General features: G+C 49.3%; 4 protein-coding genes across 4 annotated transcripts; all 4 read right to left on the reverse strand.

Moving 5' to 3' along the window:
- Positions 1-7,565: 7,565 nt before the first annotated feature.
- Positions 7,566-16,332, reverse strand: LOC112558681 (pollen-specific leucine-rich repeat extensin-like protein 1). The gene is made up of 3 exons (XM_025229266.1): positions 16,108-16,332; positions 11,897-11,965; positions 7,566-7,823 (listed from the first exon to the last, which is right to left on the reverse strand). The coding sequence occupies exons 1-3, from the start codon at positions 16,330-16,332 to the stop codon at positions 7,566-7,568; spliced, it is 552 nt and encodes a 183-aa protein (XP_025085051.1).
- A 369-nt stretch (positions 16,333-16,701) lies between these two features.
- On the reverse strand, positions 16,702-17,911 carry LOC112558682 (neurofilament heavy polypeptide-like). Its single transcript, XM_025229267.1, has 2 exons — positions 17,749-17,911; positions 16,702-17,294 (listed from the first exon to the last, which is right to left on the reverse strand). The coding sequence occupies exons 1-2, from the start codon at positions 17,909-17,911 to the stop codon at positions 16,702-16,704; spliced, it is 756 nt and encodes a 251-aa protein (XP_025085052.1).
- Positions 17,912-18,569: 658 nt separating this feature from the next.
- Positions 18,570-30,831, reverse strand: LOC112558683 (neurofilament heavy polypeptide-like). The gene is made up of 7 exons (XM_025229268.1): positions 30,817-30,831; positions 29,975-30,061; positions 22,043-22,186; positions 21,192-21,337; positions 19,677-19,896; positions 19,117-19,284; positions 18,570-18,797 (listed from the first exon to the last, which is right to left on the reverse strand). The coding sequence occupies exons 1-7, from the start codon at positions 30,829-30,831 to the stop codon at positions 18,570-18,572; spliced, it is 1,008 nt and encodes a 335-aa protein (XP_025085053.1).
- Positions 30,832-36,624: 5,793 nt separating this feature from the next.
- Positions 36,625-46,768, reverse strand: LOC112559210 (cytochrome P450 27C1-like). The gene is made up of 10 exons (XM_025230256.1): positions 46,134-46,768; positions 43,712-44,185; positions 43,266-43,497; positions 42,783-42,973; positions 42,465-42,660; positions 41,857-42,025; positions 41,343-41,509; positions 40,961-41,039; positions 40,513-40,722; positions 36,625-40,008 (listed from the first exon to the last, which is right to left on the reverse strand). The coding sequence occupies exons 2-10, from the start codon at positions 43,914-43,916 to the stop codon at positions 39,895-39,897; spliced, it is 1,563 nt and encodes a 520-aa protein (XP_025086041.1). The 5' UTR covers positions 43,917-44,185; positions 46,134-46,768; the 3' UTR covers positions 36,625-39,894.
- Between the last annotated feature and the right edge of the window lie 20,879 nt (positions 46,769-67,647).

The raw sequence follows: 67,647 nt of genomic DNA on the forward strand, positions 1-67,647 counted from the left end.
TGGCTCTTGGCTCTTGGCTCTTGCTCTTGGCTCTTGGCTCTTGGCTCTTGGCTCTTGGCTCTTGGCTCTTGGCTCTTGGCTCTTGGCTCTTGGCTCTTGGCTCTTGGCTCTTGGGCTCTTGGGCTCTTGCTTTGGCTCTTGGCTCCTTGGCTCTTGGCTCTTGGCTCTTGGCTCTTGGCTCTTGGCTCTTGGCTCTTGGCTCTTGGCTCTTGGCTCTTGGCTCTTGGCTCTTGGCTCTTGGCTCTTGGCTCTTGGCTCTTGGCTCTTGGCTCTTGGCTCTTTGGGCTCTTGGCTCTTGGCTCTTGGGCTCTTGGCTCTTGGCTCTTGGCTCTTGGCTCTTGGCTTTGGGCTCTTGGCTCTTGGCTCTTGGCTCTTGGCTCTTGGCTCTTGGCTCTTGGCTCTTGGCTCTTGGCTCTTGGCTCTTGGCTCTTGGCTTTTTGCTCTTGGCTCTTGGCTCTTGCTCTTGGCTCTTGGCTCTTGGCTCTTGGCTCTTGGCTCTTGGCTCTTGGCTCTTGGCTCTTGGCTCTTGGCTCTTGGCTCTTGGTCTGGCTCTCTCTTGGCTCTTGGCTCTTGGCTCTTGGCTCTTGGCTCTTGGCTCTTGGCTCTTGGCTCTTGGCTCTTGGGCTCTTGGCTCTTGGCTCTTGGTCTTGGCTCTTGGCTCTTGGCTTTGGCTCTTGGCTCTTGGCTCTGCTCTTGGGCTCTTGGCTCTTGAGCTCTTGGCTCTTGGCTTTGCTCTTGGCTCTTGGCTCTTGGCTCTTGGCTCTTGGCTCTTGCTCTTGGCTCTTGGCTCTTGGCTCTTGCTCTTGGCTCTGGCTCTTGGCTCTTGGCTCTTGGCTCTTGGCTCTTGGCTCTTGGCTCTTGGCTCTTGGCTCTTGCTTGGCTCTTGGCTCTTGCTCTTGGCTCTTGCTCTTGGCTCTTGGCTCTTGCTCTTGGCTCTTTGGCTCTTGGCTCTTGGCTCTTGGCTCTTGGCTTTGGCTCTTGGCTCTTGGCTCTTGGCTCTTGGCTCTTGGCTCTTGGCTCTTGGCTCTTGGCTCTTGGCTCTTGGCTCTTGGCTCTTGGCTCTTGGCTCTTGGCTCTGGCTCTTGGCTCTTGGCTCTTGGCTCTTGGTTTGCTCTTGGCTCTTGGCTCTTGGCTCTTGGCTCTTGGCTCTTGGCTCTTGGCTCTTGTCTTGGCTCTTGCTCTTGCTCTTGGCTCTTGGCTCTTGGCTCTTGCTCTTGGCTCTTGGCTCTTGGCTCTTGGCTCTTTGCTCTTGGCTCTTGGCTCTTGGCTCTTGGCTCTTGGCTCTTGCTCTTGGGCTCTTGGCTCTTGTCTGCTCTTGGCTCTTGGCTCTTGGCTCTTGGGCTCTTGGCTCTTGGTCTTGGCTCTTGGCTCTTGGCTCTTGGCTCTTGGCTCTTGGCTCTTGGCTCTTGGCTCTTGCTCTTGGCTCTTGCTCTTGGCTCTTGGCTCTTGGCTCTTGGCTCTTGGCTCTTGGCTCTTGGCTCTTGGCTCTTGGCTCTTGGCTCTTGGCTCTTGCTCTTGGCTCTTGGCTCTTGGCTCTTTGGCTCTTGGCTCTTGCTCTTGGCTTGGCTCTTGGGCTCTTGCTCTTGGCTCTTGGCTCTTGGCTCTTGGCTCTTGGCTCTTGGCTCTTGGCTCTTGGCTCTTGGCTCTTGGCTCTTGCTCTTGGCTCTTGGCTCTTGGCTCTTGGCTCTTGGCTCTTGGCTCTTGGCTCTTGGCTCTTGGCTCTTGCTCTTGGCTCTTGGCTCTTGCTCTTGGCTCTTGGCTCTTGGCTGGCTCTTGGCTTCTTGGCTCTTGGCTCTTGGCTCTTGGCCTCTTGCTCTTGGCTCTTGGGCTCTGGCTCTTGGGCTCTTGGCTCTTGGCTCTTGGGCTCTTGCTTTTTGGCTCTTGGCTCTTGGGCTCTTGGCTCTTCTTGCTCTGGCTCTTGGCTTTGCTCTTATGGCTCTTGGCTCTTGGCTCTTGGCTCTTGGCTCTTGGTTTGCTCTTGGCTCTTGGCTTGGCTTGGGCTCTTGGCTCTTGGCTCTTGGCTCTTGGCTCTTGGGCTCTTGGCTCTTGGCTCTTTGGCTCTTGGCTCTTGGCTCTTGGCTCTTGGCTCTTGGGCTTGGCTCTGGCTCTTGGCTCTTGGCTCTTGCTCTTTGGCTCTTGCTTTGGCTCTTGGCTCTTGGCTCTTGGCTGGCTCTTGGCTCTGGCTCTTGGCTCTTGGCTCTTGGGCTCTTGGCTCTTGGCTCTTGGGCTCTTGGCTCTTGGCTCTTGGCTCTTGGCTCTTGCTCTTGGCTCTTGGCTCTTGGCTCTTGGGTCTGGCTCTTGGCTCTTGGCTCTTGGCTCTTGGCTCTTGCTCTTGCGCTCTTGGCTCTTGGCTCTTGGCTCTTGGCTCTTGGCTCTTGGCTCTTGGGCTCTTGGCTCTTTGCTCTTGGCTCTTGGCTCTTGGCTCTTGGCTCTTGGCTCTTGGCTCTTGGCTCTTGGCTCTTGGGCTCTTGGCTCTTGGCTCTTGGCTCTTGGCTCTTGGCTCTTGGCTCTTGCTCTTGGCTCTTGGCTCTTGGCTCTTGGCTCTTGGCTCTTGCTCTTGGCTCTTGGGCTTTGGCTCTTGGCTCTTGGCTCTTGGCTCTTGCTCTTGGTCTCTTTGGCTCTTGGCTCTTGGCTCTTGGCTCTTGGCTCTTGGCTCTTGGCTCTTGGCTCTTGCTTTGGCTCTTTCTTGGCTCTTGGCTCTTGGCTCTTGGCTCTTGGCTCTCTCTTATGCTCTTGGCTCTTGGCTCTTGGCTCTTGGCTCTTGGCTCTTGGCTCTTGGCTCTTGCTCTTGGCTCTTGGCTCTTGGGCTCTCTGGCTCTTGGCTCTTGGCTCTTGGCTCTTGGCTCTTGGCTCTTGGCTCTTGGCTCTTGGGCTCTTGGCTCTTGGGCTCTTGGCTCTTGGCTCTTTGGCTCTTGGCTCTTGGCTTTGCTCTTGGGCTCTTGCTTTGATCTTGGCTCTTGGGCTCTTCTTGGCTCTTGGGCTCTGGCTCTTGGCTCTTGCTTCTCTTGCTCTTGGCTTGGTCTTGCTTGGCTCTTGGCTCTTGGCTCTTGGCTTTGGCTCTTGCTCTTGGTTTGGCTCTTGGCTCTTGGCTCTTGGCTCTTGGCTCTGGCTCTTGGCTCTTGGCTGGCTCTTGGCTCTTGGTCTTGGCTCTTGGCTCTAAGGCTGGCTCTTGGCTCTTGGCTCTTGGCTCTTGGCTCTTGGTCTTGGCTCTTGGCTCTTGGGCTCTTGCTCTTCTTGGGCTTGGGCTCTTGGTCTGGCTCTTGGCTCTTGGCTCTTGGGCTCTTGGCTCTTGGCTCTTGGCTCTTGGCTCTTGGCTTTGGCTCTTGGCTCTTGGCTCCTCTTGGCTCTTGGCTCTTGGGGCTCTTGGCTCTTGGGCACTTGGCTCTTGGCTCTTGGGCTCTTGGTTTGGGCTCTTGGCTCTTGGCTCTTGGCTCTGGCTCTGGCTCTTTGGCTCTTGGCTCTTGCTTTGGCTTTGGGCTCTTGGCTCTGGCTCTTGGCTCTTGGCTCTTGGCTCTTGCTCTTGGCTCTGTGCTCTTGGCTCTTGGCTCTTGGCGCTCTTGGCTTGCTCTTGCTCTTGGCTCTGGCTCTTGGGCTCTTGGCTCTTGGCTCTTGGCTTCTTGGCTCTTGGGCTCTTGGCTCTTGGCTCTTGGCTCTTGGCTCTGGCTCTTGGCTCTCTGGCTCTTTGGCTCTTGGCTCTTGCTCTTGGCTCTTGGCTCTTGGTCTTGGCTCTTGGCTTGGCTCTTGGCTTTGGCTCTTGGCTCTTGGCTCTTGGCTCTTGGCTCTTGGCTCTTGGCTCTTGGCTCTTGGCTCTTGGCTCTTTGGCTCTTGGCTCTTGGCTCTTGGCTCTTGGCTCTTGCTCTTGGCTCTTGGCTCTTGGCTTGGCTCTTGGCTCTTTGGCTCTTGGCTCTTGGCTCTTGGCTCTTGGGCTCTTGGCTCTTGGCTCTTGGCTCTTGGCTCTTGGCTCTTGGCTCTTGGCTCTTCGGCTCTTGGCTCTTGGCTCTGGCTCTTGGCTCTTGGCTCTTGGCTCTTGGGGCTCTTGCTCTCTCTTTCTGGCTCTTTGGCTCTTGGCTCTTGGCTCTTGCTCTTGCTCTTGGTCTTGGCTCTCTTGGCTCTGCGGCTCTTGGCTCTTGGCTCTTGGCTCTTGGCTCTTGGCTCTTGCTCTTTTGGCTCTTGGCCTTGCTCTTGGCTCTTGCTCTTGGGCTCTTGGCTCTTGGCTCTTGCTCTTGGGCTTTGGCTCTTTCTCTTTGGCTGGCTCTTGGCTCTTGGCTCTTGGGCTCTTGGCTCTTTGGGCTCTGGCTCTTGGCTCTTGCTCTTGGCTTACTCTTGGCGGCTCTTGGCTCAGGCTCTTGGCTCTTGCTGCTTTGGCTCTTGGCTCTGGCTCTTGGCTCTTGGCTCTTGGCTCTTGGGGCTTGGCTCTTGCTCTTGCTTGGCTCTTGGCTCTTGCTCTCTGGCTTTGGCTCTTGCTCTCTGGGCTCTGGCTTCTTGGCTCTTGGCTTAGGCTCTTGCTACTTGCTCTTGGCTCTTTGGCTCTTGCTTTGGCGGCTCTTGGCTTGGCTTTGGCTCTTGCTATGGGCTCTTGGCTTTGGCTCTTGGCTCTTGGCTCTTGGCTTGGCTGGCTCTTGCTGCTTGCTCTTGCTCTTGGCTTGGCTGCTTGGCTCTTGGCTCTTGGCATCTTGCTTCTTGCCTCTTGGCTCTTGGCTCTGCTCTTGCTCTTGCTCTTGGCCTCTTGGCTTTCTGCTCTTCGCTCTTGTCTTGGTTTGGCTCTTGCTCTTGGCTCTTGGCTTTGGTCTTGGCTCTTGGCTTTCTTGCTTCTTGCTCTTGGCTCTTGGCTCTTGGCTCTTGGCTCTTGGCTCTTGGCTCTTGGCTCCTCTTGGCTCTTGGCTCTTGGATCTTGGCCTTGGCTCTTGGCTCTCTTCTTGCTCCTTGGCTTCTTGCTCCTGTCTTGGCTCTTGGCTCTTGGCTCTTGGCTTCTTGGCTCTTGGCTCTTCTTTGCTCTGGCTTCTTCGGCCTCTTGGCTCTTGGCTCTTGGCTCTTGTCTTGGCTTTGGCTTCTTGCTCTTGGTTTTGCTCTTGGCTCTTGGCTCTTGGCTTTGCTCTGGCTCTTGGCTCTGGATCTTTGGCTCGTTGGTCTCTGGCTCTTGCTCTGCTCTTTAGAAATCTTGGCTCTTGGCTCTTGGGCTCTTGCTCTTGGCTTGGGGGCTTGGCTCTTGGCTCTTGGCTCTTGGCTCTTGCTCTTGGCTCTTGGGCTCTTGGCTCTTGTGGCTCTTGGCTCTTGGCTTTGGCTTTCTTGGCTCGGCTCTTGGCTCTTGGTCTTGGCTCTTGGTCTTGCTTTGGCTTTGGCTCTCTGGGCTCTTGGCTCTATGCTCTTGTCTTGCTCTTGCTCTTGCTATGTTCTTGGCTCTTCGGTCTTGGGCTCTTTCTTGGCTCTTGGCTCTTGGCTCTTGGCTCTTGGCTCTTGGCTCTTGCTCTTGCTCTTTGGCTCTTGGCTCTTGCTCTTGCTCTTGGCTCTTGGCTTGGCTTCTTGGCTACTGGCTCTTGGCTCTTCTTGGCTCTTGGCTCTTGGCTTTTTGGTCTTTGCTCTTGGCTCTTGCATCTTGGCTCTTTGCTCTTGGTCTTGTTCTCTTGGTCTTGGTATTGTGCTCTTGGCTCTTGGCTCTTGGCTGCTTGCTCTTGGCTCTTGCTCTTGCTTGGCTTGGCTTTGGCTTTGGTCTGGCTCTTGGCTCTTGGCGCTCTTTGGTCTTGGGCTTCGTTGGCTCTTTCGCTCTTGGCTTTGGTCTTTGGTCTTGGCTCTTACGGCTCGTCTTCCCCGCTCTTCGCTACTTGGCTCTTTGGCTCTTGTCTTCGCTCTTCCATCTCGCTTCTTGGCTTCTGCTCTTGGCTCTTGGCTCTTGGCTCTTTGCTCTTGCTTTGGCTCTTCTCTTGCTCTTGGCTCTTGGCTCTTGGTCTTGGCTCTTGGCTCTTTGTCTTCGACTTGCTCTTGGCTCTTCTTTGGCTCTTCGCGCTCTTGGCTCTTGGCTCTTGTTTGTCTCTTGCCTCTTACGCTCTTGGCTCTTTGGCTCTCTCTGGCTCTCTTTGGCTTTGGCTTGGCTCTTGGCTCTGGCTTTTGGCTCTTGGCTTCTTGGCTCTCGCTCTTCTTGGCTCTTGGCTTTCTTGGCTCTTGGCTCTTGGCTCTTGGCTCTTTGGCTCTTGGCTCCTTTGGCTCTTGCTCTTGGCTCTTGCTCTTGGCTCTTGGTCTTGGCTCTTGGCTCTCTTGGATGCTTCTTGGGCTTTTGGCTCTTGCCTCTTGCTCTTGGCGGCTCTTGGCTCTTGGCTGGCTCTTGGCTCTTGGCTCTCTTGGCTCTTGGCTCTAGGCTCTTGGCTCTTGGCTCTTGCGTCTTTGGGCTTCTTGGCTCTTGGCTCTTATTTGGCTCTTGCTCTTGGCTTCTTGCTCTTGCTCTTGCTCTGGCTTCTTAGGATCTTGGCTCTTGGCTCTTCTTGGCTCTTGGCTCTTGCTCTTGGCTTCTTGGCTCATTGGATCTTGGCTCTTGCATCTTGCTTTGACTTGCTCTTTGGCTCTTGTGCTCTTGGCTCTGGCTCTTGGCACTCGTTGGATCTTGGCTCTATGGCTTCTTGGCTCTTGGCTTCTTGGCTCTTGGCCTCTTGGCTTCTTGGTTCTTGCTCTTGGGCTCTTTGGCTCTTGGCTCTTTCGGCTCTTGGCTTTGGTTTGGCTCTTGGCTCTTGGCTCTTGGCTCTTGGCTCTTGGTCTTTGGACTTCTTGCTCTTGGCTCTTGGCTATGGCTTGGTCTTGGCTCTTGCGCTCTTGGCTCTTGGCTCTTCGCTTTGCTCTTGGTCTTGGCTCTTGGCTCTTGGCTCTGGTCTTGGCTCTTGGCTCTTGGCTCTTGGCTTCATTGGCTCTATGGCTCTTGCTCTTGCTTCTTGGCTTTGCTTTGGTCTTTGGCTCTTGGCTCTTGGTCTTGGTTCTTGTCTTGGCTTGCTTTGCTGGGTCTTGGCTCTTGGCTCTTGGCTTCTTGCTCTTGCTCTTGGCTCTTGGCTCTTGGCTCTTGGCTCTTGGCTCTTGGCTCTTGGGCTCCTGGCGCTCTTGCTCTTGCTCTTGGCTCTGGCTCTTGGCTCTTGGCTCCTAGGCTCTTGGCTCCTTGGCTTTGGCTCTTGGCTCTTGGCTCTAGGCTGGCTCTGGCTCTTGGTACTTGGCTCTTGGCTTGTTTTGCTCTTGGGCTCTTGTTCCTTGGCTCTTGGTTTGGCTATTCGGCTCTTGGGTCTGGGCTCTTGGCTCTTGGCTCTGGCTCTTGGCTCTTGGCTCTTGAGCTCTTGGCTCCTTAGCGTCTTGGCTCTTGGCTCTTAGGCTGGCTCTTGGCCTCATGCTCTTCGGCTCTGGCTCTGGCTCTTGGCTCTTGGCTCTGGCCATGCTTGGCTCTTGGGCTCTTGGTCTTGGCCCTCTTGGCTCTTGGGCTTCGTTGGCTCTTGCTCTTGCTCTTGGGCTCTTCTCTTCTTGGCTCTTGGCTCTTCGGCTCTGCTCTTGCTCTTGGCTCTTGGTCTTTGGCTCTTGGTCTTGGCTCTTGGCTCTTTGGCTCATTGGCTCTTGGCTCTTGGCTCCTTGCTCTTGGTCTCTTGGCTCTGGTCTTGCTCTATGACTCTTGCTCTTGCTCTGGCTTTGGGCTTCTCTTGGCTCTTGGCCTTGGTCTCTTGGCTCTTTCTTGGCTCTTGCTCTTGGCTCTTGGCTCTTGCTGGCTCTTCGCTCCTTGGCTCTTGGCTTCTCTTTGGCTCTTTGCTCTTGCTCTTGGCTGGACTCTGCTTCTTGGGCTCTTGCTCTCGCTCTTGGCTCTTGGCTTCTTGGCTCTTGGCTCTTGGCTCTTGGCTTCTTGGCTTTTCTTGGCTCTTGGCTCTTGGCTCTAATGGCTTGGCTCTGGCTTTAGGCTTGGCTTTGCCGCTCTTCAGGCTCTTGGCTCTTGCTCTTGGCTCTGCTTTTGCTCTTGGCTTTGCTCTTGCGCTTTTGGCTGGCTTGGATCTTGCGCCTTGGCTCTCCTTAGGTCTTGGCTGTGGCCTTTGGCCTCTTGGCTTATTGGCTTCTTGGACTCTTGGTCTTGGCTCTTGCGCTTTTGGCTCTTGGCTCTTGGCTCTTTATCGGAGCTTGGCTTTGGCTTGGCTTGGGGCTCTTGTGCTTGGCTCTGGCTATTCGGTCTTGCTTTCTTCGGCTCTTGCTCCCTTGGCGCGCTCTTGGCTCTGGTCTTGGTCACTTCGGACCTATGGCTCTTGTGGCTTGGCTTGTCGATGCTATTGGCTCTTGTCTGAGCCGTTTGGCTTTGGCTTGGTTCTGCATGGCTCTTGGCTCTTGGCTCTTGGGCCAACTCTTGGCTTCTTGGCTCTTGGCTCTTGGCTTTGCTTTCTGGGGCTCTTGGCTCTTGGCTCTTGGCTCTTTGCTCTTGCTCTTGGTTGCTCTTGCTCTTGCTCTTGGCTCTTGGCTCTTGGCCTTGGCTTGCTCTTGCTCTTGGCTCTTGGCTCTTGGCCTTGCCTTGGCTCTGGAATCCCATTGACCGCTCTTTTGTTCTCTCTTGGCTCTTGCTCTTGGCTCTTGGCTCTTGGGCTCTTTGGCTCTACTTGGCTCTTGGCTCTTGGCTCTGGGCTCTTCGGGCTCTTGGCTCTTGCTCTTGGCTCTTGGGCTCTTGGGCTCTTGGCTCTTGGCTCTTGGCTCTTGGCTCTTGGCTCTTGGCTCTTCGCTCTTGGCTCTTGGCTCTTGGGCTCTTGGAGCTCTTGGGCTCTTGGGCTCTTGGCTCTCGCTTCTTCTTGGACTCTAATTGCTCTTCCCGCTTTTGCTCTTAGGCTCTTGCGCTCTTGCTTTGCTCTTGCGCTCTTGGCTCTTGGCTCTTGGCTCTTGGCTCTTGGCTCTGGGCTCTTGCTCTTTGCTCTTGGGCTCTTGGCTCTTGGCTCTTGGCTCTTGCTCTTGGCTCTTGTCTTGGCTCTTGGCTCTTTGGCTCTTGGCTCTTGGCTCTTGACTCTTGGCTCTTGCTTATTTGGCTCTATGGCTCTTGGCTTCTTGGCTCTTGGCTCTTGGCTCTTTTGGTCGGCTCTTAGGATCTTGCTCTTGGTACTTCTTGGCTCTTGGTCTTGGCTCTTGGGCTCTTCTTTGGCTCTTGCTCTTGGCTCTTGGCTTCTCCGATTGGCTCTTGGGCTCTGGGCTCCTTGGGCGCTCTTGGTCTTTGCTTTTGGCTTGAGGCTCTTGGGCTCTTGGCTCTTGGGGCTCTTGCTCTTGGCTCTTGTGGCTCTTGTCTTCGGCTCTTGGCTCTTGGCCTCTTGCTTTGGCTCTTGGGCTCTTGGCTCTTGGCTCTTGAGCTCTTGGGCTCTTGGCTCTTGCTCTTGGCTCTTGGCTCTTGGTCTTGGCTCTTGGCTCTTCGCTCTCGGTCTTGGCTCTTGGCTCTTGGGCTCTTGCTCTTGGCTCTTTGGGCGGGCTCTTGGCTCTTGGGCTCTTGGAGCTCTTGGTCTCTTGGCTCTTGGGCTCTTGGGCTGACTTGGCTCTTGGCTATTGGGCTTGGCTCTTCGGGGCTCTTGGCTCTTGAGGGCTCTTGGGCTCTTGGGCTCTGGGCTCTTTGGGCTCTTGGGCTGTGGCTTGTTTGGCTCTTGGCTCTATGGGCTCTTGGCTCTTGGAGCTCTTGGAGCTCTTGGCTCTTCTCTTGGGCTCCTCTGAGGCTTGTCTTGGCTCTTGGCTCTTGGGCTCTTGGGCTCTTGGGCTCTTGGGCTCTGGGCTCTTGGCTCTTGGGCTCATTGGCTCTTGGGCTCTTGGGCTCTTGGTCTTGGGCTTGGGCTCTTGGATGCTCTTGGCTCTTGGCTCTTGGCTCTTGGGCTTTGGCTCTTGGCTCTTGGCTCTTGGGCTCTTTGGGCTCTTGGGGCTTTTGGGCTTCTGTTGGGCTCTTGGCTCTTGGGCTCTTGGGCTCTTGGCTTTGGTCTTGGCTCTTGGGCTCTTTTGGCTCTTTGGGCCTCTTGCTCTTGCTCTTGGCTCTTGGCTCTTGTCTTGCTCTTGGTCTCTTTGGGCTCTTGGCTCTTGGCTCTTGGCTCTTGGGCTCTTGGCTCTTTGGCTCTTGGCTCTTGGGGCTCTTGGCTCTTGGGCTCTTGGCTCTTGGCTTTTGGTCTTTGGCTCTTTGGGCTCTTGGCTCTTGGCTCTTGGCTCTTGGCTCTTGGGCATCTTGGCTCTTTGGCTCTTTGGCTTTGGCCTCTTGGGCTCTTGGGCTTTGGCTTTTGGAGCTTTGCTCTTGGCTTGCTGCTGGGCTCTGGCTCTTGGCTGCTTGGCTCTTGGGCTTCTGGCTCTTGGGTTGGCTCTTGGGCTCTTGGCTCTTGGCTCTTTGCTCTTGGCTCTTGGGCTCTTTGGCTCTTGGGCTCTTTGGCTCTTGGCTCTTGGCTCTTGGCTGCTTGCTCTTGGCTCTTGGGCTTTGGCTTGCTTTGCTCTTGGCTCTTGGACTCTTGGCTCTTGGCCTCTTGGTTCTTCTCAGCTCTTGGCTCTTTGGCTCTGGGCTTTGGCTGGTCTCCGGCTCTTGCGTCTTGGCTATGGGCTCTTGGCTCTGGCTCTTGGCTCTGCTCTTGGCCCTTGGCTCTTGGACTCTTTGGCTCTTGGGCTTTGGCTCTTTGGCTCTTGGCTCTTTGGCTCTTGGCTCTTTGGCTCTTGGCTCATTGGCTTTTTGGCTCTTGGCTCTTGGCTCTTGGCTCTTGTCTTGCTCTTGGCTCGCTATGCTCTTGGAGCTCTTGGCTCTTGGCTGGCTCTTGGGTTCTGCTATATGGCTCTGGGCTCCTGCTTTGCTCTTTGGCTCTTTTCTCTCTGGCTCTTGGGCTCTTGGGCTCTTCTGGGCTCTTGCTTTGGCTTGGCTCTGGCCTGCCTTGGCTCTTGGCTCTTGGCTCTTGGCTCTTGGACTCTCTCTTGCTCTGAGGCTCTTGGCTCTGCTCTTGGCTCTTTTCTTGGCTCTTCGGCTCTTGGCTCTTGGCTCTTGGCTCCCCTTGGTCGCTTCTCTTGGCTTCTGCTCTTTGCTCGGGGCTCTTGGCTCTTGGCTCTTGGCTCTGGGCTCTTGGGCTCTTGGGCTCTTGGGGGCTCTTGGGCTCTTGGGCTCTTGCTCTTGGCTCTTGGCTTCTTGGCTTATGGTTGGCTCTTGGCTTTGCTCCTTGCTCTTGCTCTTGGCTCTTCTCTGGGCTCTTGGGCTCCATTGGGCTCTGGTGTTTGGCTCTTGGCCTTGGCTCTTTGGGCTCTTGGCTCGGCGTCTTGGGCTGCTGCTCTTGGCTCTGCCTTGCTCTTGCTCTTAGCTTCTTGGCTCTTGGGCTCTTTTTGCTCGCGCTTGGCTCTTGCTCTGGCTCTTGGCTTTGGTCTTGGCTCTTGCTCTGCTCTTGCTCTTGGCTCTTGGCTCTTGGCTCTGGCTTCTCTGGAGCTCTTGCTTTGGCTTGGCTCTTTGGTCTTTGGCTCTTGGCTCTTGGTCTTAGCTCTTGGTTCTTGCTCTTGGCTCTTGGCTCCTTGGCTCTTGGTCTTGCTCTTGGCTCTTGGCTCTTGGCTTCTTGGCTCTTGGCTCTTGGACTCTTGGCTCTTGGCTTTGGTCTTGGCTCTTGCTCTTGGCTCTTCGCTTTGGCTCTTGGCTCTTGGTCTGGGCTTGGCCTCTTGGCTCTTCTGGCTTTGCTCTTGGCTCTTGGCTTTGGCTCGTGGCTCATTGGCTCTTGGCTTGCTCTGGCTCTTGCTCTCTGCTCTTGGCTTCCTTGCTCTTGGTCTTGGCTTGCTCTTGGCTCTTGGCTCTTGGTCTCCTTCGGCTCTGGGCTCTTGCTCTTGGCTCTTGGCTCTTGGCTCTTGACTTGGCTTCTTGGCTCTTGCTCTTGGCTCTGGCTCTTGGCTCAATTGGCTCTTCTTGGGCTCTTGGCTCTTGGCTCTTGACGGCTCTTGCTCTTGGTCTTGCTTCTTGCTCTTGCTTTTGGCTCTTGGCTCTTGGGCTCTTGGGCTTGGGCTTTTTGCTCTTGCTCTTGGCTCTTGGGTCTTGGCTTGGGCTCTTGGCTCTTGCTCTTGGTTTGCTCTTGGCTCTTTGGCTCTGCTCTGGCTTGCTCTTGGCTCTTGCTTTGGCTCTTGGCTCTTGCTCTTTCGGCTCTTGGCTCTTGCGCCTGACTCTTTCTCTCTTGGCTCTTGGCTCTGCTCTTGGGCTCTTGGTCTTGGTCTTGCTCTTGGCTTAATCTGCTTCAGGCTCTGGCTCTTGCTCTTGGCGACATTTGGTCAAAATTGGTGGTCTCTTGGCTCTTGGCTCTTTCTCTTGGGGCTCTTGGCTCTTGGGCTCTTGCCTTGGCTTTGGTCTTGCTCTTGCTCTTGGCTCTTTGCTCTTGGCTCTTGCTTGGCTCTTGTCTCTTTGGCTCTTGCCTTGCTCTTGCTCTTGGCTCTTGGGCTCTTGCTCTTGCTCTTGCTCTTGGCTCTTCTCTATGGCTCTTGGTCTGGCTCTTGGCTTTGGCTTGGCTTCTTTGGCTCTTGCTCTTGCTCTTGGTGATGGCTTTGGCTTTTGGCTCTTGGTCTGGGCTCTTGGGCCTTGGTCTTGGGCTTTGGGCGTCTTGGCTGGCTCTTGGCTTCTTGGCTCTTGGCTCTTGGCTCTTGGTCTCTTGGCTCTTGGGCGCTCTTGGTCTCATTGCTCTTGGCTCTTTGGCTCTTTGCTCTTTGGCTCTTTGGCCCCCCCTCTTGCTCTTGGTCTTGTGCTCTGGCTCTGCTCTTTGCTCTTGCTCTTGCTCTTGCTCTTGCTCTTGGCTCTTGCCTGCTTTGCTCTTGCTCTTGGCTCTTGGCCTCTTGCTCTGCTCTTGGCTCTTGGCTCTTCCTCTTCTCTTGTGCTCGGCTTGGCTTTGGCTTGCTCTTGCTCTTGCTCTTGTCTTGCTCTTGCTCTTGCTCTTGGCTTGGTCTTGGCTCTTGGCTCGTGGCTCTTGGCTCTGGCTTTTGCTCTTGCTCTTGGCTCTTGGCTCTTGGGCTCTGTGGCTCTTGGCTCTTGGGCTCTTCTTGGCTCTTGGCTCTTGGGCTCTTGGCTCTTGCTCTTGGCTCTTGGCTCTTGGCTCTGGCTTTGGCTCTTGGCTCTTGGCTCTTGGCTCTTGGGCTTGCTTGGCTCTTGGCTCTTGCTCTGCTCTTGGCTCTGGCTCTTGGCTTTTGGCTTGCTCTTGCTCTTGGGCTCTTGGGCTCTTGGCTTGGTCTTGGCTCTTGGCTCTTGGCTCTTGGCTCTTCTTGGCTGCTTTTGGGCTCTTGGCTCTTGGCTCTTGGCTCCTTGGCTCATTGGCTCTTGGCTCTTGGGCTCTTGCTCTTGCTCTTGGCTCTTGGCTCTCCTTGGGCTCTTGGCCTTTGGCTCTTGGTCTCTTGGCTCTTGGCTCTTTGGCTCTTGGCTCTGCTCTTGCTCTTGCTCTTGGCTCTTGGCTCTGCTCTTGGCTCTTGGCTCTGGCTCTTGCTACTTGGCTCTTGCTGGCTTTGGCTCTTGGCTCTTGGCTCTTGGGCCTTGGCTACTGGAGCTCTTGGCTCTTGCTTTGGCTCTTCGCTCTTGGCTCTTGGGCTCTTGGCTCTTGGCTTTGCTCTTGGCTCTTGGGCTCTTGGCCTTGGGCTCTTCTTGGCTCTTGGCTCTTGGCTCTGCTTCTTGGCTCTTGCTCTTGCTCTTGGCTCTTGCTCTTGGCTCCTTGCTCTTGCTCTTGGCTCTTGGCTCTTGGATCTTTGGCTCTTGGCTCTGGCTCTTGTCTTGGCTCTTGGTTTGGCTCTTGCTCTTGGCTCTTGGCCTCTTGCTTTGGCTCTTTGGCTCTTGGCTCTTGAGCTCTATGGGCTCTTGGCTCTTGGCTTTGCTCTTGGGCTCTTGGCTCTTGGGGCTCTTGAGGCTCTTGCTCATTTGGCTCTTGGCTCTTGGCTCTTGGCTCTTGGCTCTTGGCTCTTGGCTCTTGGGCTCTTGGCTCTTGGCTCTTGGCTCTTGGGCTCTTGGCTCTTGGCTCTTGGGGCTCTTGGGATCTTCTTGGAGACTCTTGGCTCTTGCTTTGGTTCTGGCTCTTGGCTCTATGGCTCTGGGTTGGCTTGGCTCTTCTATGGCTCTTGCTCTTTGGCCTCTTGCTCTTGGCTCTTGACTCTTGCTCTTGGGCTCTTGGCTTTGGGCTTGGCTCTTGGCTCTTGCCGGTCTTGGGCTCCTGGCTCTTGGCTCTTGGCTCTTGCTCTTGGCTCTGGCTCTTGGCTCTTGGCTTTGGCTCTTGGCTTTTGCTCTTGCTCTTGGCTTTTGGCTTGGGCTTGCTCTGCTCTTGCTCTTGCTCTTGGCTCTTGGGCTCTTGGCTCTTGGGCTTGGGCTGTTGGCTCTTGCTTGGGCTTTGCTATTGCTCTTGGGCTCTTGGCTTGGGCTCTTCGGGGCTTGGTCTTGGCTCTTGTTCTCTTGGGCTCTTGGGCTCTTGGGGCTCTTGGACTCTCGTGGCTACTTGGGCTCTTGGGTCTTGGAGCTCTTGCCTTGCTCTTGGCTCTTTCTTGGCTCTTGGCTCTTGGCTCTTGCTCTTGTGCTCTTTGGGCTCTTGGGCTTGGCTCTTGGCTCTTGGCTCTTGGCTCTTGCTTTGCTCTTGCTCTTGGCTTCTTGGCCTTGGGTCTTGGCTCTGGCTCTTTGGCTCTTGGCTCTTGGGCTCTATGGCTCTTGGCTCTCTCTGGCTCTTGGCTCTTGGCCTCTTGGCTCTTGGCTCTTGGGCTCTTGGCTCTTTGGTCTTGGTCTTGGGCTCTTGGCTCTTGGCTCTTGGGGCTCTTGGCTCTTTGGCTCTTGGCTCTTGGCTCTTGGCTCTTGGCTCTTGGCTCTTGGGCTCTTGCTCTTGCTCTTGGCTCTTGGCTCTTGGCTCTTGGCTTCTTGCTTTGCTCTTGGCTCCTTGCTCTTGGCTCTTGGCTTGCTCTTGCTCTGGCTCTTGGGGCTCTTGGCTCTTGGGCTCTTTGGCTCTTGGCTCTTAGGCTCTTGGCTCTGGTGGCTCATTGCTCTTGGCTCTTGGCTTTGGGCTCTTGGGCATTTGGCTTGGGCTCTGGGCTCTTTGCTCTTGGGTTCTTGGCTCTTGGGTGCTCTTGGTCTCGCTCTATGGGCTCTTGGGCTGGCTCTTGGTTTGGTCTCTTGGCTCTTGGCTTCTTGGCTCTTGGCTCTTGGCTCTTTGCTCTTTGGCTCTTGCTCTTGGGCTCTTGGCTCTTGGCTCTTGGCTCTTGGGCTCTTGGCTCTTGGCCTCTTGGCTCTTGGTCTGGCTCTGGCTCTTGGGCCTTCTTGGGCTCTTGGCTCTGGCTCTTGGCTCTTGGGCTTTGGCTCTTGGGGCTCTTCTGGCTCTTGGGCTCTTGGCTCTTGGGGCTCTTGGCTCTGGCTCTGGCTCTTGGGACTCTTGGGTCGTTGGCTCTTGCTTCTCCTTGCTCTTGGCTCTTGGGCTCTGAGGCTGGCTCTTGGCTCTCTTGGGCTCTTGGCTTGGGCTTTGGCTCTTGGCTCTTGGCTCTTGGCTCTTGGCTTGGCTCTTGGCTCTTGGCTCTGGCTGCTCTTGGCTCTTGGCTCTTGGCTTCTTGGCTCTTGGCTCTTGCTCTTGGCTCTTGCTCTTGGCTCTTGGCTCTTGGGCTCTTGGGCTCTTGGCTCTTGGCGCTGCTCTTGCTTCTTTGGCTCGACCTTGGCCTTGGCTTTGGCTCTTGGCTCTTGGCTCTTGGCTCTTGTGCTCTTGGCTCTGAGGACTGGCTCTTGGCTCTTGGCTCTTGGCTTTCTTGGCCTTGGCTCTTGGCTCTTGGCTCTTGGCTCTGGCTCTGGGCTCTTGAGAGCGGGGGGGCGGCTCTGGCTCTTGCTCTTGGCTCTTTGGCTTTGGCTCTTGGCTCTTGGGCTCTTTGCTCTTTGCTACTTGGGACTTGGCTCTTGGGCTCTTGGCTCTTGGTCTTGGCTCTTGGCTCTTGGCTCGGGCTCTTGTCTGCTCTTGGGTCTTTGGGCTCCTTGGCTCTTGGGCTCTTGGGCTCTTGCTCTTCTCTTGGCTCTTGGCTCTTGGCTCTTGGCTCTTGGCTCTTGGCTCTTGGTCTTGCGGCTTCTTGGCTCTTGCTCTTGGCTCTTGGCTGTTGCGCTTTGGCTCTTGGCTCTTGGCTCTTGGCTTTGGCTCTTGGCTCTTGGCGCTCTTGGTCTTGGCTAGTGGCTCTGGCTTGGCCTCTTAGGCTCTTGGGGCTCTTGGGCTCTTGGGCTCTGGCTCTGGGCTCTGGGCTCTGCTCTTGCTCTTGGCTCTTGCGGACTTTCGCGAGCTGGGCTTGGGCCTTAGGGCTCTTGGGCCTTGGGCTCTTGGGCTCTTGAGGCTCTTGGGCTATTGGGCTCTGGACTTCTCTGCTCTTGGGCTCTTCGGGGCCTTGCTCTGGGTCTTGGGCTCTTGGCATCTTGGGCTCTTGGCTTCTTGGGCTCTTGGCTCTTGCTCTTGGGCCTCTTGGCTCTTGGCTCTTGGGCTCTTGCTCTTGGAGTCTTGGCTGGCTCTGGGCTTTGCGGCTCTTGGGCTCTTGGGCTCTTGCGGCTCTTGCTCTTGGCTCTGGGTTTGGGCTGGGCTCTCTTGTGCTTTGTCTTGAGCTGCTCTCTGGCATTTGCCTCTCTTGGCTCGTGAGCTCTTGGGCTCTTTCGGCTCTTGGCTTCTTGGGACTCATTGCGGGCTCTTGGCCTTGGCTTTGGGCCTTGCGGCTTCTAGGCCTGCTCTTGGCTCTTGGGCTGCTCTTTAGCTCTTGGGCTCTTGGCTCTGGCTCCCTTTTCGGGGGAGCTCATGGCTCTATGCTCTTTGGGCTCTTTGGCTCTTGGGCTTCTTGGCTTTGGGCCTTGCGGCTCCTTTGGGCTCTTGGGCTCTTGGGCTGGGCTCCTGTGGGCTCTTGGGCTCTTGGGCTCTTGGCTTCTTGGGCTCTTGGGTCTGGAGCTCTTGGGCCTTGGAGAATCTCTGGGCTCTTGGGCTCCTTGGGACTTTGGGCTCTTGGGCTTCTGGGCTCTGTCTCTGGGCATCGCTGGGCTCTTGGGCTCATTGGGTCTTGGGCTCTTGGCGTGGCTCTTGCTCGGCTTCTTGGGCTCTTGGGACTGGCTCTTGGGCTCCTTTGGGCATCTTGGGCCTGGGCTCTTGGGCGCTCGCTCTTGGGCTCATTGGCTCTTGGGCTGGCTCTCGGGCTCTTGCTCTCTTGGGCTCTTGGCTCTTGGGATCTTGGGGCTCTTGGCTCATGAGGCTCTTGCTCTGGGCTTTTGGGCTCTTGGGACTCCTTGCCTCTTTGGGCTCTTGGGCTCTTTGCTCCTGCGGCTCTTAGCTCTTGGGCTCTTGCTTCTGGGTCCTTGGGCTCTTGGGCTCTTGGGGGGCTCTTGGGCTCGCTCTTGCCTTGGGCTCTTGGGCTCTTGGCTCTTGGGCTCTTTGTCTTGGGCTCTTGCTCTGGCTCTGCTCTTGCTCTTGGGCTCTATGGGTCTTGGGCTTGGCTCTTGGGCTGGGGTCTTGGCTCTTGGGGCTCTTGGGTCTTGGGCTCTTGGGCTCTTGGGCTCTTGCTCTTGGGCTCTGGGCTCTTGCTTCTTGGGCATCTTAGCTCTTGGCATTGGGCTCTTTTCTTGCTCTTGGGCTCTTGGGCTCTTGCTCTTCTCATGGCTCCTTTGGGCTCTTGGGGCTCTTTGGGCTCTTGCTTCTTCTTGAAGGCTTGGCTTCTCTTTGGCTCTGCTCTCTCGGGCTGGGGTCTTGGGCTCTTGGCTCCTTATGGGCTTTGGGCTCTTGCTCTTGGGGTCTTGGGCTCTTGGGCTCTGGGCTCTTTGGGCTCTTGGGCTCTGGGCTCATTGGCTCTGGGCACTTGGGCTTGGCTCTTGGGGCGCTCTTGGGCTCTTGTGCTGGAGCCTTGGCTCTTGGGCTCTGGAGCTCTTAGCGGGCTCTTGGAGTCTTGGGCTGGGGCTCTTGGGCTCTTGGCTCTTGAGGGCTCTTGGGCTCTTGCGGCTCTGGGTCTCTTTGGAGACCATCTTTGGGCTCTGTGGAGCTCATTGGCTCTTCGGGGCCTCTTGGGCTCTGGCCTCTTCGTGGACTTCTCTTGAGCCCTCTCTCACGGGACTCGTATGCTCTTGGGCCTACTTTGGCCTCTTGTGTCTTTGGCCTTGGCTCTTTGGCTCTTGGGCTCTTGGAATCTTACGTAGGCTATACTCCGGCGCTACCGATATGCGGCTCTTGGGTTTCCTTGGGCTCTAGCTGAGCCTCTATGCGGCTCATGGGGGACTGCGCCCTCTTGGGTCTCTTGGAGTCTTGGAGCTCTTGGGCTGGCTGGGCTCTTAGCGTTGCTCTATGGGCACGACTTGGGATCTCCTTTAGGGCTCTTGGATGTCTTGGGGCTCTTAGAGGACTCTTGGGCTCTTGGGTCTTGGGTCTTTGAGGCTCTTGGCGGCTCTTGTGCATCTCTGTGGGCTTCTATGAGGCTCTTGGGCTCTTTGGCTCTTTGGCGCTCTGGGCTCTTGGCGCTCTTGGTCTGCTTGGCTCCTTGGGGCCTTGGCGCTCTTGGTTCTTGGGCCTCTTGGGCTCTTGGGCTTCTTGAGGCTCTTGGGGCTTGGCCTACACCACTCTATGGCGCTCTTGGCTACTTGGGCTCTTCGGCTCTATGGCTCTTGGCTCCTTGGGACTCTTTGGGCTCTATGGGCTACTTGGGCTCTGGAGCTCTCTCTTGGCTTCTTCGGGGCTCTTGAGCTCTTGGCTCTTTGGGGCTACCTTGGCTACTTGGGACATCTTGGGCTCTTGGGCTCTTCTGCGAGCTCTATGGCTCTTAGGGCCTCTTGGGCCTCTTGGCTTCCTTGGCGGCTCTGGACTCTTGGGACTCTTGCGGCTCTTGGCCTCCTTGTGTGCTCTTGGGCCTTGGCGACTCTGGGCTCATATGGGGCCTCTGAGGCTCCTTGGCTCTATCTGGGATCTGGGCTCTTGGGGCTCATTGGGCTTTGGCTCTTGAGGCTCTGGGCTCTTGGTCTGGGCTCTTGCGCTTTGGGTCTTGGGCTCTTGGGCTCTGGGCTCTTTGGGCTCTTTGGGCTCTGGCTCCTTGGGCTTTGGCTTTCTTGGGTCTCTTCTCATTGGGCTGGGCTCTTGGGCTCTTGGGCTCTTGGCGTGGCATGGGCTTGTCTTGGGCTTTGGGCCTGCTGCTGCTTCTTGCTCTTTGGCTCTTGGGCCTCTGTGGGCTCTTGGGCTCTGCTCTTGGGCTCTTGGCGCTACTTGGGCTCTTGAGGCTCTTGGGCTCTTGGGCTCTTGGGGCTTCTATGACGGCTCTTGGGCTCTTGGGCTCTTGGCTCTTGGGCTCTATCGGCCTTGGGCTCTTGGGCCTTGGGCTATTGGGCTCTTGAGGCTCTTGGGCTCTTGGGCTCTTGGGCTCTTTGGGCTCTTGGGCTCTTGGGATAGCTCTTGAGGCATCATTGGGCTCTTGGGCTCTTGGGCCTCTTGGCTCTGGACTCTTGGCTCTTGGCTCTTGGGCTCTTTTTGCTCTCTGGCTTCTTGGCTCTGTGGGCTCTTAGGGCTCTTGGGCTCTTGGGCTCTTGGCTCTTGGCTCTTGGGCTCTTGGGCTCTTGGCTTCTTGGGCTCTTGGGCTCCTCGGGCTCTTGGCTATTGGGCTCTTGGGCTCTTGGCTCTTGGGCTGGGCTCTTCGGCTCTTGGGGCCTCTTGGCTTGGGTCTTGGGGCTTGGGCGTCTTGGGCTCTTGAGGCTCTTGGGCTCTTGGGCTCGTTGGGCTCTTGGGCTTTGGGCTCTTGGGCTCTTGGGCTCTTGGGCTCTTGGGACTCTTGGTCTGCGCTCTTGGGCTCTGGGCTCTTGGGCTCTTGGGCTCCTTGGGCTTGGCTCTTAGGGCTTTGGGTGGGCTTGGGCTCTTTGGGCTCTTGGGCTTCTTGGGCATCTTGTCGCTCTTGGGCTTTGGCTCTTGGCTGGGCTCTTGGGCTTCTTTGGGTCTTGGGCCTCTTGGGTCTTGGGCTCTTAGTGGCTTTGGGCTATTGGGCTTTGGGGCCTTGGCTCTTCGGGCTCTATGAGCTCTTGGGCTCTGGGCTCTTGGGCTCTTGGGAGCTCTGGGCTCTTGGGCTCTTGGAGCTCTTGGGCTCTTGGGCTCTTGGGCTCTATGGGCTCTTGGGCCTTTGGGCCTTGCGCTCTTGGGCTCTGGGCTCTTGGTCTTGCTCTTGGTCGTGTGTCTTGGCTCTTGTTGGCTCTTGCTTTGCTTGGCTATGCTCTCTGTGGGCTCTTGGGTTTGCTCTTGGGCTCTTGGCTCTTGCTCTTGCTCTTGCTCCTTGCTCTTGGCTCTTGCTCTTGGCTCTTGGCTCTCTTGGCTCGTTGGCTCTTGGCTCTTGCTCTTGGCTTTGGCTTGGCTCTTGGCTCTTGGCTCTGGCTCTTGGCTCTTGCTCTTGCTCTTGGCTCTTGGTCTTGGGCTCTTGGCTCTTGCTCTTCGGCTCCTTGCGGCTCTATGGCTCTCTGCTCTTGGCTACTTGGCTCTGCTTATGGTCTTGGCTCTTGCTCTTGGCTCTTGCGGCTCTTGCTCTTGGCTCTTGGCTCTTGCTCTTGCTCTTGGCTCTTCTTGGGCTCTTGGCTCTTGGCCTCCTTGGGGGTCTTATGGCTCTTTGGGCTCTTGGTCTATATCGCTCTTGGCTCTTTATGGCTCTTGCTCTGGGGCTCTCTGGGCTCTTGCTCTTGCTCTTGCTCTTGGGCTCTTCTCTTGGCTCTTGGCTCTTGGCTCTTGGCTCTTGCTCTTCTCTGCTTGGCTCTTGGGCTCTTGGCTTGGCTCTTGGCTCTTGGCTCTTGGGCTCTTGGCTCTTGCTGGCTTCTCTCTCTTGGCTCTTCTCGCTCTTGGCTCTTGGGCTCTTGGCTCGGCTTGGCTCTTGGCTCTTGGCTCTTGGCTCTTGGCTCTTGCTCTTGGCTCTTGGCTCTTTTGGCTCTTGGCTCTTGGCTCTTGGGCTCTTGGGCTCTTGGCTCTTGGGCTCTTGGCTCTTGCTCTTGGGCTCTTGGGGTCTTGGCTTCTCTTGGCTCTTGGCTCTTGCTCTTGGCTCTTGGCTCTTGGGCTCTTGGCTCTTGGCCTCTTGGCTCTTGGGCATCTTGCTCTTGCTCTTGCAATCTTGGCTCTTGGCTCTTGGCTCTTGGCTTTGCTCTTGGGCTCTTTGGCTCTTGGCTCTTGGCTCTTGGCTCTTGGCTCTTGGCTCTTGGCTCTTGGTTTGCTCTTGGCTCTTGGGCTCTGGCTCTTGGCTCTTTGGTCTCTTGGGCTCTTTGGGCTCTTGGCTCTTTTTGGCTCTTGGAGGCTTGCTTGGCTTGGGCGCGCTCTTTAGGGCTCTTGGGCTTTGGCTTGCTTGGCTCTTGGCTCTGGCTCTTGCTCTTGGCTCTTGTCTTGCCTCTCTTGCCTTGCTCTTGGCTCTTGCTCTTGGCTCTTGACTTCTTGGCTGGGGCTTTGCTCTTGGCTCTTGGCTTGGCTTTGCTGCTCTGGCTCTTGGCTCTTGGGGCTCTGCTGCTTGGCTGGCTCTTGGGGCTCTTGCTCTTGTCTCTGCTCTATCTCTCTCTTGGCTCTTGGGCTCTTGCCTTGGCTCTTGCTCTTGCTTCTCTTGCTCTTGGCTCTTGGCTCTTTGCTTTGGCTGGGTCTTTTGGGGGGGGCTCTTGGCTCTTGGGCTCTTGGCTCTTGGGGGGCTCTTGGCTTTGGCTTGCTCTTGGCTCTTGGCTCTCTGGCCTTGGCTCTTGGCTCTTGGCTCTTGGCTCTTGCTCCTTGCTCTGGCTCTTTTGGTCTCTTGCTCTTGCTCTGGTCTCTTGGCTCTGGCTCTTGCTCTTGCTCTTGCTCTTCTTGGCTTTGGCTGCTCTGCTCTTGCGCTCTCTTGCTCTTGGCTCTTGGCTCTTGCTCTTGGCTCTTGGCTCTTGCTCCTTGCACTTGGCTCTTGGCTCTTGGCTTTGCTTGGCTTTGGCTCTTGGGTCTCTTGGCTCTTGGGCTCTTGCTTTGGCTCTTTCATTGCTCTTGGGCTCTTGGCTCTTGGTATTGGCTCTCTTGGGCTCTTTGGCTCTTGGCTCTTGCCTGGCTCTTGGCTCTTGGTCTTGGCTCTATGGCTCTAAGGGCTCTTGTCTTGTCTTAGGGCTCTTGGGCTCTTTGGCTCTTGCCTTGCTCTTGCTCTTGGCTCTTGGCTCTTGCTTGGCTCTTGGCTCTTGCTCTTGGCTCTTCTCTTGGCTTCTTGCTCTTGGCTCTATTGGTCTTTGGCTCTTGGCTCTTGCTTTGCTCTTTGGATCCTTGCTCTTGCTCTTGTCTCTTGGCTCTTGCTCTTGGCTCTTGGCTCTTGCTCTTGGCTTCTCTGCTCTTGGCTCTTGGCTCTTGGCTCTTTGGCTGCTTGGCTCTTGGCTCTTGCCTGTCTCTTGCTCTTGCTCTTGCTCTTGCTTCTGCTCTTGGCTCCTTGCTCTTGGCTCTTGGTGGTCTTGCTTGGGCTCTTGGCTCTTGCTCTTGGCTCTGCTCTTGGCTCTTGGTCTTGGCTTTGGCTTTGGCTCTCCTTGCTCTGGCTCTTGGCTCTGCTCTTGGCTCTTCGCTCTTGCTCTTGCTTGCCCTTGGCTCTTGCTCTTGGCTCTTGCTCTTGCTCTTGGGCTCTTCTCTTGGCTCTTGGCTCTTTGCTCTTGTCTTCAGGCTCTTGCTCTTGCCTTGCTCTTTGGCTCTTGGCTCTTGGGCTCTGCTCTTGCTTTTGCTCTTATTTTTTTTTTTTTTTTTTTTTTTTTTTATTTTTTTTTTTTTTTTTTTTTTTGGGTTTTTTTTGGTTTTGGTTTGGGCTCTTGGCTCTTGGGCTCTTGGCTCTTGTTCTTGGCTCTTGCTCTTGCTCTTGGCTCTTGGCTCTTGCTCTGCTCTTGGCTCTTGGCTCTTGCTCTTGGCTCTTGGCTCTTGGCTCTTGGCTCTCTTGGCTCTTGGCTCTTGGCTCTTGGGCTCTTGCTCTTGGGCTCTTGGCTCTTATCTGGCTCTTGCTCTTGGGCTCTTGGCTCTTGGCTCTTGGCTCTTGGCTCTTGGCTCTTGGCTTCTGGCTCTTGGCTCTTGGCTCTTGGGCTCTTGGCTCTTGGCTCTTGCTCTTGGCCTCTTTGGCTCTTGGGCTCTTGCTCTGGCTCTTGGCTCTTGGGCTCTTTTGGCTCTTGGCTCTTTTGGCTCTTGGCTCTTTGGCTCTTGTCTCTGCTCTTGGCTCTTGGCTCTTGGCTCTTGGCTCTTGGCTCTTGGCTCTCTTGGCTCTTGGGCTCTTGCTCTTGGCTCTCTTGGCATTGTCTCTGGCTCTTGGGCTCTCCTGGCTCTTGGCTCTCTGGCTCTTGCTCTTGCTCTTCTGGCTCTTGGCTCTTGGCTCTTGCTCTTGGCTCTTGGCTCTTGGTCTCTTTGGCTCTGGCTCTTGGCTCTTGCTTTTGGCTTTGGCTCTTGGCTCTTGGCTCTTGGCTCTTCTGGGCTCTTGGCTCTTGGCTCTTGGGCTCTTGGGGGGGCTCTTGGGGCTTTGCTTTGGCTCTTGCTGGCTCTTGGCTCTTGCTCTTGGCTCTTGGCTCTTGGCTCTTGGCTCTTGGCTCTTGGCTCTTGGCTCTTGGGCTCTTGGCTCTTGGGCTCTTGCTCTTGGCTCTTGGCTCTTGCTCTTGGCTCTTGCTCTTGGCTCTTGGGCTCTTGGCTCTGGCTCTTGGGCTCTTGGCTCTTGGCTCTTGGGCTCTTGGCTCTTGGCTCTTGCTCTTGGCTCTTGGCTCTTGGCTCTTGCTCTTGGCTCTTGGCTCTTGGCTCTTGGCTCTTGGCTCTTGGGCTCTTGGCTCTTGGCTCTTGCTCTTGGCTCTTGGCTCTTGGGCTCTTGCTTGGCTCTTGCTCTTGGGGCTCTTGGCTCTTGGCTCTTGGCTCTTGGCTCTTGGCTCTTGGCTCTTGGCTCTGTCTTGCTCTGCTGGCTCTTCTGGTTTGTCTCTTGGCTCTTGGCTCTTGCTCTTGCTCTTGGCTCTTGGCTCTTGGCTTTGGCTCTTGGCTCTTGGCTCTTGCTCTTGGCTCTTGCTTGGCTCTTGCTCTTGGCTCTGGCTCTTGGGCTCTTGGCTCTTGGGCTCTTGGCTCTGGCTCTGCTCTTGGCTCTTGGCTCTTGGGCTCTTGGCTCTTGGCTCTTGCTCTTGCTCTCTCTCTGCTCTTGCTTGCTCTTGCTCTTGCTCTTGGCTTGCTTGCTCTTGCTCTTGGGCTCTTGGGCTCTTGGCTCTTGGCTCTTGGCTCTTGCTTGGCTCTTTTGCTCTTGGCTCTTGGCTCTTGCTCTCTTGGCTCTTGGCTCTTCTTTGGCTCTTGGCCTCTTGCTTGCTCTTGGGCTCTTGGCTCTTGGGCTCTTGCTCGCTCTTGGCTCTTGGCTCTTGGCTCTTGGCTCTTGGCTCTTGCTCTTGGCTCTTGGCTCTTGGCTCTTGCTCTTGGGCTCTTGGCTCTTGGCTCTTGGCTCTTGCTCTTGGCTCTTGGCTCTTGGCTCTTGGCTCTTGGCTCTTGGCTCTTGGCTCTTGCTCTTGGCTCTTGGCTCTTGGCTCTTGGGCTCTTGGCTCTTGGCTCTTGGCTCTTGGCTTTGGCTCTTGGCTCTTGGGCTTTGCTCTTGGCTCTTGGCTCTTGCTCTTGGCTCTTGGGCTCTTGGCTCTTGGCTCTTGCTCTTGGGCTCTTGCTTGCTCTTGGCTCTTGGCTCTTGGCTCTTGGCTCTTGGCTCTTGGCTCTTGGGCTCTTGGCTCTTGGCTCTTGGCTTTTGGCTTGGCTCTTGGCTCTTGCTCTTGGCTCTTGGCTCTTGGCTTTGGCTCTTGGCTCTTGGCTTGCTCTTGGCTCTTGGCTCTTGGCTCTTGGGCTCTTGGCTCTTGGCTCTTGGCTCTTGGCTCTTGGCTCTTGGCTCTTGGCTCTTGGCTCTTGGGCTCTTGGCTCTTGGCTCTTGGCTCTTGCTCTGGCTCTTTGGCTCTTGGGCTCTTGGCTCTTGGCTTCTGGCTCTTGGCTCTTGGCTCTTGGCTCTTGGCTCTTGGCTCTTGGCTCTTGGGCTCTTGGCTCTTGGCTCTTGGGCTCTTGGCTCTTGGCTCTTGGGCTTCTTGGCTCTTGGCTCTTGGCTCTTGGGCTCTTGGCTCTTGGGCTTCTTGGCTCTTGGGCTCTTGGGCTCTTGGCTCTTGCCTTGGCTCTTGGCTCTTGGCTCTTGGCTTCTTGGCTCTTGGCTCTTGGCTCTTGGCTCTTGGCTCTTGGCTCTTGCTCTTGGCTCTTGGCTCTTGGCTCTTGGCTCTTGGCTCTTGGCTCTTGGCTCTTGGGCTCTTGGCTCTTGGCTCTTGGCTCTTGGCTCTTGGCTCTTGGCTCTTGGCTCTTGGCTCTTGGCTCTTGGCTCTTGGCTCTTGGCTCTTGGCTCTTGGCTCTTGGCTCTTGGCTCTTGGCTCTTGGCTCTTGCTCTTGCTCTTGGGCTCTTGGCTCTTGGCTCTTGGGCTTCTTGCTCTTGGCTCTTGGCTCTTGGCTCTTGGCTCTTGGCTCTTGGCTCTTGGCTCTTGGCTCTTGGCTCTTGGCTCTTGGCTCTTGGCTCTTGGCTCTTGGCTCTTGGCTCTTGGCTCTTGGCTCTTGGCTTGGCTCTTGGCTCTTGGCTCTTGCTTTGGCTCTTGGCTCTTGGGCTCTTGGCTCTTTGGCTCTTTGGCTCTTGGCTCTTGGCTCTTGGCTCTTGGCTCTTGGCTCTTGGCTCTTGGCTCTTTGGCTCTTGGCTCTTGGCTCTTGCTCTGGCTCTTGGGCTCTTGGGCTCTTGGCTCTTGTCTTGCTCTTGGGCTCTTGGCTCTTGGCTCTTGCTCTTGCTCTTGGCTCTTGCTTGGCTCTTGGCTCTTGGCTCTTGGCTCTGCTGGCTCTTGGCTCTTGGCTCTTGGCTCTGCCTGGCTCTTGGCTCTTGCTCTGGCTCTTGGCTCTTGGCTCTTGGCTCTTGGCTCTTGGCTCTTGCTCTTGGCTCTTGGCTCTTGCTCTTGGCTCTTGGCTCTTGGCTCTTGGCTCTTGGCTCTTGGCTCTTGGCTCTTGGGCTCTTGGCTCTTGGCTCTTGCCTTGCTCTTGGCTCTTGGCTCTTGCTCTGCTCTTGGGCTCTTGGCTCTCTCTTGGCTCTTGGGCTCTTGGCTCTTGGCTCTTGGCTCTTGGCTCTTGGCTCTTGGCTCTTGGCTCTTGGCTCTTGGCTCTTGGCTCTTGGCTCTTGGCTCTTGGCTCTTGGCTCTTGGCTCTTGGCTCTTGGCTCTTGGCTCTTGGCTCTTGGCTCTTGGCTCTTGGCTCTTGGCTCTTGGCTCTTGGCTCTTGGCTCTTTGGCTCTTGGCTCTTGGCTCTTGGCTCTTGGCTCTTGCTCTTGGCTCTTGGCTCTTGGCTCTGGCTCTTGGCTCTTGGCTCTTGGCTCTTGGCTCTTGGCTCTTGGCTCTTGGCTCTTGGCTCTTGGCTCTTGGCTCTTGGCTCTTGGCTCTTGCTCTTGGCTGGCTCTTGGCTCTTGGCTTTGCTCTTGGCTCTTGGCTCTTGCTCTTGGCTCTTGGCTCTTGGCTCTTGGCTCTTGGCTCTTGGCTCTTGGCTTGGCTTGGCTCTTGGCTCTTGGCTCTTGGCTCTTGCTCTTGGCTCTTGGCTCTCTCTTGTCTTGCTCTTGGCTTGCTTGGCTCCTGCTCTTGGCTCTTGGCTCTTGGCTCTTGGCTCTTGGCTCTTGGCTCTTGGCTCTTGGCTCTTGCTCTTGGCTCTTGGCTCTTGGCTCTTGGCTCTTGGCTCTTGCTCTTGCCTGCTCTGGCTCTTGCTCTCTTGGCTCTTGCTCTTGGCTCTTGGCTCTTGGCTCTTGGCTCTTGGCTCTTGGCTCTTGCTCTTGCTCTTGGCTCTTGGCTCTTGCTCTTGGCTCTTGCTCTTGGCTCTTGGCTCTTGGCTCTTGCTCTTGGCTCTTGGCTCTTGGCTCTTGGCTCTTGGCTCTTGGCTCTTGGCTCTTGGCTCTTGGCTGGCTCTTGGCTCTTGGCTCTTGCTCTTGCTCTTGGCTCTTGGCTCTTGGCTCTTGGCTCTTGGCTCTTGGCTCTTGGCTGGCTCTTGGTCTTGGCTCTTGGCTCTTGCTCTGGCTCTTGCTCTTGGCTCTTGGCTTCTGCTCTGGCTCTTGGCTCTTGTCTTGCTGGCTCTTGGCTCTTTGGCTCTTGGCTTTGGCTTGGCTCTTGCTCTTGCTCTTGGCTTGCTTGGCTCTTGGCTCTTGGCTCTTGGCTCTTGGCTCTGCTGGCTCTTGGCTCTTGGCTCTTGGCTCTTGGCTCTTGGCTCTTGGCTCTTGCTCTTGGCTCTTGGCTCTTGGCTCTTGGCTCTTGGCTCTTGGCTCTTGGCTCTTGCTCTTGGCTCTTGGCTCTTGGCTCTTGGCTCTTTGGCTCTTGGCTCTCTTGGCTCTGGCTCTTGGCTCTTCTTGGCTCTTGGCTCTTGGCTCTTGGCTCTTGGCTCTTGGCTCTTGGCTCTTGGCTCTTGGCTCTTGCTCTTTTGGCTCTTGCTCTTGGCTGCTCTTGGCTCTTGGCTCTTGGCTCTTGCTGGCTCTTGGCTTGGCTTGGCTCTTGGCTCTTGGCTCTTGGCTCTTTGGCTCTTGGCTCTTGGCTCTTTGGCTCTTGGCTCTTGGCTCTTGCTTCTTGGCTCTCTTGGCTCTTGCTCTTGCTCTTGGCTCTTGGCTCTTGGCTCTTGGCTCTTGGCTCTTTGGCTCTTGGCTCTTGGCTCTTGGCTCTTGGCTCTTGGCTCTTGGCTCTTGGCTCTTGGCTCTTGGCTTGGCTCTTGGCTCTTGGCTCTTGGCTCTTGGCTCTCTGGCTCTTGGCTCTTGGCTCTTGCTCTGGCTCTTGCTTTGGCTCTTGGCTCTTGGCTCTTGGCTCTTGGCTCTTGGCTCTTGGCTCTCTCTTGGCTCTTGGCTCTTGCTCTTGGCTCTTGGCTCTTGCTCTTGGCTCTTGGCTCTTGGCTCTTGTCTCTTGGCTCTTGGCTCTTGGCTCTTGGCTCTTGGCTCTGGCTCTTGGCTCTTGGCTCTTGCTCTTGGCTCTCTTTGGCTCTTGGCTCTTGGCTCTTGGTCTTGGCTCTTGCTCTTGGCTCTTGGCTCTGCTCTTGCTCTTGGCTCTTGGCTCTTGCTCTTGGCTCTTGGCTCTTGGCTCTTGGCTCTTGGCTCTGGCTCTTGGCTCTTGGCTCTTGGCTCTTGGCTCTTGCTCTTGGCTCTTGGCTCTTGGCTCTTCTTGGCTCTTGGCTCTTGGCTTTGGCTCTTGGCTCTTGGCTCTTGGCTCTTTGGCTCTTGGCTCTTGGCTCTTGGCTCTTGGCTCTTGGCTCTTGGCTCTTGGCTCTTGGCTCTTGCTCTTGGCTCTTGGCTCTTGCTCTTGGCTCTTGGCTCTTGGCTCTTGGCTCTTGGCTCTTGGCTCTTGGCTCTTGGCTCTTGGCTCTTGGCTCTTGGCTCTTGGCTCTTGCTCTTGGCTCTTGGCTCTTGCTCTTGGCTCTTGGCTCTGGCTCTTGGCTCTTGGCTCTTGGCTTCTTGGCTCTTGGCTCTTGGCTCTTGGCTCTTGGCTCTTGGCTCTTGGCTCTTGGCTCTTGGCTCTTGCTCTTGGCTCTTGGCTCTTGGCTCTTGGGCTCTTGGCTCTTGCTCTTGGCTCTTGGCTCTTGGCTCTGCTCTTGGCTCTTGCTCTTGCTCTTGCTCTTGGCTCTTGGCTCTTGGCTCTTGGCTCTTGGTCTGGCTCTTGGCTCTTGGCTCTTGCTTTGCTCTTGGCTCTTGGCTCTTGGCTCTTGGCTCTTTGGCTCTTGCTCTTGGCTCTTGCCTCTTGGCTCTGGCTCTTGGTCTCTGGCTCTTGCTCTTGGCTCTTGGCTGTCTTGTCTCTCTTGGCTCTTCGTTTGGCTCTTGCTCTTTGGCTCTTGGCTCTTGCTCTTGGTCTCTTGGCTCTTCTGGTTTGGTCTCTTGGCTCTTGGCTCTTGCTCTTGGCTCTGGCTTTGGCTCTTGGCTCTTGCTCTTGGCTCTTGGCTCTTGCTCTTGCTCTCTGGCTCTTTGGCTCTTGGCTCTTGGCTCTTGGCTCTTGGCTCTGGCTCTTGGCTCTTGGCTCTTGGCTCTTGGCTCTGGCTCTTGGTCTTGGCTCTTGGCTCTTTGGCTCTTGGCTCTGCTCTTGGCTCTTGGCTCTTGGCTCTTGGCTCTTGGCTCTTGCTCTTGCTCTTGGCTCTTCTTGCTCTTGGCTCTTGGCTCTTGGCTCTTGGCTCTTGCTCTTGGCTCTTGGCTCTTGGCTCTTGGCTCTTGCTCTTGTCTTGCTCTTGGCTCTTGCTCTTGGCTCTTGGCTTGCTCTTGGTCTGGCTTGGCTCTTTGGCTCTTGCTCTTGGCTCTTGGCTCTGGCTCTTGGCTCTTCTTGGCTCTTGGCTCTTGGCTCTTGGCTCTTGGCTCTTTGGCTCTTGGCTCTTGGCTCTTGGCTTTCGGCTTTGCTCTTGGATCTTGGCTCTTGGCTCTTGGCTCTGGCTCTTGGCTCTTGGCTCTTGGCTTTGGCTCTGGCTCTTGGCTCTGGCTCTTGGCTCTTGGCTTGTCTTTTGGCTCTTGCTCTTGGCTCTTGGCTCTTGCTCTTGGCTCTTGGCTCTTGGCTCTTGGCTCTTTTGGCTCTTGGCTCTTCGCTCTTGGCTCTTGGCTTTGGCTCTTGGCTCTTGCTCTTCGCTCTTGCTCTTAGTCGGCTCTTGCTCTTGGCTCTTGGCTCTTGGCTTGGCTCTTCGCTCTTGGCCTCTTCGCTCTTCTTTTTCGCTCTTGGCTCTTCGCTCTTGGCTCTTGCTCTTTGGCTTTGGCTCTTCGCTCTTCGCTCTTCGCTCTTCGCTCTTCGCTCTTCGCTCTTCGCTCTTCGCTCTTCGCTCTTCGCTCTTCGCTCTTGCGATCTTCGCTCTTCGCTCTTGCTCTTCGCTCTCGCTCTTCGCTCTTCGCTCTTCGCTCTTCGTCTTTTCGCTCTTCGCTCTTTCGCTCTTCTTCGCTCTTCGCTCTTCGCTCTTCGCTCTTCGCTCTTCTCGCTCTTCGCTCTTTCGCTCTTCGCTCTTCGCTCTTCGCTCTTCGTCTCTTTACTCTCGCTCTTTTCTTCTCGCTCTTCGCTCTCGCTCTTCGGCTCTTCGTCTTCGTTCGCTCTTCACTCTTCGCTCTTCGCTCTTGCTCTTTGCTCTTCCTCTTTCTTCGCTCTTCGCTCTCGCTCTTCTTCTTTACTGCTCTTCGCTCTTCGGCTCTTTTCTCGCTCCTCGCGCTCTTCGCTCTTCGCTCTTCGCCTCTTTCGCTCTTCGCTCTTTCGCTCTTCGCTCTTTCGCTCTTCGCTCTTCTCTTCGCTCTTCGTCGCTCTTCGCTTTCGCTCTTCGCTCTTCGCTCTTCGTCTCGTTCGCTCTTCGCATAATTCTTTTCGCTCTTTATCTTCTTTCCGCTCTTCCAGCTCTCTTCGCTTTTCCTCTTCGCTCTTCCGCATCTATCGCTTTCGATACAATCATATAACACCTTCAACCTATCATTAACCACACTCATCACCCTTATCATCAACATCATCAACAAGACCGCAATCATTATAATCCAAAGAACACCACCAATCCAACGATCAAAAGCAATCATCATCATAATTAACATAATAAAACAATCATCAATCATCAATTATACATCATCAAATTTTATAACCAAACACAACCACCATTCATCAACAACACATCAACTCATCACCAGTATCAACACGACATCAACAACTTTCAATAGCCACAAAACATCAAGACACATCAATCACAACACTCAAATCACTTCATCAACCATCAATCAACAACCACATCAATCAACATCAAACCCTACACACATCCACAACATATGAATCTCATCAACAATATCTTATACAATTGACAAACATTTATTTAATAAGTAGGGCAATTCTATCAGTTCCCTTTCTTTAATCGTTAAGCTTTTGCTTGTTTCTTCTGCTCACTTTCTCTTTCTACAAACGACCGACACTGTGATTAATGTATAGTCACAGCTTACCTTCAAATCTATCATTTCGCCTCTTTCTACATGAGATCACATCACACTAGTGGCGGTCCATGTTTCACAAAAGATAGCAAAAAATAATAAAATAAAATCACCTAAAAATTATCTCACAATACAGTCGGATAGAAATGTAATCATCAAAACTGCCTTCACAATGATTCGCAAAATAAAAGAAGAATAAATATCTAAGGTCAACTACAGATGTAAACAAGGTGTAACCCTAGTTCAATTCAAGGCTATCTGGAAACAACTATCCACTCAATACCCATCATCATCAATAGCAGTCATGTACACATCTCACATCAAATCTCAGTAAACACAATACAAGCACAATGGCAATGTCTCTCTAAGATGCAATAAACACAAACATCTAAATAGCAAACAAAGAGCATCAATTCTTTAAATTAATAATGTAAACACTATTATCATCAAGATTTAAAGTTCAATATAGTTGAGGAACAGCCAAATTTTTTTCTTAAAACAAAAATGGAGTAGCTAATGGGGAAATTAATCACACGCTCAGACACTACCAAGCTTCTTAATAAAAGTAAACACTCAGGGGCAAGTGAAGGTAGCAGGGAAAGAAAGACAGAAACAGTAGAGAGAGAGGCTATGCCTTACTAGACCTGGAGCTGGAGACGGGGAATAAAATGAAAATTAACCATCACATCAACAGAAAACACAAGACTCCTCAAAGGACAATCTCCACACAACAACTGTTTACAAGACAGACAACCGCAATCTCTTGGGGTCACCAATGTCACGGACAATCACAGATGATGGAGATAGATGATGGTAGATATGGCAATGATGATAGATGATGGTAGTTGATGTTGACGATGGAGATGAAATGTATTTTTAAGCTGGTTCAGTCACATCACAACAACACAAATCCTCTGCCAACACACGGTCAAATACCAAATAATTCTCACACGACAAAACTCAAAGCTAACTCTATCATCTCGCAATTCTTTCTCGCTAAAAATGTAAAAGTTCTTATATTTGTCCTCACGTCTGTCTACTTGCTGATTAGAGAATGGGATATCGATCATGGAAATGTCGATGACTAGTGGTCAAATTAAAAAGAAAAAAATAAAATAAAAAATTCGAAAATCGAAAAATTAGAGTAAGTCGAAGTAACTTACAATTCCCTCATCTGCAGTCCCGATGTAGGATGCTCTCTCGAAGCTCAGCGCCAGGAATGATCTTCTCCACCCTGTCACTGCCAGGCAGTGAGCTGTCAGGGAGGTCACACTAGCAACTACACTAACACACTGCACACATATCTCCATGGAAACACAATGCTGTAGACACTTCCAGACCTTTGGTCTGGACATAATGGAAAAAGTTCGACAGGATGTGATTCCTCGACGACCCACAGGAAGAAACTCCAGGTACCATGATAAAGTCAAGCCCACCCAGTCTCCCCTCGCTTGACAGTCACCCCAGGGTGGGTCCGGTGTATGGAAAAGATTCTCAGCCCTCCTGTAGTTAGGGACGTTTCAGCCGGGTCTTCCGTAACTGTTCCTCCACATGAGTTCCTGTAACTGAATGACTAATGAGACTACATGTCACTGCTACTATTAGTCTCCCTGAGTTAAGCTCATCAACGTGATTTCTATTGAACTTTAAGATTTTTTCACATGAAACAATTCAACAATACTTGCGTGAAATCAAAATTTAGAATTCAGGACAATTATACATACACATATTTGTTACTTTGAATGGCCAAGGAACTAAATGTAATTCGACTCACCTGTCGTATTCACACTGTAAGGTGGACAAGCGTCTCGCGGCTGCGTTGAAGAATCACACACTGTTCACTGAGCGAAAAGGGAGGTGAGCTGTCGTCTTAGTGTCACGTGACATACATGATGCATGCTGCAAGGGATTCACGAATTATACACTTTTTTTTTTCTTTTTATTCTCATGCGGTAACACTCGCACACAATGGCACACACCCAAGAATTAATGAAGAAATAAGACCGCACACAGAGTTTCTTAAACTCAAACTAATTGACAATGGCTACAAAAATATTTCAATTTCTAGATATTATAATTATAAGTCGCGTAGATCACTTTCTAATAACAAGAAAGTCCAGCTGTGCTCATTGGTGCTAAGGTAACACCAAAAAAAATAATGTCGTACTCACACTCGATAGATGAAGGTGAGAGAAGCGAATAATGAGGGTAGACGACACCTCATCTATGAGTGGAACTAAAGGAAAGTCTATCTTGATGTTTTGCTGAATAGTGAAGAACTCGTCGCGTCCGATAGCTCACTGTATGCCTGCTCAGAGGTCCCGGCGGTAACGGTGCGGTGCAACACGGATCCTCCCTCGCTGCGCTGCTCCAGTTGTGTTTCTCTGGCAACATTTCTTCAGCTCGGCGCTTGTTCCCCGCACAGCAGGACGGCGTAGAACCTTCAGCAAAGTTCCGTAGACTGCTAACTGAAGCAACAGTTTCACTGAGGTAGCAGTCCCCCCAAAACAGCAGCAGCAAGCGGCTCCGTGACATCATCAGCAGCAACATCAGCAAGTCAAATCCACAAAGGTAATAGCAGCCGCTCACGGTCGGTTAATACCCACCTGAGTCACACTAGACCAGGTGTGAGCACTGCCCGATCGCACGTGGGGTGTTTCTAAACTGTGGCCCTCGCTTTCCATGAACAACAGGTCAACCTTGCCATCGCCCCTCTACTACACACTTGTTCGTTACTTAGTTCGTTGCTTAGTTTACTTTTTACTCTTTGTTTATTTGTATGTGAGCCACACTTGTTAGTATCTGCAAGATGAAAAGCGTTTAAGTATGTTGTCATTCAAATAAAGATATAAAAAATTAAATATTAAAACAGAAAAAAAATTTAGTCTCTCACTGTTTAGATTGTTTATTTTAATTTGTCTGAATTTTTATTATCTTATAAATGCATCTGAGGAAACTTTGTTTACAAGTAAATCACATTGGAAAAGGAAGCATGCACACGTTGACTTTTTCCGTTCATTTATTCCTCTAGTCTTATCGTCTACGTTCTGGCGCTTTCTGTTGAAGATGAAGTTACGTTTACACCTGATAAAACGATGTGTTTAATTAAAATAATTTATATTTTTGATATCGTGTCGGTTATTAGCAGTGACAGTGTGTGGGATAACCGTTACCGACAACCCAGGTTCTTAGTTGTAATACACACACACAAGCACGCACACAAACAAAAAGAATAGGCAGAATCGGGAGACAGACGAACGAGTTGAATAAACATTAAAAGATTTTCGTTTCGCTGACATCTTTATGAGGATCTCACAGAATAATAATTTTCTTTCAATGGAAAACAAAAGCGAAATCGGATTGGTTCACAGGTCCTTTATTTTCCAAGACATGAACTGTAATGTTGTGTCAAGTAAAAATGATTTCGTCGTCAGACGTCAACTCCCGAGCGACAGCAAAAAGAGTGTTTAGCATGAGGACTTCAACGTGTAACTTCAACTATAATAATAATATTGCTGAAATAGCAGAAATTATGCGACTTTTCTATAAAATCTTTCTTAAAGCTAGGCTTTTACAATCCATTTATAATTTAGTCTTAACACAGTTGTTACACAGACACCACCACTACACCCGACTTCATTCCAAATACATTCACACATCAGTTACATAAAGATCTCGAGTTCCTGTCATTGATGTCTCACAAGCTGTTGTTACATGCTGCCAATAGGTGTAGTCACTTGTCTGCGGCTTGTTGGTATCTCTACAAGATAAAAAGCGCTTTAATCATGTTGTCATTCCACAATAAAGCCTGTCTCTGGTTTATGGTCTTGGTGGTTCTAGGCTCCAACTGTCTCTTTCTTGTAAAGCTTTAAAGTTTATTTCTTGCTGTGGTCACTTATATCTCTGTCTTTCTTCCTTAAATATTAATAATCAGATTTGTACAACAGATAATTTGTGTGGAGGTGATCTCAATGCGCTGAGCACAAACGAATAAACAGCAATTAATCATAAACAAACAAATTTTGGTGTAAAGTGTATACCAGTCTCTTTGATAACGTTTACAAAGGTCCACCTGAACTAACATGTTGTTGAATTACTTACTTAAGCTATTAAAATAATACTCAAGCTAACAACCTGAGCATTTTGACTATGTGCATAGACGCCACACTAAGCAACTTATTCAAACTGGCAGAGTATATGATAAACTAATCAAAGGGACGTAAGACACATCAAAAAAAAGGTTTCGCTTGTTATCTCCCATTCTTCAGTCTTTGTTACCTGATCCGCACTGAAAATTATTTTTTCAAGATATATATAATCAAATCTTTAAAAGAAGATAGAAGAAATATCACTGTTTACTCCCTTACTGACATTGTTTATTTTAATCGCTCTGTTTTTGTTTTCTTTATCAAGATAACCCCTACGCTACGGAGACGGTGCTCGCGATCTTCACTACTGTAACCTACTTGTAGTTTCAGATTGTTTCGGTTGTTTTGGGCCCTCCTTTATTTAACTTTACCTGTCATCAGTTTTAGGCCTTGAGTTATTTTGCATGTCGAAATAAAACCTAACCCTAACCGTAACCCTTCATAGTGTTTAAAAGCTGTTTCATGGCTTCCAAAGTTTGAAGCTAAGGGTTCCTCTGAACGTGGACTGCCAAGGTCGCTGATGCCACGCTTCCGAAGGGTCCCGAAATTTTTCACTTCACTGAGACTTTTAAAAAAAACAAAACACAGCAACAACAACAACAACAAAAACAACAACAAAAACAACAAAATCAGCCCGCCCGACAGAGAAGAAAGGGAGAAAACTGTTGCTCTAACCATACTCAGAAGCGGCTACCTTCCTTGCTCTTAATGGCCTTGTAGTTGTTAATATTACCCACTGTCACCGGAATATAATAAGAAGGGTGGAGGGGTGAAGGGATTATTATATAAAATTCGATGTGACATTCGAAGGCATCAAAGGACATAAACGTCTCGGGTGATCAGGCTCTGACCTCTGAGGTCGCACAGTATACGAGGGCAGAAAACATAAGATTATTGCCAGCTACTCTGAACTCGACGCACACGCTCGGAAATTAACATTTTCTTGCACTAAAGGCAGTGAATTACATTTATTTCTTGCTAAGCTGTCTGATTCCTGAGATGTTGCAAGGTGACAGAAGACAGACTTCTGCACACAATCTCCACAAACACATTTCTAAGGGACTGCTGACTCAGATCACGTGATCCAACAGGTAGTGCTTTTCCGAAAGAACAACCAAGTTTGTCTTCTTTTGTTGCTTATGTTTGACCGAATTCTAGCTGTAAATACACATTTTTCTCCACTTTAAATTAATTTCTGTAATTTCTGTTTTAATATGTCTTTCAGATTTCATATACATTAGGCAGAAGCGCTTCAGTCTCCTTGATCTTCATTATTATGACTTCCGAATAGGGTTTGAAAGAAATAAATGGGTTAATTAGTTATCAGGATACAGACCACATACTCAAGAACTGTGTACTAGCATTGGCTTAAGTCTTCAAAGTCCCACTCAGAGCAAATGAAAATACCATATTTGTATTTCCCCTTCCACCCAGCTGACCCAGTTGTGGAATGGGTTCCTTAGGGTTGGGTACCACCAACCCCCTCCACACACATACACCAACAAAAGCTGCCTTATCCTCTCCCAACTAAATAAATTAAATGTTACATCAGAACATCTCACTCCAGTCATCTGTTTGGTCACAAGACTGGAGCTGGTTTTAACTAAGAATTATTTCATTAGTCAAACAATATTTGAAATAAGCTGACTGGACAAAACAAACAAGAAAGATGCATTATTACAATTTTCACTTTATTTCTGAGCATATCGTGGTTTCGCGAATAAGCGAAGAGCCAATCATTACAATGGCAGATACAAATTTCAAATGCAATAACATAATTTACATTTATGTTCACATAAGTCTTGTGTGACCAGGAGTCATTTCCAACTTTGGCTTTTTAAAAAATATGAATCATTCATAGCATTGATGCATTCATAACAACTTACATGGTTGTAATGTACAGCACATAATATATATATAAAAACAGGTATTCTGAAACGAAATCAGTTCAGTGTCCAAGACAAAAAGCTCGCGGCACACTTGAGCTCGCTAACCACTCGACTACAACGGCTCCCTACCCATACAGTCCACACCTACAACCAACCTTGGACAGGACAGGCTTTGTACGAGAGATAACTACTGATTCAGGTGTGAGTTTCGCTTGCACCAGTCTCCATAACCACAACCTGCACGACATTTATTGTGAACGGTTTCTCGTCACAGGACATCTGTGTCTACCCAGGACAACATCCCTTCTTTGTCTAAAGTCGTCATACTATACCCCATTCTTTCCTTCCATACTGTACTCAAGTCCACACAGGGTACCTAGTGCTATGCTCCCTTTTCTCGGGTAACATATCCTGTAAGCTACCAATGTTTGGAGGGGGAGGAACAACTCCGCCATTTGAATGAAATCGCTTTCTGTGCGCTTTTTCAAGAGCAGCTCGATCCAAATCATTCATGCGGGTCAACTAGGGGAACAGAGTTCAACTGCTCGCAGGTTTTCATCTTTTCTCTGGCAGGGCGTAGGTGGCTTTCATATGGCAGTGGTTATCAGACTGCAATAATGAAGCTAGCAAAGTACAATTGTACTGGCCTGCACTAACAGTCACCCACTTGTCAATGTTCAGGTGTGCGCTGATCCACACGGTAAATGCCGGGTACAAGAAAACCCTTTGTCTGGTAAAGGAAGGCGGTGAGCATCTCCCGATAAAGGTTTCACTGTAATGACAGTTATTATATTATTGCACAGATCGGCTTGCAGTAGCTTAACTGGGTGTTTATGCCATTTACAGACACCAACGTGTCCTCCTACCACTTTTCCAGGCTGCCACAATGGATGATACACAACACATGACCCCGCAGTAAAGCCAGGAGGATGGTGTGCATCCTTTTAGCAATAATCTTAGGGGATTTTTTTTGGACAGGGTTATTTTCTGTATTTAAAGTTCTTCAACATATTTACCTAATTCATTATATATAAATACACTCAAAGCTATTTTATCACATTTCCATAAAACTAGTTTCAAGCACTTCAAAAAAAAATTCGGGATGGGGTGGAGTAGGAGGGCGGGGGAGATCCTCTTGACAGGCGTCATGAATAAACCTACCCTACACTTAACTTTTATCTGATTGGGTGAGCAAATTCAAAGTGTGCCTGGTGGACCACTCTTGTCTAAGCCTCTAAGCTTTTTGTTTGTTGTCAATTGAAGCTGCTTAATGTTTTAGAAACATTTAACTGTCTGCTACGTGTAAGCCAGTTAAGTAGCTGTAAACCATGCAACCAGCCTATGAAGTGTGGTTTGTTCTTCCCAAACATCCCACACCATCATAACTGTCCTCCCTACACTCTTCTGTCAATCACAGTTTCAGCAATCATATTCTGAGCCTGACACCTGAACTATCAAATTTGCATGTTAGGTAAGGTCAGCGTTTAACTCTTATCGACGTAGGAAAAAATAACCAAACAAAAAATAACAAAACATGATGGATATACAGGGAGGAACATTTGTGATCCAAGGTCTCTGCCAACTCACTTTTCGAAAAATTGAATAAAGATCCCTTCCGCTCCCCAGCATCCTTGGCTTTTTCCGCACGGCGCCATTATGTTGAAACATGGGTGTTTAACGGAATTTGCAACGACTTTTACACTTACAGACCTCATGACAGGAAAAGAGAAATTGTTGTAAAATTACCGTAAAATGTCAAACAGCATCGAAGGAAACAAGCCCTTACAACAATCTTTTTCTTCACCTTCCTGTGCAAGTTTTATAGGCGGTCCCTCCACACTGGGTGTGTACGAATATTGACTGGCAGTGACCCTCGGGTTATCAGGTGCTAACTCTGATCTTCTAGAAAGTTCTTAGTAAGCCACTGGTACTTCGCAATAAATATTTCTACACAGATAGCGACAATCAAAGTATTGTGCTTTAAGGAATGCCTACTGTTGCCAATACAATCCTCAAACCTTCGACAGGAGGCCACGACAATTTTTAAAAATCATCATTTCGACAAGTTTGAGAAATTATAGAACAGCGTGAAAACTCTATGAGTAAACAGCTTAGGCTATGGCCAGAAAACATTATTACACTTTTTACAACAAAAACAAAAAAAGGTTCTCACGTAGTTTTCCCGAGAAGGGAAGAACAAAAGCAAATATTTTGAAGTTCATTGCAAGATAAATAAACAGACTTGACAAATCTGCGGGAAATGTGTCAACGATGATTTAAAGGAGTTGGAGAAAAATATGACAAAAAAAATAACCAGTACAATAAACAGCCATTTGATTATTTTTACAAATATCACAAGATGTAAATCAGCAGTTACCACAAGGTGCGACTTACCTGCACGAAGCAGAGCGAGTTTACAAATCAGAATAAAGCCCCAATAACTACATATACACAGTATGTAACTGACGGTTAATGTACATCTTTAAGCAGAATCTTTGGTTTGCAAATGTCCGTGTCCATCTCCCAGGTTCCTATACTCGTCTTTGGCATTTTGTGAGTAATAATAATACCGAATCTCTCACGGCAGCCATGCTAATATGCTTTCCTATAACTCGCACATTGCCCAGACTTGACATATTTACACCTGGCTGCCAACCTGGTGACATCGTCTACACCTTTACTGAGAGGTAAAAATGCTATCTTTACAACACATTCACACAAAAACACAGCCACACTCTTACCGGAGTATTTGATCTGTTCAGGAAGTTATTAACGAGGAATATAACAAGATTTTGCCATTTGAAGGGTCAAACGGAAGTGAACTGTCCATGTGAAAGCCCACTTCCGTTTTGTTTTTTTTTTTTTCGCTGGATAATAGTTCAGCCTGGTATACATTGTCTCTTTACGAAGCAGGCAGTGGATGAGGCATCGTCATCAAACAAGAAAAACAATTACAGGAGGTCAGTGTGGACGGGAGGCTGGGTACATCATCAGATCTTTCAGGTCTGAAGACCTTGCGTGGGATGGTGGAAGGAGTGCTTCCGGGTTGGAAGTCACTTCCGCTCCAAGAACCTGAACTTGAGAGGAGTCGTGGGAGTGTTGATGATGGACATGGTGTAGTTCAGAAGTTCGTTGTGTGCATACTCGACTCTAAATTTTTGCAGAATCTGAAAAAAATGACAGCACGATGATGAGATGATTTGTGTCAGCCTGACAACACAATTGTCAGGTTCCCTGATTATTACCCTTCTCCACATTTCCTTTTTAAGGATAATAGTAGCACTTCCGCTGTCGCAGTGAAACAGGATCAGATTGTGAAAGAGATTGTATCTGAACGCTGATGTATATTTTTGTTTTGCACCTTCTCTAGTACGAATATTTTTACTTTCAATATTACGGCAGGAGGCAAGTGATTCCTCTCGGAAATTATGCTACTACTGAGAGAGAAATGAAGAAAAATGTAGGGGAAAATGAAGAATATGAAAAAATATCGACTCAGCCTCCAAGTAAAAACGAATACTCATATAATTCCAGTGAATAATTAAACTTCTGATTCTCCTTATCCTACACAGATATGAGCCACCCCTCCACACACAAACACACCCACACACACACCCACACACACATACACATACACAAACCGAGGAATGTTTGTCAGTGCAGACACCAACCTTAATCAAGCCCAGAGAGTACTCCTGCTCCGCCAGCCTCCGCCCCACGCATGACCGGGGTCCGAACCCGAAAGGCATGAGGACGAACGGGTGGATTGTACCCAGATCGCCAGATCCCCCGCGCAGCCACCTCTCCGGCAGGAAGCGGTCAGGCTCGGACACGTACTGCGGCGACTTGCAGGCGACATCGTGATGAAGGCCAAACATGATCTGCCAGTCAAAAAAGGTCAAGGCCGGACGTTACTAAAAGGTCAAAGGGCATGAAGACACATTTCTACCATCATCATTATCACAATGTTCTCTATTGTCACAGATGCCACTCCATGTCGAGTTTTCTGTCTGTATTGCGTGCACTCGAGGGAAAGATACAGAGAGAGAGAGGTAGAAGAGAAGAAAGTGAGAACTACTCGTTTCATATTCACATCCAGAAAAAAGGAGGCAAGCTTACCCCGGCAGGTACGTGGTAGCCCGACAGAACGATATCGTTGTCCAGCGTTCGTCCATTTCCAGGGGTGATCGGTGTGACCCTTCAAGAGAAGAAAGGACATGAAACTATGAGAGCTGACGACAGACAGACTGTTGTGTATCAAGTGGCCTGACATGCTAAAAAATGGTAGCTCCGCCACCCGTACACACACCCACACTTGCATCACGACTCGCTTGTCATGCAGATTCTCCAAACTTACTCTCACATCACACACGTGGTCAAGAAGACGAAGATGAGAACTAGAGCCAAGACGCGAAAGATAATTAATTAAAATATTATTTTCACACTTAAAGGAGATTTGTGTGATGTGTTGGAAAGGAGAAAACAAGGATTGTGTTCTTACCTGAAAGTTTCCTTCGCAACGGCCTTGAGATAGGGCATGCGGCCAATCATGTCGGAGGAAATGACGTCAGAGCCGTCTGTCACCCGGTCGATCTCCTCGATCAGTTTTTCTTGTACTTCCGGGTTCTGAGCCAAGGCGTAGAGAGCGAAGCCAAGCACATGGCTCGTCTGAGAGAGAAAGGACATTGAAATAACATGTTGTATTCGGAAATTTCAGCAGAGGTAGTTCGGGGTGGGGGAAGGAAATGTGCTTCTTGAGTTCCGGGTAGAAGTCTTTCTCTCTAGTTCCATTACACTACATGTGGCTAGACACAACTCGAGGCTCTATGTACAAATAATATTACCAAGCTGATTCCTCCACTAAGACAATTGACGACGAATAAGAAATAGGAATAGCGAAAAAAAATAAAATATGAAAAAAAAACTCCAAAGAAGAACAACCACAAACTGAATAGAAAGGACAAAAAGACAAAAAGCAACAACTAAGATGAGAAGAAGTGAAGAGGTTCACTCACTGTATCGACGCCGGCGAAAAAGAACTCGCTGATGACGGTGAGGACCTCGGCCTGAGACAAGTCCGTCTTGGTCATGAGGTAGCGGATGAGGTCGCCGCCTTCTGCATCCAGTTGTAACTCATTCGTTGACATCATCTCTAGTGTCTGCAAGGCCTGCCGGGTGGACATCCTGCAATAAACCGGCCACAGCGGCTGTAGTCACGTGGACGAACGACAACCCTAGAAGACACCTGAGCCATTGTTATGAAGGTGGTTGGGAACTAAGATTACTAACGAACCAAAGGTCCTACAGGGGTCATGTAATCAGAAACAGATGCAGACCTTCGAGGTCGACATAGTCTAGATGTCTTCACTTTGGGTAGGATTCACAGCTTTACTATCAGCAGTAGGGTGCGGAGGTGAACTCTGGGATACTGATGTATATACTCTGGTTTATAACAATGGCTCAGGAATTCCATCCGTTCGCAAGAACACTCACAGGCTTTCTATCCCTATGAAATCAAGCCTTATTATTGACAGTAACGAGCGGCAATAGCATTCCCGGACATAACATCAACAAGACAGATGAAGGCATCGATGGCTGGAGGTTAAAGGTTGTAACTACTCACTCTTTGATGAACGTTTGTGCTCGCCGCAGTTTCTTGAACTCCGAGGACCACTCTGACACGAAGAAGGATTTGTTTTCCGAATGAGAAACAGTCATGACGTCATTAACGGCCTCGATGAACCGGAAGGTGTCGCTGTCGGCGGGAATGTTCTCGTCCAGAGCACCCACTCGGCGGTTGAAGCAGACAAAGCCGATTCCTGTAATTGGAATCGTCTGAGTTTAAAAGTAGATACACGCAGGCCTAAGTGCAGAATTTTCAATGGAAGTTGTCACCAAGTATTCAATGTTCCGTGTTGGACAACCTAGGCTGAAGGCTCACCTTCCATGGCGAACTTGTACAGCTCAGGCAGAAAGTCCTCGATGATGCCCTCTGTATTTCGCAGGCGACCAATGCTGGCCACCAGGTCATCAGCTACCCCATTGTGGATATTCAGGTAGGCAGCCACTGACTTCGGTTTCAACAATCTTCCCTGGGTTTTTGATCGCAGTCTGTGCCAGACTTCTCCTTGACTGAAATCAGAAAAATAAAATAAAGCATAATTAATTTATGTAAACATGAAACCTTCAACTCAGAGCCACCATCTGGCTTGTCTAAAATGTCGATTTGATAACCATGACCAGATATTTGTTCAATACAGCTATTTTCAAAACATTAACATTCATTTTCATCATTGAAGAAGAAAAAAAAAAAACATACAAAAGAAGAGTAAGCAGCTGTTGCACCCTCTGAGCTATCGAGACTTCAGTTACAGGTCACTTCCGTCACCCTAAAAGGGAGATCATTCGAGAAGTGCGAACATACCTAGTAATGATGCCCTGAACACCGTCGTTGTATTTGTTGTTGTATTTCTGGAGCAGTCGGAACCCTTCCCTCCGTGGTCGTGCGCCCTCCAAGCGGTACACAGTCTCGATGTCTTCCGGGCGAAACACGTGCACCAGTTGAAAGTTGAGCAGCACGCGCTCCCTGATGATTGGTCCATACGTGTCACGCAGTCTCTCCATCTTCTTCTCGAAACTCAGTCCATGCAAAGGTCCTGCCAGACAAGTCCAAGAGTTATGGTCAGAATGCGAGACTGTGAAGTTTGTGTGTGCATTCATTCCTCTCTAGCAAAATACAAGGGGCGAGTTGCTCGCACTTAAAGGCTCACCCGAATACAAAACTAGTTTTAATTGAAAGGAGTGTGAGAGTGTGTGTGTCTGTGTGTGTGTGTCTGTGTGTGAGGGGAGGGTCCTATCGCGGGCACTAACCTCCAGGCAAGTGCATCCACATGGTGCCCACGATGGGCAGACTGAACGGGGCGGGCATGTCCATGAAAGGTCGAGCTGCTTCTTGTGCCAAGCGCTCGGACGCGTGCTTGCTGTCCAATTCTTCTTGGTGGGTGGCCTCATCCGGGACAGCGTCAGGCGGAAAGAACACTTCCGGGGTCGAGGTCATGGTGGACAGGAGGTGCATGGGGCAGCGACCTTGCGCGGCAGTGGCGGTCGGGCGTCTGATCCCGACCTCGACCTTGGCACTGGCAGAGGGTCGTCGAGGCAGGAAGGCCTCTCGGGATGGCAGGAAGTCAAGGTCGTCGAGAGTGGCTTCGGCCTTGAACGCGACTGGTGCTGCTGGCCTTGGTGCGGCGCCCGCTGTAGCAGGCTACCCGGGGTGCACGTGCCAGCTGGTGCAACAGTCTGTCTGCAAAAGTGCGGCTCATTGTGGCTGCCTCTAGTGGCTCTCAACTGAAAACAAGCCAAGAAATGAGTACACATTAGAAACGCCACGGACTAAGGAGCGATTTTGAAAAGACTGAAATCATCTCTGAACGTAATCACGTGACAATAAGGGGAGACAACTACCGCACAGTGCAGGTGCACTCGGCAGCAGAAGATGAGGGAAAGTTAAAGTACAGGCGCAGTCAACAAGATGATGATCAATACACGGCGACCACTTAGAGTTTAGCATCGACAAGTTCATTCTTATCTTCCAGTAGTCATTTCTAGACAAATACAAAATAACGATGGGAAAATCAGTATATAAGTATTACAATTTAGGAACTATATATATCACTAGTAGTTTTAAAAAAATTCGTGAAAGATTAAAAATTCCAGTACGCAAGCACTGTGTTCATATTTATTAATGGCAGCCATAGATACTTGCTTAATATCATAAAATGCTTCCTTAAAAAAATATTGTCGAGTTTTATGTTCGCCGAAACTGCTAGCAGGGGAAAGGTTTATACGACAAGAAGTTCGTAAACTGTCTTGAGAAAAGCAGAGGAGTTGCAATCGATAGAATCCTAACATCCGGGCATTTGCACCGACGAAAAGACATCACGAAAGGAGTATTGGCAATGTTTGCCGAACAATATGAACAGGAGTTACAGCATTTTAAATACAGTCAAATCTCCCTACTATGCCACCTACCGGGACCGAGCAAAAGTGGCATAGTAGCGAGAGTGGCATAATACGGAGGGTTCGTAAAAACGGCTTTATTTGCTCAAGTTACCGTCAGTCCAAAGCTCTCAAGAATCGTCTGCTGGCACTAGCTGTCTCCTCTCATTCTCCCCCTCACCTCTTCATCCTCCAACCCTCCCAACCACATCCGCACACCTGCATCCTGTCGCTAGTCGACCCCCTCCCGCTCTCCCTCTGTCACGTGACTGTCACCCGGCAGCGACCACCACCCATCGCCAGCCTCCACCTCCTGTGTGCGTGCTAGGTTCCGTCCACCTAACTGCCATGTCCCACACTAGCCTAGAGTATAATAATCGAGCACTGCGTGGAATTTCACAACTTGTGCCTTTTAACAATCACAAAAAAGTGGCATAGTAGCGAGAGTCTGGGTGGCATAGTAATTTTTTTTTTTTTACATTGAATTTAGTCGGGACCGAGCAAAAGTGGCATAATACCGAGAGTGGCATAGTAGCGGGGTGGCATAGTAGGGAGATTTGACTGTAATAAGTCCAATCCATTAATATTAAGCCTTAAATTGTTGAGGAAAATAACAGGGAAGCTGAACAGAAGAACTTCTGTATGGCGCAGTCACTGTGCAGATGTCCTGGCTCCGGTTCAAGAAAAATGTGACACGTGACCTCTCTTTCTCCATCCCTAGCAGCGCAGCTAGACCTCCAGTCTAATGAAGATTGGTGGCTGGATGAGTAAAACAATCTACAAAATTTCGATTGCCTTAGAAAGGAGACAGGGATGCAGCAGCCTGGGGGCGGAGACCTCGGGATTCCCAGTCTACGAATGTGTGCGTCACATGACAAAAGAGCAGCCAACCACCTAGGCGAGCAGTGCCCTCCCCTTGCTGGCGATTTCTCTCCCTGTCCTCCCTCTCTGTTCTCTCTCCCATTGCCCCGCACAAACAATAATTCAAAAAAAAATTTACATTTGTTAGCTCTGCTGGAAAATTATTTATTACATTTTCACACCTTTCTTTCTTCGTTCGTATGTTACACTAATTGTTTTTAAAATTCTATAATAATTCAGATTGACAGCTGCTTTTTTTTTCTTTCTCTTTCTAAAACAAATCGGTAAAAGACAAAATATTAAATTTTTCAACAGATGATGCAAAAGCGGAGGTACACAAAATTTAAAAGAGAAAAAAAAAGCAGATGGAAAATCCGAATGCGATTGTAAATCAAAGATTAAATATAAAAATGAATAAAAGAAATTATCAACTTACCCAACTGTGAAAAATAAACAATGGGATGCTTCAGGTGAATTTTTTGGCTGACAAAAGTTCTCGCAAAGCTCGCGGAATACCTGCGAAAATAGCTTCAGTGGCTTTTTCCCGAGTGGCGAGCAGGAGTGTCGTCCCCTGTGTCCAGCGGGACTGACCGACGTGTCGGCTGTGGGCAGCGAGACCTCACAGACTGCGTCCAACTGTTGACTGAACTTTGTGACCCCACCACGTTTCGGCCAGCCGCCAAGGCTGCTGCTGCTGCTGATGCTGATGATGATACTGCTTGCCGCTGAGAGCCGGGACTCGTAAGTAGGAATCACCGTCCGAGCCTCGCCACAGACAACAGGCGAGGGCACGCGAGGTTGTGTTATTAATGTCGCAGCACCGCGGCATCCACAACTATTTATTGGCCAGGCCAGTCTTTCCTCACGGCGAGTACGCGTGCACGCAGGCAACAGCCACTACATCAGGGGTCCATCAGGCAAGACAAGTCTCCAACCACAACAGCGCCCTCGGCGGTGCCTCGCGGTTCTCTGCTGCCCCCTAACCCTCCCCTGGTCGCAGTGCACTAATGTTCGCCTCTTGTCATGCGCAGGCGTTGAGGTTTGGACATTGATATTCAGTCAGCTGCCACAGATAAGCCTTACCACCCAGTCACCCACCCCTGCCCTCCCACCCCGCCATCAAGGTTCATTCGAGTCCTCGAGTACGCCTGTACTTAGTCTAAACCCGTGAAGAAACTGGATGTAAGACAGTTCATTCTTGTGCACAAGCACGCACTCCTTCTCTCTCTCTTCTCTCTCTCTATCACACAAAATCTTGACCGGAGGCTTCAGCAAGTCTTGCCATTTTTTTCCCATTATAAACTAGCCTCTGTGAGGACCTCGCATTCGTTTTGTGCTACGTGACAGAAAACAATGATAAAGTGGGTTAAATGTCATGGCACAACTGAAAAGATTCGTTGAAAGAAAAAGAAATAAAAATGAGAAACACGCGGCTTTTGTTCGACTGCAGAGGTAAAATAATAGGTTAGTAACAAACCCATTTACAGAAATCCTCCCACAGACGATTAAAATAAAAGGTCTTGAAGAAAGGGAACAACACATCAGACGATTGAAAAAGAGTAATCCGAGATGTGTTCTATGAAGTTCCCATGGAAACATCGCAACGATTGTTTCTGACAGTGTTGTAGGGTGGGTTAGGAGGGTGCGAGGGGAGGGTTCTCGATTCAGCTTTTCATGAAGGTCTGTGTATAAGATCCGGGTAGTCATAATTGCCAGGTCTCAAGCGATGGATTTTTTAGAAATTAAAATGCTTCAGGTGTGTGTGTGTGCTCCAGGTGTGTCCCACTGCTGAAGACAGAAATCAGAGCCGTGACGGAAATTCCAAGAAGGAAATTCACACGACCATGTCAGAACGTGCAGAGCATGGACACGTGACCAGCAGTGTCACAAAGTGTCAATCATGTCTGTGAGTGAATGAGGAAGTGAACAGTACATCTAGTCATCTCACACACCTTCCCACATAATCCACAGCATGACCCAAATTATTTCATCCGTGTTTTCGTTCGCTGCGATTTTTCGTGATATTAAAAAGTACTCGGTTGAATCTCAATTAGTATCCATGTCAGTATACAATTAGTATTCATGTTCTAAAATCTTTCAATCGAAGGACCTCTGTATACTCTGTCCTTTAACCGACTTCTGTTTCAAGTCTGTGGAATCGCTTATCTCTTGTTGCCTCAAACTTTAGGTCTACTTCTATTATTATTGTCACCACCGTCTTGATTTTCTTTTTTTTTTTTCTTTCGATTTTGTTTTGTTTTTTGGTTCGTTTGTTTGTTCTTTCGTTCATTTGTTATTTGTCAGTTCGTTGGCACCTGAGCCAAAGGTTGCAAGTCTTGAGGACACTGTCATGACATCGATCACTCAGGAAAAGGTGAGACACTCGTTTTCGCTCGAGTGCATTAGCCCGCACGAAGACATAAATCGGGGTGGGAACCTGCGAGAAGGAGGCGTGACTACCACAACCACTAAATGTCGGTTGGCGCAACGGGCAGACGACGCAACGGGTTGCGGTTCGTGACTTTTAGTCTTGATAAGCTTTCATTGCCGGCAAGTGCGACAGTACGCGGGCATGCCTTGAGACTGGTCTGCACATGCGCAAGAATCTCTATTACATCTCGTCCCGTGTTCCTGTAAACATGTATATTTATGAAAAGCCGCACAACAATGACTTTACCGTAATACCTGCAAACAGACTCCGCGATGCTTTTTGGCCAAAACATTTGCCGTCACCGCGTGTTCCTTTAATCCTACCATCCTCCCTTTCTCTCTTAAAAAAAAAAAAAAGAGAAAGTAAGACGAGAAAAAGCAATCTTCCTCGAGATAAATGTTTCTATTGCTTATCCGCGTGCGCTCCTTACAAGAGACAACTGCGCGTGAAGGAGGTGAAGTCGTGTGGAGCGCCCACCGTGCAAACACCGTGCACCTCGAGCGAAGGACGCGAAGGTTAAAGGTCGGCGTACAACTGCAGACCGAGGTCAAGAGATGCTTTCCAAGCAAACTAATGTGCGAGAACAAGGGGAGGAAGCAAAAAAGAAAGAAAGAAAAAAAAAAAGAACGAATAAAAAGTGAAGGAATGAAAGAACAAACGACCTGCTGACACACCTGCTGTGTCGAGGGAGCAAAGTCTGGTCTGTACTCACACTCACGTGGTGAACAGACTTACGATCGACATCACCGACTACTTTTCAGGTGACTCACTGGACTGCAGATGCTTGCGGTGTTTTGGGTGTTTTGTTTTTTTATTTTTTTTTTTTTCTTTAAGGCGGATGTTGGAAAGTTGCTGTGTGACACCATCCTGTGTGTTCTTTATGTCTTACATTGTCCCTTGGTCATCCTAGATTCTAATTTTGTTTTAGTTGACTACAAAGGTGTATATGTAGTGTCTGTTGCTGTAGATGTTTGTATTTAACTCTAGAAAGTCTGTTTTCGTTTTAATGTGACTCGTCCGCCTAAAAGAATAATAGTAAAAAAAAAAAACACCTCCAACCAAACAAACAAGAAAGTCAAGAATAAAATCCGTTCAAAAGATTAAAAAAAACTTTTTGTCGCTAATACTGTATTTAATAATAATATCCTCCTCTAACTCCAGAAAAATAGAGGAAACATCAATAACCTATCTTGGTCTTGGCTTTTATTAGGAGCAAAGAGAGTTTGAACCCTCTCTACAATAATATCGTCTGTCAGCAATATTTGACAAACAGGACAGGTTTGCCCTGGATTTGTTTTGTCCCGGACATGGTGGCCAACAGGACAGATTGCTGTAAATATTTCAGCAACACGGTTCGGACAGGTTAGGTTTTTATACGAACATGACTGTTATATCTCGGATAGTCTCAGAAACAGGACAATATTCTCCTAAACAGTTTGACAAAAAGGTAGTCTCGTAACAGCTCTAGAGGATTAGCATCACTGGGTGTACCAGTAGTTTTTTTTTATTCAATTGTCCTCAGAAAATTGGACATTATATTTTGCAGTGTGTGATGATTTCATCTACAACATCCTCCCGAGCCGTCTAGGGAAAGCAGTCGAAGGTGAAGAGAAGGATGTGGGGACGAAGAAGTTGAAATCTTGATAACAGACGGTCAAGTAGGCTTGTGCTCAACTGTTTAATACAACTTAAGACGAACCATGAAAAGTTCTCCCCACTTAATGCAGTCGCTTCGAACTGCAGGACCTGTGAGACGAATCCAGACAAGAAACAAGACAGGAACAGCAGGTCGGGACTCCACGACAAAGTCGGTCCGGGAGGACCATTGTCAGGTCTGGCGAAGGGAGCGGGGAGTCAAAGGTTCTGAAGGTTCGGTTCCCCAACGAACACAGGAGACACTTTAATGGACGGGGATCCAGGTGACGATATCCGGTATGAGATAGATAGCTACAGGTCATAGCAACAAGCGGATGTTTGTTCCCACGGATCCCCCACCTTTAAAAACACAGAAAAAACAAGTAAAAACAAACTTTGTCTTTCAGTCGCGTCAGTGCTTTCGTCCTAATATTGTCCTTATGGACTGAATTACCTGTTGAACCGGAAACACACTGTCAACTCTGTATGTGTGGCACATTTTTACACGCGGGAATGCCAAGCAGTGGTTGGTGGAGGGGCGGGAGGTAAAGCAGTAGTGAAGACATGAATACAGGTGTCTGACAGGGGGTCAAATGATGATTACCTTTAAACCAGCAAAGTCCTTGTTCACCACAATATTTGGTCACGTGTCCATATTTTTAAGGTGTGTCACTCATGCGTGTCCTTAACAAACTCCAACCAGATAAATTGATTTGTTGGTTGATTAGTTGATTGGGGTGGAAGAGACAAGCAAGTGCACCCTACCTTTCCGTCCTGACTATTATGATACAAGACTAGTACACGCGCCCGCAGGGCTCACCCCACCTTCACCGTCCACCCCTTTCCACCCGACCATCGCCTTGTGGTAGAAAAGCAAGCTGGTGGCGTGTCAAGGTCTGTTTAAACTTCCTTCTCGATCACTTCATTGAGCTTGCAAGCCAAGGGACACGAGTGTCTATGAATGACCGGGTGTTGGTGTCGTGCATGGAGGCTTTACTACAGCGTACGTAGTGTAAACTTCGTCCCTCCCTCTCTCTCTCTCCGCCCTCCTGCACTCCGTCCTTCTGTCCCTGTTATCTTTCCTACCATCCTCCACCCGACCCCTCGCACTCTCTCTTTAAAATAACCGGTGACCGTGGAGGTTAATGTTGGTTATTTGCATGACAAGCAGGAGGGATTCAAGGGCTGGAGGTGCTCCCTATTCACAGCACAAAGCTAGCCTTGTGACATCACGAGTGTGTGTGTGTGGTTTAGTCGCCTGACAAAGACCACAGTGTTCTCTCAGATGTTGTCAGGCTGTATCTTCACGGTTTATGTCTGCGCATGCAATCTTTGACAGCCATGACAGGCATCCTTTCTCGGCAAGAACCAGCGCTGCGAGAAGTCACAACATCACCATATGTTACAATGTTAACACAGTCCAACAATATGTCACAACAGTCATTTATACCCGCACACCACATTAATTCTCAATATAACCACACACCACATTAAATCTCAATATAAGCACCTCCCACTTGTATGTCTCCAACAATAACATGTACAACATGTAAATATAATCCTGTACCAGATCATCACATCATACCTACGTGTCACAAACTCAGGGTTAGGAAGCATGTTACTACCATCATAATTATACACAGATATTGAGATATACATCAGCTCGCTGTAACAAGTAAATAAACTCATTAATTGAGGAGAAAGAAGAGAGATCGTGGATGGCGAGGGTGCTAGAGAATGTTGACCTGTGACCAGAGGTCCAGAGCAGGTAAGCAGCCTGGGGTGAGGACTATCTACAAACAATTTTGTTTACTTGTTGCTGACTGTGGAAACAAGCTGAGACAACAGACCCCAAAGGTCCGGATACTTACATCCGGGCAAGAGGCCACAGACTATAGTCACGTGACTATGCCAGAAGGCGCGAACGCACTGTAAGGACGTTCAGTAACTTGACTTGGTGTGTATGTCTGTGTGTTTGTATGTCTGTTTGTCTGTGAGAGAGAGAGAGGTGGGGGCGGGGGATCGAGAGTCCTTGACATAAAGGGTTTCTTTTCCCAGCAAACCTTTTAAAAATAAAAAGACAGTTGGTCGACAAGAGCCCAACGCTTCTCACACCTTCACTTTTGGGAGTTGAGATGCGGGGAGCCGGGGCATTGTATTCCTACTCGATGGGGAGGTAGGAGGGTTCAAGTCCCACGTGTGTCAACAACAGGAACAAACAATTATTGTGCGGTGCGAGGATAATGCTTTCGGAGGGATAGGCCTCGCTAGAGGGCGCCAGGTACGCCGTCCGTCCTTCACCCCGCAGGTCAGGTAGTCATCCTTAATTCTTTAATTATTATCAAAACTGATTTTGAATATATAGCATGACCAAAACTGCAACTCAAAATATTACAACAAAAAAATGTAAATCTTCGAGTAAATTTTCAGGGACTGAATAGGAATTTTCCAGGAGGTTCTGGTGTCAGTTTGCAAAAAGATTGAAAAGGTGGGGTCGTCTGTACTAACAGCGGTAAATACACATTGCCAAAAAAAAAAAGTAAGCCAAGACGGTGAGTAAGTAAGGTGATGTTGATAACATATTTATACTGAACACGTATTCGTTAAATTAGATTAAGTAAAAGTGTTAAAAAAATATAATGAGGTAAACATATTCATAATTGTATTCGTAACATGACATACTGAAGTTCTACTTCGTTTTTTCGTTTCTCTCTCTCTCTTTCTGTGTTCTTGACCGCTGTTGTCTCATTAAACTTTTAATCTGAGTGATGTTCATTTGTGAGTGTTTATCTTAAACGAAGCTGCTTGGCTCTTACAAAAAAAAAAAATAAATAAAAAAAGTTTGAGAAGGCATAGAAGGAAAGACGCCGTAGATAAGCAGATAGATATGTGTGTGAGAGAGATAGAACAAAAGAAAGTAGAACAGAGGAATAATACAGAATAAATTAAAGATAGAAGAAATAAAGGAGCGTAAAGACCAACCAAGAGAGGATTAAAAAAAAAAATAAACAAGGAACGAACAAACGAAAGAGGAAACGTCCATTTGTAAAGCTAGGGAGGGAAAGGTAAAGCAGGCGCGAGGGTATAAACACAGGTGCGTGACTTGGGGTCAAATGCTAATTACCTTTAAAAAAGCTCAACCTGTCATTAAAGCTTTAGGACCACCGCACTTAACTCTCGCCACGTCAGGTGTACCAGGACAGACCCACCCCTCCCACCCGCTATCGTCTGGATGGAAGAATACGGGTGTCGACAGGGTGCGCAGCACGTATGACAGCGAGAATCCTCCACCCGAACAGTGCTCACCCATGCGTGTCCCCGCACAGACCTGTCTAGCAGCTGTTCGTCTTCCTTCATACCCGTCTACCCACCTGCTTACGTAATCCACTCAAAGTAACCTACATACGTGTATAGACAATCAGCTTGTCCTCTCATTGTCTCTCTACCAACGCACTCTTTCCTTTACTATTATGTAAATAATGAGTACTTAGGGTTCAAAGAGGGGCTAATGATGGCTAATCAGTCAAACCACATCCAACTCACATGCGCAACCAAAACCACGTGACCTTCCAGTTACGATCAGCATCTCATTCACAGTCGAATCACATCTATTTCACGCTTACCGTGAAATCACATCACACTGGACAAAAGTGCTTGAGTTCCCTCAACAGGGGAGAACGGGGTAGGGTGGGGTTAAAGTTGTTTGTGCAAATTATGATTATTACCTTTGAAAAAGCAGGGTGCACAAGGGATGGGGGAGAAAAGGCACTGGCATCGGTTTCTTTTACTTTCGCCGGAGACGAGATCTGAACCCAGGCAGCCGCCCCAGACGTGTGTGTATTGACAGGTGCTAACCGTTGCACCGCCTTCAGAACACCATTACAGCCAAATGTACCCGTTGCCTTGCTTTTCCCTTTAATATTGAGACAGTGAGCTGACATCAGTCTTCCATCGACAGTGTATCGATACATAGACATGTGTAGGTGGACTGATGTCTGTCTGCCGAGACCAACGCTAAGCCTCATGCGAAGTTCTCCGCTGTTAGTCTCGGCGAGCCTAAACAAAGAATGTGAATAAACCGGAAGTTTTGTATACACAAGCCTCGTTTTAGTAGTTAGCTGGAAAAATCGTCTGCCAGCAGTCCAGTAATACAAGTTCTAGTCATACCAGTGTCCATCTACCTTCTGTATCAGCTGACACCAATCTACTTTTGTCATTCAGTCCGTCTGGCAAGTCATCATAATGTATAGTGAGCTTATATTCATCCCAGCCAGCTTCTTACTAACTTTCTTCTGTCTTTTACTCCTGCAAACCTCCCTCCCTCCCCCCCATTGCCGTTGTAGAGAAGCGTGTCGGTGCATGGTGATGAAGGATTCGACACAAACCACAAAAGTAGGGGAAGGAGTGTCCCAGTGGGGTTATCTGTCCACGAACAATCAAGATATAAATAAATGGCGTGGGACACAGTGGAAAGGCTGGGAGCCTGTCACAAACATTAATTCGCCTCAACAAAAAGGTCTTTCTTCCCCTTGAAATAAAAAACTTGATACGGCACGTGAGTGAAGTGCGCCATTGACAGAGATAGTGCACGTCACTGACACAGGTGAGTGTCACACACACAGACTGTACAGGTGAGTGCAGGTAAACACAAAACACACGCGTAGTGGTGTATGAGAGTCGGACACACACACACGTGTGATGATGCGAACATCCGCATATATAACACAGCTCGCGCAAACATACACAAAGGTGCGCGCACACACACACACACAAACGCACATCGACAGTATCTCACGTACGCACACAGACATGCATACCCACAAATATATTCTATTTGAGAGAGAGATAACCCGGCAGTCACTCTGAACTGAGATTATTAAAGCTAATTGGCTATTTTATGGATTTGAACTTGCAGACCTTGAGATTATGAAAGTGTAATGCTGTCACACGTGTCACTTCCTGTCCGCGTTACTGTTAAGGTAATGAGGTAATGCCTGATTTACATATTGACAACACTGGCAAATCAAAGTCATTAACCTCCACATCACTTACCACATCCCCTCTCCCCCGTGTATGTCACAGTGGTGAGGGGAGCTTCCATTCGGGGCTAAAAAAGAAAAAAAAAGTGTGAAGCTACCCGCTAAGCCAGCGAGGACCCCAGTACAGGTGTACTTGTTGACAAAGGACCTCAAGGCCGGCAACCTTTCGCCGCCAGCATCAATGACGACTGGTTGGAGGAGGGTGGGTGGTAGAGACGGACCTGGGGGGAGGGTGTCGCGGGGTCACAACACTCCTGGTGACCTTTCCTCGCCACACTGAACGGGTAAACAAGGATCTCGGCCTTGGGGTTCGTACATTCGCACTTACTCCTGCACTCTGGCTCGGGGCTGGGGCTGGGGACTAGGGACTAGGGGCTGGCCTTTGCGGGGTGAACTACGGGTTCAGTCTTACACGTACTGTAACTGTTACTACCGTCTGTTCTCACTGAGTTGGGTTGCAGCTGTTACAGTTACTGTTACTTCTGACACCGCAACACCTGCAACATCGCACTTCAAGTAAACTATTGATGAGCAATTCACTAGCACCAATCATCCTTCTCATCATTGTATTTTTCTTTTCTTTTTTTGTTGTCTTCTTGCTGATTAAATTATTCTTTCTTTTTCATTCAGTAACAAAGTTTTTGTTTTTAAAGCCAAATTAAAACATATGTTCGCATGTTTCACAACCCAGCGATTGTAACGCCCTAATCCTTTGAAAACTTATGAATTATTGTCAAAACATCAGAATACATAATATTCATCCTCATATGAATCTTCATTTCAAACTGTATTAAAAGTCCTGAGTTCTACAAGTCATCCTTACATTCAACATTTTTTGTAAAGCGAAGACGAGGCAGTGACAGACGAGAGTGACGGGAGGGCGATGTTTTATGCGTTCGTTGGTCTTCCCTGCCCCCCAGCGCGCATGCATAAGTTGAGGTGTTAACCTCTTTTATTCTTGTGTGTGGATGAACTCAATGCCTAGTCTAGTCGCACTCTGAGATACAGTGAAGTGACAGTAGGAGACTTCAGACTAAACAAAAGGACGAGTGAGGTACCCGTGATGTTGACAGTCCATGATGTTGACGATGTTTGTTTTCTGATTTGGTTTGGTTTTTAAATGAGAAAATTTAGTCAAATTCTATATTCATTGGTCAGTCGAGGATGTTCTTATTCAGAAATTATACTTAAGCGGATAGCCGAGTGATTAGAGGGCTGGCGTCCGAATTGGAGGGCACGCCGGTTCGATACCCGTGTACCGCACATCCCTTTTTCTCAGTCGTCCCAGCTGGGGGTAATGAGCACCTGACTTATGGAGGGTTCGGGAAGAAAAGGCAAGGAGGAAGAGGAGATGGGTACGGCCTGGCCCCGAGAAAAGTGAGGTATCTCAACACCTCAGTCCCTAACAGCCTGAAAAAGGTGTTGGGAAGACCTCTTCCTTTCCTGACTCCGCCCCCAGAGCTTTATTAATCAGGAGGGAGGTGTAGGGTTGGGGTGGGGAATCATTAGTTCCGCTTTATTGGTTTTGTCGCCGAGGGGCGTGATATCCAGAGAGGAAACTGGAAGAGTGGCAGGATTTTTATGTGACCACTGACTGTCAGGTTGGGCGACACGCGTATTAAATTACCTGCAACAGGTGAGAACATTTGCATAAAGTGCTGTGTGGTGTGACGACAGACTCACAGGCTACATCCGGACCTTTCAGTTGCGGTTGATGATCAGCGACCGACTTTCGTGGAGTCAGCGATCCATGAAATCACGGAGACCTGGCGCTGCTGGCTCGCGAGTAGCCAGGTATAAAGTCTACCTGCCGACACCCAGGTGTGGACGGCGACCTTGAGGCAGGTCAGGTCAGGTCACGGTGTCACGCCTTGGGTAGCGTGATCGCGAGCCTGGCCTCTCGCTCAACCGACGAAGAGGTGTCGCCGCATCTTTACTCAGTCTCTTCCCCAAACCTCTCTGGCTCCGCCCACTGGCGGCTAGGAGCACGTGCACGTGAAACTGACAGGGTGCACGAGCTGCTCGCATGCACATGCATCGTGTCTCACCTGTACTTCTGTCCGTGACTCCCAGGTTACTCTTCACAACAAATGATCCGTGTTGTTGTTTTTAAACATTTGTAGCAACTGGAGGAAGAAGTTGTTTGTTTGCTTCTGCGACTCGCAAATAAATTTTGTGGATGTCGTGCAAAATCGCTGTTTGCTCCCTTTTAAAAGAAAATTTCCTTTTTTTTAAATAAACAATACGCAATTCTTTAAAATTTAAACTCATTAAATTCATTGGAAAATTTATTCATCGATATAAAATAACCGTTGAGCAAATTTTTATTTTGACAAGTCAAGAAAAATAAAACTAGCTAACCCCTAGTTTAAAAATAGTATCGGATGTTTTGGTGCTGATCATGACGATGAAATATCGAAAATGGAATAATGTTGATTTAATTTGTGTAGATGTCGTTGAATAATAAGCAAGGAAGAGGTGGTAGACACAGTGAACCCTTCTAGGACTGTAATTATGAACCAAAGGTGGGTAATCCCTGCCTTGAGCTTGTTGTACCTCTTACCTGCATACCTGTTACAGACCTACCTGTCGGTGCACGACGATGTCCTCTAGATCATCAGCCGCTCAGGTAGGTCTGTCAACTGTCACGTGTCCAATTACAGGACCATGGTCGTTAGCTAACCTGGTGATAACATTACATCTACTTAATGAGCACAGCCCCAGCGAAACAGCTTTATGAAACCGATCACGAGGACGATAGCGACGATGGAAACTGTGGGAATGAAGTGGTAGATGTCAAAACAAATCAAGCCGCAGGTACAAGCACCTGCCGCACGTGCATCATGGCGGCAGACGCAGCCAGACAGGCCGGCGGACAGTGGCACTCACCTGTCAGGTGTAAAGCAAGGTGTGTAGTCTCCCCCATCTCCCACCCACACCCTCACCCCCCAGTGAACCAGCCTGGGGTCTTTTTTCTTGGTCTTCACGATCATCAGCACCAGGTCGTTGACCCCAAACTAACCTACATTGGAGGGCAAGGTGGCGGCCGGCGGGTAGACAGGAGTACGACAGCACTCACACACCTTTTATTTTAAATACCTGACTTTCTGCTGTGCTCTTGTCTTTCCTGGTCATTCTCTTTCCTCGCTTTGCTTCCCGGGTTTTGACCCCGTGAGGTTTTTCTCCTTTCCTTTTTTTCGTCTGTCTTATTTTCTCCAATTTTTAATGTGAAACATGAATTTATAGTTTCACCTGATATTCTCTCGGTTTGTACTGTGCACTCCCTCTGGATATTCTCTCGGTTTGGCTACTCGTTCGCACTTTTTTCTGACACAATGCCAGTCACAATGTCTGTCCAGTCTGAGATACGAATGATGTCGATGCCAAGGTGTCGAGTGAAGTTGTTGTTGGCCAACAGGATTTTTCTTTTGGCGAAGTTAGCTGCCGCCTGATTGCCTGCAATTTACTAGTGGACTGGCACCCGCTGGAGACTTGCAGTGTATAGTTTGCTTTTGCCAATGTTGCCAATGTTGCCTTTTTTGTCTAATGTAAAGGTCCATTCATCTGGAATTTTCTGTAAACGATAAGTCACGTGGTATTCTGTCTGGACAATTCTACAGGAATATTTGTAATCATCTAATTGACTGTTTCATTTAGTATTCTCTCATTTTTCTAAGGTACAATTCCACCTGAAGTTCTCCTTTCTACTTTAATGTGTTGATCTACATTGTATTCTACCTTCTTGTCTAATTTAGTTTCATCATCTGGTATTCGTTCATCTTGTCTTAGTTCTGTCAACGGGTATTCACTCATCTTTTCTTAGATGTCTCTGCTATTCTGCCTGACATTGTTTTCTCGCCAACTTCCATCGTGGACTGCTGAGACCAACACTTAGCCTCTTGCGAAGTGATCCGCTGTAAGTCTCGGCGAGCCTAAACAATGAATGTGACTAAACCGGAAGCTTTAAATACACCAGCCTCGTTTTAGTATTTAACTGGAAAAATTGTCTGCAAGCTGTCCAGTGCTCGTAGTTGCATCGTGAGTGCTAGAGGACACATAGTCACTCAACTCAGAGGAATTTAATTATGATAACAGATGTGGACTCCTTCTTATTTATTTTGTAGCTTTGACGAACCGGAATTGAGCTGAACGCCCACATTTTATATGGCTACATATCTTTGATTTTTTTAGGTGTGGTCAAGTTATGTTTGTTTAGTTGTGTGATCATGGTATATATATATATGTTAGGCGAATCATCATGAATATAAGAGTAATATATTTGTTTGAGCTGAAACCAGACTCGTGATGAGAATATACTCGAGGTGAGCAATTACGATATTGTGTGATCAAGATGTGCTTGTCTAGGCTTGTACTCAGAATATCTTCAAGATTTTTCTCGACGCATTTATTTAGTGCATGATGGGATAATTATACTCTTGGTGAACCCTAGAGTTTTAGTTTCTGTTTTGCTCCCAGTTAGGTAGATGTTAGTAAAAATATTTTATATCACAGTTTCTCACTTTATAAAGCAATGTACAGCAATAGAAGCAGAATAAACTGCACAAATATACAAATATTGACGCAAAATAAACATAGCACACATGTATAGACTGAAACATACCAACAAGTGTAGACACATCAGTAAACACATCAACAAATATACACACAATCACAACAGCAAAGGGAAGTAAGAGGTCGCAGGCAAGCTGCACACTTACCTCAAAATTCAGGATGGTGGTGATGATGAATCAGTCTGCCATTTTTTTAAAAGATATTATTCAGTGTGTAACTGTTTTGGAATTTATTATCATTTGACGGTTTTTGTAAACTCGCTTTGTTTGTTTTCTCCTTCAACCTAAACAGATGAGGAGATGGTGACGAGAGATGTTAAACAAATCATTCCACTCCCCACCCCACCTCTCTCCCCCCCCGAGCTCTGGGACCATCTCTTCCTGTAAACAAAAACAAAATGCATGAGTGTCAGAATTGTGCGGACTTCCGTACATGCGCACCTGCATACACAATGCTATACACCTGGTCATCGTCGCCTACAGGTGAGGCTCCAGGTTCGTCCAGTCCCCCACCCCTTACCTACCCCCCAAACTTGCCAGGTGACAAGTAGCGAGGACACGACAGGCAAGACTTTCTGTCGTCAATGAAGCTCGCGGGTCATCGCCGGTCACGTGAGTAGACTGTAGAGGCGCGCGACTGCTAGCGCCACCAGTGGCGTGACAAGTACACTCGGGTGCACGCACTGTATGTCTATGCAAGGCCCGTACACCAGCCTCGGCGCCTGCGTCGTCACCTCTGACCCTTCGCGACCCACGTGCTCGCGCCATGGACAGTTATGAGGAGTGTGAGAGGGAGGGGTGCGAGATAATGGTAAAGTGATGTGGAAGGGATGAGGAGAAGCAAGAAAAAAGGGAATGGGGGTTGTAGAGAGGGCGGGAGCGCAGGGGAAAAGGAGGGATAGGGCGGAGGAGTGGAGGCGAAAGTTTAATTTCTTCAGTGGCCCAGTCACAAGCAACAGGATAGAAGGGGAGTTGGGGGTGGGAGGGTTCGTGGCTGGCTGGGGTAGGGTCGGGGGGGGTTACGGCTTTGTATTTCATTTTCGCCTTGAACATGTTCCAGAGCACACACACACACGTATGCAGAGGTGGAGAGAGGGAGGGAACAAGGGAACCGTTGTACTCTATTTGCAAACCTGGGGGCCTGTGGCACACTTCACAAGAATCGTCGGCCAGCCATCAGGCCGATCTCGCCCCAGTCAGCAGACACACACGATGTCTCCCTATTTTCGGCCCTTAACAAAACGAGAACTGGCTGACCCTGGCAAGGGGTAGACTGCGCCATCAGCACGGGCTGTACGTGTTCTCGCCGGCAGTACACCCCTCTATACTGCCTCATCACGTGACCCGCCAGCAGCGTTGTATAGTGACCTCTATAATGCAGTAATATATATATAGTAATTATGGTCATCTACTTCTACTCGACAGTACCACAATGTGAGGATCAAGAGACGTCACACAGCCGTGACGTAATGACATCAGAGTACGAAGTCGAAACGTGGTAATGACGTGCTAATTAAACGATGACACACAACTGTGACGCCCCAAGGTAATGCTGACAGGAATGTGACGTCCTCATGTAACAGTCTGGATGTCCCGAAGAAACGATCGCAGAACTACAAAGTTTTTACTGTGATTACCTTAAATACGTTAACTGTAACGTTTAAACAAAACGGCTACAGAAACGGTAACGTTTGATGGTAATAATGACAGATGACGTCTTAACATATTACCAAGAACTTCGACCTTTTAACGCAAATAACAACATAAGTTCTAACGTAATACTGACAAAACCATGACGTCATAAGACTACGTCCTAACCTACTTCTCACATAACTGACTTTTTAACTTTATACTGGCATGATTGTAACATAACTTATTTTGGCATAACTGACTTGCTACGATAACAAAAAGCAGTCCTGTGACGTCTGACACAAGGTACCCGAGTGTAATGTCTTTAGGTAATGAAAACAGAACGGGATACAACACTAACAAAATGGAGGTCTGCGAATGACAGAAGCTAAGAGAGGACATCTGCACCAGCCCCTGAGATGGCGGACGAGTGCTATGTCCTAACAAATCCATGCTTAGCGCCACCTTAGTGACGTTTACCTGTCATCGCTCTGACATCCCTCGTTACAGCTCGTCTTCAATGCGGGACAAACATGATACTGTCGGCGTCGTACCGGCATAAAGATCACAAAAACTAATAATAAACGAAGTGACAAACAGAGTCAACTAGAGACATCTTACGATTGCTAACTCCGGTTAGAAGTCGGTTAGCTTCTTTGTTCTTTGCCGCGGGGCAGTAAACGCGCTGTGCCAAGGCTCGGTCATGTTTTCTCGCAGTGACGTTGGGCCTCGTGTATTGTTGGAGAAAACAAGAGAGAGACAGAGATGTAGTGGGGTGTGGGGAGGGGAGAGAAGGTTTTAACATGCTGAACTAATGGCGAGATAGATGTGTAGAGTTGCTTGGCGGCCTGCGGTAAGAAACCAGAGCACATCAACATCTTATTGTTTTGCGTCTGGAGAATCTGCCGCACGCCCAGCTGCTAGGGGGGTCGGGTGTGGGGGGTTGCGGCAGGTTGCGCCTGCTTGTTGCGCAGTCAGAGCCAGTGTCCAGGAGCGTGCGCCTGCAACAGGTGGAGACAACTGTCAGCCCGTTGGTCGTGGCCTAGACAGGCCTGAAACCAGTGCAACCGCACTCGTGGTCCCCCTTACAGGTCCCCCTACCCCCAAACTCCGCTCTACCTCCTCAACCCCACGTCTTCATCACCAACCCACATCGCTGTTTCGATGTGAACCCCTCCTCGCCTCCGTCACGTCCATAATCATCACCTTTATCACTTCACACACCCTCCCCGCTACCTACTCCTTGGTCAGATACCTTCATTCCTCCCCTCTTCCCTGAGGGGCGTTGTCATTGTCTGGTGAGTGAATATTCTTGCAATGTCTGGTCACGCCACAGGTCTTGGCAGACTTTGTCAAATTTTTCCCTCTTGAACTGTAAAGGAGATAAAATAATAAGAAAAAGTCGGTGACAACGTTTTACATGCTAGAAAAAAAAAACAAAAACAACAACAACAGCCCCACATACAAATTCGTGCAAACACGCACGCACATACACCGACGAAGGTACCCGCAAACGCACACACACTCACAGACTTGCTGAGATTTTCTTTAATGAGACTCAATAAGGATTAATGATATTGGTCATGATGATGATGACGACACCGACGACGATGACAGTGTTGATGACATTGACTCATGTCCAAGCTAGTCCTCGCCGTGCCCAATAATGGCCAAGTACACCCGCACTAGCTCTTGGTGATTGGGCGCAACGATAAGTACAAGTTAGGAAATTAAGATACACATCGTCAGTTAACTAACCGAACATTTTAAACGGGTGAATAGCCTAAGTTAGGATAACAAATGTAATAAAAAGCGATTATTTTACAAATTGATGTCTGTTGCCATTTAGTAGTAGATGTTACCCACTTTTTTTCTCAACTAATCTGCAACAGTCGCATGATGCTGACATTCGATACACAATAGTATCGATGTATCCATTTGTCTGCCTCACTACCCCTCCCCCATAATCCCCTCAGGCACGTAACGGATGAGTCACTAGAGTCACCTATGCTACTACAGTAGGTACAAGCCAGAAGCAGATGAAGACAGTCATCCATTAACCTAGAATCATCCATATTCCCAAAGCAATAAAAAAACTGAGTCATGGGAGATTACATTTCGGCAGAAAAAGCAGTAAAACAAAGCCGGAGCAAAGGAATGTGCAGTGCGTGAGCGAAAGAATAAGAGAAAGACGAGACGAAGAAAAAAGAACGTGAGAGTATGCAGAGCTTTGAGTACGGTTATAAAAGGATTGCGAGGATAAACAAATAAATAAACACACGTTTGGTCAGAAGCGAACCCGTAAATACACTACAAAGGGGTAGACTACAGAGTATTTACAAGTCAAATTGTCTCGGGGAAGGGTGGAAGAGACAAAAAAAAAAAAAAAAAAGGAACCTTTGGCAAAGCAGAAGCCTGTGAAATAAGCCCGAAGATCAAATAATAACAATAAACATAGTTATGGCGCCGGTCACATACAGTGCGTGCAGCGCGCCACTGCGCATGTCTCAACAGACTCGTCGAAATCACAATTTTTCACGGCTGACACACCTTTACAATTCCCCCCTCCTCACCTGGAGGGTCTCCCGTTTCTCTTTCTGAAAACTTAGCTACTTTTGGAGTACTTTATCATTTCCCTGAGCGCGAGTGGTCTATAGGCAGTGTGGGATGGCGTGCCTGTGAGATACGAGCTCTGTCGAGCTTTCTGTCGGTCGTGCGTGCGTGTGTGTGTGTGAGAGAGTGTATAAAAGTCACTCGGCACCCTGGTGGTTGCCATAGAAAAAGTTTTCTTGGCTCTGCTTTTTTTAAAAAAAAAAATCCCTGGCCTGGGTTGGAAGACGAGGTCACTAGTCACATCAGTCAGGTACCCATTGAAAGCTGGATGAACTGGGCCAGGTGTGCTGCCCTACAGGGGTTCGAACTCACCCGTGTGAACGCTTGCGGCCTCAAACTATGTTTCTGTACTTGGCTAACCACTTCTTCTATCACAGTACAAGTGTAGCTAGAATTTTTCACTGTTACTAGAAACACCCTGATTCCTTCTAAGGAAAAGGTCTGAATGGGTCTGTGTACTTTAGAGTACCCGGGGTACCAGAGTTGATTTCTGCTTTTGCCGAAATTGTACTGTTAGCAACATACTCCTACCAAAATAATTTTATACCCTACAAAAAGAAAGAAAAAAGAAAAAAAAAAAAAAAGAAAAAAAAAATCGAAAAGACTATTCCTGGCCGGTTTAGTGAGAATCGAACGAGCGGTGTGGTTTTGCGGAGGTTTCAGCCGCCACTCGATACCAACACACACATCGGCACACTGTTTCATTTATAAAGCTGCTCCTCTTACCAAACATTTTTTAAAAACAATTTAAACAATCGTTTAGACCCGTTACTGATTTAATTCGTGCTGATATCGTATCACAAAGTCGTAAAGCGGTCAACAACACTCGTCATGCTGCATTCAAAACGCCGATGGAATCGAAACTAATGGCAGAAGAACTTCAGCACGGCACAGCCAAACCGTTGGGCCCCAGGTACAGGTGTGCTTACATGGCCATTAGCCTTTTGGGCTTCCGTCTTGGTGTGTGCGGGGTTAAAATGATTTGTCACGTGATCCCTTGACGTCGGGCCCTCGAGCTTGACTAAAGGCTTATCGGCGCGGGACCTTGACAGGTAGGTTTGACTATTGTACTCACCTCGTCATAACGGGGACACGTACACTCACTCATACTCACACGGGGCGGAAGGGAAAGAGTTCAGGGTCGTGCTTGGCTGAACGCTTTGAACGCCCGCCAATGGTGGACCGCATGCGACTGCGACGGGTGCTGAGGACGTGCGGGTGCCGCATCATGGCGCTTGAGCACCCGGGATTCTTCTTTGAACTGATGTTTGTCTCCGTCACAGACACCAGCTGTAGCAGTGGATCAGCGGAGATTAGAGAGAGAGAGAGAGAGATTTTAATCGAATATTGAAAAATTTAGCGGTCTACACTTGTAGTGAAATATGGACCATTGTGTCCTTATAATACATTTCAACACACTTCAACACACACACACATATATTCATGTATATAAAATGGTGGTCCGTTTCGCTAACAGAAAAGCATCCACAAATGGAATACTTTAGAGTTGCTGAGAATACAGACTGACAGGTCTGGGTCAAATAACCACCGCAACCTTTGACCTCTAGAGAGATTTATGTCTTGCATTTCGCTGGTACTTTGTTTCAAACTACAAAGCGCATACAAAATATTCTGTTGGCATGACAAACGGTGTAAAAACTGGAGGCTGGCAGTAACTGTCAACATGATGAGGACCCAGTGCACGTGTCCTCTGTAGCCAGACCCTGGTTATCTACCTGCCCTGCCTCTGGGGTAACCGACGGTGGTGGTTGTAGATGGGGGAAGGGGATTCTCAGAATAAGTATTTACATAACATTTTATTTTAATCATATCTTCTGCACTTAGACGTACTTGTGCTATACTTCACAGACACTTTGCCAGCCCCTCACTTTATCTTATCGTCCATGTCTTCAGACAGTATAGAAGACAAGTGCGGAAATATTAAAGGAGATAAATAATAAATAAATGTGTTTTTGACCTCTAGACATTTTATTGTATTCTTCGTAACAGTTCTTCTTCTTCTTCTTCATCATCATCATCTTCATCATCATCATCATCGTCCACTTCTATCATGGGAGTCCAGGATGTTTATCACAATAAAAACATTATTTACACCCACACTGTATGTCCATCCATACATTCAAAGACGCTCAACAATTGTTAAACAGATTCATTACATACAAAAAATAATTAAAACATTATTCAATTATTTTAGAAATAAATCAAATCCTTAGGTACTTTATCTAACCCTCCATGTTCTGTACACCCTATAGAGGACCAAGTCACGTGATATAATGTCATTTAGCGGGGAATAAACAACAATCACAACAAACATACGATTTGTGCAGGGCATTGGGAATTAAGGAACACAAGGATGGACAGACAAACAGGCTCACAAACAAACAAATAAAAGCAAGGGTGAAGAAGGCGGTAAAAAAAAAAAAAAGTCCCACAAGAAAAAAAGTCCTCGACGGTTTAAAAAAAAAGTGTTTGTGGGCAATAGTGGCGGGAGAGAGAAAAAAGTCCTGAGTGAGATTCCAAGCATCGCGTGCGGTGTAGGAACACATCTCGGCAGACCTGATTGCAGAAATACTCGATCAAGGAAGAAAAAAGTAAGAATTCGCCAAAGACACGTGAGAACTAGTCATCAACAAAAACAGGGAGGACAAGAAAGTGAGAGAGAGAATGTAGGTGTATAAGTGTGTGTGTGTAATGCAAGAGGAATGCCAGCCTCCGAGCTGTCGGTTCTGAAGCCAGGAGCACGAGGTCTCTCCCCATCTTATCTTTTTCGGTAACAGCAGCTTGCTTGGTGCTGGTGCTCCTTCTCAGCCCTGTAAGTCCTGGTGCACTCACACCAGTGTGTCCTGCTATTAGGTTACACCAGCAAAACAACAAAAAATAAGACAGTGACGAGAGAACAAACAAGCAAACAAGGTTACAATCATCAAACGAGTGAAAATATCAGAATATCAAATCTTCAAGTTGGTACACAGTGTTTGTATGTCCGTTGACAGCTAACATTGAAATAATCATATCTCGCATGTAAAAACAAACATAATACAATTTCATGATCAACTATATTTATGTGGGTGACTGGTGAACCAAAAGGAAGAACCTTCCACAGGTAACTGGGGACGATCTGTTGAGGGCACTTGGCTGTACGAGATACATTATCAGCCAGAGGTTAATGTAATTTTTTTTCCCCACGAAAGGGATGAGCCAACAGTCAGTGAGTTCACTTCTCGTCCGCCAAGAAATCTGTGAACAAAGTGCGTGTTCAGCAATCGAGTATCATCGATGAAAGTCTTTCTAGAATGGCCGCAGATGAATGCGCTTGTTAAAGAGTGGTTCAGTGGGTAAATATGACGAGAACAAAAGTTAGGAAATTGTTCCTCTTGTATGCAGCTTTCTCACAGGGTTTGTGAGAGGCTGTCCGCTGAGTGTACACACGGCAGGTAAGGCAAACAAGCGTTCACAGACTCAGGTAAATGGCAAGGTAGATAATCTGTACTTGGGTTACCTCCCTTAAGAGTGCACGGGTCCAGCTGACCTGAGTCTTAACATCCAGTGCTTGGCATGCCACTGCGGCGGTCTGGCACAATCCCACAATCCCACAAGGAACCCGGTATCCGGGGGGTGTTGGTGGAGGTGCTGGTGGTGGTGTGGTGGTGGTGGTGGGGGAGAGATAACGTGTACCCGGTGTCTTGATGGAGATACTTTTCCTCTCAGTGCTTGAGTACTAGAGAGACAGAGACAGGCAGAGAGAGTTGTGGGAGAAGAAGGGGAGAGAAAAAGGATAGAGAGACTGAAAGACGGAAAAATGGAGAGATAGACAAAGGCACTAAGCGCACAAACAGATTACACAGCAGACAGGTGCACAGGACACACAGATGCACGTAAGGACACAGACATACAGACATAAAGACACAGACATACAGTTAAAAGAACAATTGGAAGAAAGAGTAGAGCAGGCACAAGGTAGCTACAGAGACAAGGAGAGAGACAGGTGAGGAGGCAAAGATCAAAGCACTC

Source organism: Pomacea canaliculata, linkage group LG3, assembly GCF_003073045.1.
Source record: "Pomacea canaliculata isolate SZHN2017 linkage group LG3, ASM307304v1, whole genome shotgun sequence".
In the NCBI taxonomy this organism is placed as follows: Eukaryota; Metazoa; Mollusca; class Gastropoda; order Architaenioglossa; family Ampullariidae; genus Pomacea; species Pomacea canaliculata.

Bases quoted from the DNA above. Each gene is read 5' to 3' on its own strand.
- LOC112558681 (XM_025229266.1), bottom strand. From the start codon at position 16,332: ATGCCAAGAGCCCAAGACCCAGAGCAAGGCCCCGAAGAGCCCAAGAGC. The intron at 11,966-16,107 runs GCCAGAGCCACT...GCCAAGAGCAAG, and splicing joins CCAAGAGCCTAAGAGGCCAA to AGCAAAAAGCCCAAGCCCAA. The intron at 7,824-11,896 runs GCAAGAGCCGTC...AAGAGCCAAGAA, and splicing joins AGCAAGAAGCAAGACCAAGA to GCCAAGAGCCAAGAGCGAGA.
- LOC112559210 (XM_025230256.1), bottom strand. From the start codon at position 43,916: ATGCACCTCCTGTCCACCATGACCTCGACCCCGGAAGTGTTCTTTCCG. The intron at 42,026-42,464 runs GTGAGTAGTTAC...GGTTTATTGCAG, and splicing joins GCACAAACGTTCATCAAAGA to GATGTCCACCCGGCAGGCCT. The intron at 40,009-40,512 runs GTTGGTGTCTGC...CATTTTTTTCAG, and splicing joins ACTCTCTGGGCTTGATTAAG to ATTCTGCAAAAATTTAGAGT.
- LOC112558682 (XM_025229267.1), bottom strand. From the start codon at position 17,911: ATGGTCTCCAAAGAGACCCAGAGCCGCAAGAGCCCAAGAGCCCTCAAG. The intron at 17,295-17,748 runs GTGCCCAGAGCC...CAAGAGCCCAAG, and splicing joins GCCCCAAGAGCCAAGCCCAA to GCAAGAGCGAGCCCAAGAGC.
- LOC112558683 (XM_025229268.1), bottom strand. The intron at 22,187-29,974 runs GAGCAAAGAGCA...AGAGCCAAGAGC, and splicing joins GAAGAGCGAAGAAAGAGGAA to CAAGAGCAAGAGCCAAGAGA. The intron at 18,798-19,116 runs GCAGAGCCCAAG...ATATGAGCCCAG, and splicing joins GTAGCGCCAAGAGCCCAAGA to AGTCGCCAAGGCCCAAGAGC.